Source organism: Pseudophryne corroboree, chromosome 1 (genome assembly GCF_028390025.1).
Source record: "Pseudophryne corroboree isolate aPseCor3 chromosome 1, aPseCor3.hap2, whole genome shotgun sequence".
In the NCBI taxonomy this organism is placed as follows: Eukaryota; Metazoa; Chordata; class Amphibia; order Anura; family Myobatrachidae; genus Pseudophryne; species Pseudophryne corroboree.
The window spans coordinates 130,985,504-131,057,592 of record NC_086444.1 but is presented as its reverse complement, the minus strand read 5'-3'; the positions used below and the strand labels follow the sequence as shown (position 1 = coordinate 131,057,592).

At 46.7% G+C, this 72,089-nt stretch overlaps 1 long non-coding RNA gene across 1 annotated transcript; it reads left to right on the top strand.

The window, feature by feature from the left end:
- Positions 1–54,565: 54,565 nt before the first annotated feature.
- LOC134984466 (uncharacterized) lies at positions 54,566–62,012 on the top strand. Its single transcript, XR_010191786.1, has 3 exons — positions 54,566–55,039; positions 60,245–60,295; positions 60,496–62,012. It is a non-coding gene; the product is annotated as an uncharacterized LOC134984466 (long non-coding RNA).
- Positions 62,013–72,089: the final 10,077 nt, after the last annotated feature.

Sequence of the window (72,089 nt, the reverse complement as noted above, 5' to 3'; positions counted from 1 at the left end):
TCAACTCAGAATTACCCCCAGAGTGTAATGACTGCCTCACACGAAATAACACATTGGCCCCCACAGGTAAAAACCTCAAAAACATATGACCCCACAGGGCCAGATACACACATGCCCCCACAGTCCCATGTGCCCACAGTGCCAGATATGCCCCCACAGTGCCATGTGCCCACATTGTTACATATGCCCCCACATTGCCATGTGCCCACAGTGCCAGATATGCCCCCACAGTGCCAGATTACAGATATGCCCCCACAGTGCCATGTGCCCACAGTGCCAGATATGACCCCACAGTGCCAGATACAGATATGACCCCACAGTGCCATGTGTCCACAGTGCTAGATATGCCCCCACAGTGCCAGATTACAGATATGCCCCCACAGTGCCATGTGCCCACAGTGCCAGATATGCCCCCACAGTACCAGATATGACCTCACAGTGCCAGATACAGATATGCCCCCACAGTGCCATGTGCTCACACTGCTAGATATGCCCCCACAGTGCCAGATTATAGATAAGGCCCCACAGTGCCAGATATGCCCCCACAGTGCCAGATACAGATATGCCCCCACAGTGCCATGTGCCCACAGTGCCAGATATGACCCCACAGTGCCAGATACAGATATGACCCCCACAGTGCCAGATTATAGATATGCCCCCACAGTGCCATGTGCCCACAGTGCCAGATATGCCCCCACAGTGCCAGATTACAGATATGCCCCCACAGTGCCATGTGCCCACAGTGCCAGATATGACCCCACAGTGCCAGATACAGATATGACCCCACAGTGCCATGTGCCCACAGTGCTAGATATGCCCCCACAGTGCCAGATTACAGATATGCCCCCACAGTGCCATGTGCCCACAGTGCCAGATATGCCCCCACAGTACCAGATATGACCTCACAGTGCCAGATACAGATATGCCCCCACAGTGCCATGTGCTCACACTGCTAGATATGCCCCCACAGTGCCAGATTATAGATAAACCCCCACAGTGCCAGATATGCCCCCACAGTGCCAGATACAGATATGCCCCCACAGTGCCATGTGCCCACAGTGCTAGATATGCCCCCACAGTGCCAGATTATAGATATGCCCCCACAGTGCCATGTGCCCACAGTGCCAGATATGCCCCCACAGTGCCAGATTACAGATATGCCCCCACAGTGCCATGTGCCCACAGTGCCAGATATGACCCCACAGTGCCAGATACAGATATGACCCCACAGTGCCATGTGCCCACAGTGCTATATATGCCCCAACAGTGCCAGATATGACCCCACAGTGCCAGATACAGATATGACCCCACAGTGCCAGATTATAGATATGCCCCCACAGTGCCATGTGCCCACAGTGCTAGATATGCCCCCACAGTGCCAGATATGACCCCACAGTGCCAGATACAGATATGACCCCACAGTGCCAGATTATAGATATGCCCCCACAGTGCCATGTGCCCACAGTGCCAGATATGCCCCCACAGTGCCAGATTACAGATATGCCCCCACAGTGCCATGTGCCCACAGTGCCAGATATGACCCCACAGTGCCAGATACAGATATGACCCCACAGTGCCATGTGCCCACAGTGCTAGATATGCCCCCACAGTGCCAGATTACAGATATGCCCCCACAGTGCCATGTGCCCACAGTGCCAGATATGCCCCCACAGTACCAGATATGACCTCACAGTGCCAGATACAGATATGCCCCCACAGTGCCATGTGCTCACACTGCTAGATATGCCCCCACAGTGCCAGATTATAGATAAACCCCCACAGTGCCAGATATGCCCCCACAGTGCCAGATACAGATATGCCCCCACAGTGCCATGTGCCCACAGTGCTAGATATGCCCCCACAGTGCCAGATTATAGATATGCCCCCACAGTGCCATGTGCCCACAGTGCCAGATATGCCCCCACAGTGCCAGATTACAGATATGCCCCCACAGTGCCATGTGCCCACAGTGCCAGATATGACCCCACAGTGCCAGATACAGATATGACCCCACAGTGCCATGTGCCCACAGTGCTATATATGCCCCAACAGTGCCAGATATGACCCCACAGTGCCAGATACAGATATGACCCCACAGTGCCAGATTATAGATATGCCCCCACAGTGCCATGTGCCCACAGTGCTAGATATGCCCCCACAGTGCCAGATATGACCCCACAGTGCCAGATACAGATATGACCCCACAGTGCCAGATTATAGATATGCCACCACAGTGCCATGTGCCCACAGTGCCAGATATGCCCCCATAGTGCCAGATATGCCCCCACAGTGCCATGTGCCTGCAGAGCCAGATATGCCCCCACAGTGCCACATATGACCCACATTGCCAGATATGCCCCCACTGAGCCATGTGCCCACAATTCCAGATATGCCCCCATAGTAGAGCTCACTGTTGCTGTGTGGTGAGCGCAGCGCGCGCTTCTCCTGCCTGCCGCCCTGCTTTTCAGTCTGATCTCCGGCGGTGACGGCAGCGTGTATAGCTCAAATCAGGCGCTGGTCCGCGAGCTCTCATTGGCTAACGAACCGGCACCTGATTTGAGCTATACACTCCGCCGTCACTGCCGGAGACCAGACAGAGGGGCAGGGCGGCAGGCAGGAGAGGCGCGGCTTCGGGTGGCTGGGCGGTGGATCGCGATCAACTGATCGACTGTTTGGCCACCCCTGACCTAGTGCATCAGTGCACCTATGGGAAGGCATATAAATTGTATCTAATTACTGGCTTATATAAGGTAAAAGCTGATTCCTTTAAGAGCTGTAGGTGCACCCTCAATAATATTTTTTACTATTTAGATGCCTATAATAAATGTATGTCATAAAACACCCTATAAAGTCTAACTTAATATGTCACAATTGGCATAAGCCATAGATATCTTTAAAATATTTATAACAATCAAAAATTACAATAACATTTTTCTAAAAAATATTTTCACACAGTATCACAGCATAATTCATACAATAAGCAGGTTTGATGACCAGGTTGAAAATTTCTTACCCGTATTATTGGGGTACAGATTTGTGATAGTGAATCTTCATAGTGTGCCTCACAGTATTCTTTACCTTACGCGTTTTGCTCCGCAAGAGACTTCATCAGGTGTCTCTGTAATGATACTGATTAGGAACATTTGTAGTTTACCAGAGGGATAAATCCATTCACTTTTCTAACAGATGGATCCATTGGAATATAGGTGAATTGAGAATTGTTCCAGACAGAGAAACTCATTCCTGTTCATTTGTTTTGGTTGGCACCGTCAGTCATTTCTGCTGTTACCATCCTGATATGATCATATCAGAACTAGCAATTGCACATTTGTTAAAGGTGTGAAGTCTCTTCCCCTGTTTATCTATCAACTAGAACCTGAGTGGTGACTGAATAATCTAATACATTTTGGATCCCTCTACTAGCCAGTCCCTACACTCTGCATCATTAGCCACCAGGTGTCACACAGACTTTATACACACTCTATGTATGTATGTATGTATGTATGTATATATCTATAACTATATATATATATATATATATATATATATATATATATATATTACGGTATGGTACGGTTCCGCCAGCGTGAGGGACAGATGCAGGCTCCAAAAGGTGGTCATCGGGCCGACCTTCCCTCAGTCCAGGAACTGTACCTGTCCACAGCGAAAACGCGGACAACGAGGATAGTAAAGGACCAGTTACGCCCCGGCCACAGCATGTTCAACTTGCCTCCTTCAGGCAGGCGTTACAGGGCTGCCAGAAGCCTCAAAAGTTTCTTTCCCCAAGCTGTCCGCCTGCTGAACTCCTTAGCATTGACTGACTAGACGTACATGTAACTCACTTGTGTCCCTACGATATACCTATCTGTATGACTGTACTTCTTTCCCCCCCCCCTTCCCCCACCACCTGCTTATCTATTACCTACTTGGCTGTTGTATAGCAAACCATAGACAAATTCCTAGTATACGCAAGTATACCTGGCTAATAAAGCTGATTCTGATACAGATGTGTCCGCATACATATTTGCTATATCCCGCCATGTATGGCACGGTTTTGCATGCCATAGATTCAGAGATTTAACCATGGCTTGTGATTTTTCTTCATTTGCTTCTTTAATATGTTACTGTATACATATTCTATTATGGCAAAAAAAATGTTTTTAAATCTATCCACTCGCTACTCGTGAAAAACAGCTTAGCCGTGATTTGCATGTTGTGCCAAATTGAGCAAAAAAGCAAAGATGTAAGTGGACATATATATACCTGTGTATATATATATATATATATATATATATATATATATTATATATATGATCAAAGAGTAAAGGCACTCCATAAAAAAACAGCTGATACCTGGGTGCCCTCTCACGAACCTCAAGGGCACAATGCACAGTAACAAGAATTTGAGAGGCACTCCTCGGACGTCTGAAATGATTTACACAGCCACCACAGCTTGCTATCAACGTTTCAGGTGCACTTTATTAGCACCCTTCGTCAGGATAAAGACAATAAACCAACATCTTAAATTAAATACTATGTGCAATAAGGATCAGGTCCCTGCTCCCCCTGTACTTCCGGGAACGGTGCGCGATTACTGTTATATCTGTTTTGTTTACTGTTAGTACACTGTTACTACGGTGACTGGCTCCGCCTACCCCCGCCGTCGGGCGGACATGGTGCGACGTCATCACGCACCGTTCCCGGAAGTACAGAGGGAGCAGGGACCTGATCCTTATTGCACATGGTATTTAAGGTAAGATGTTGGTTTACTGTCTTAATCCTGACGAAAGGTGCTAATAAAGTGCACCTGAAACGTTGATAGCAAGCTGTGGTGGCTGTGTAAATCATTTCAGACGTCCGAGGAGTGCCTCTCAAATTCTTGTTACTATATATATATATATATATATATATATATATAGAAAAAAAGGGATAATCGGCACTCCTTTTAAGTATATAACAGCAACTTGCTCCGGTGCCCTGCTTGCAGATAGCAATGGTAGAAAAAACAATGGTAGCCGGCACTCGACGAGACTGAAATAATCACTTGACACAGCAGCTGCTTTAGTCAACGTTTCAGGATTTACTCCTTTTATCAAGACCAACAGCAAAACTGAAAATACAAAACTTAAATAGCTTACCTAACACCACGTGAAGATCGTTCACCTCCGCTCTCCGGGACATGCAGTGACGTCATCGGTGCACGCCGGCGCCGGCGTCCTGCGTCCACAAGGGGAGGTGTAAATGTGTGTTGTACCCATCACCATAGAAACACAGCTGTGGATTAAACGCATGTAGATAGTAAATACAATAAAGTATAAAGCGGGTAACAGGAGTCACAACTAGAACGATATGGTCACTGATGAGTAACCTGGTCAAAAGGACTTTAGTACCAATAGTGCCCAGACGGTCAACTCCGCAAAACGGGTATGGCCAATTGTATCCAAGGACAGAACCTTGCCATCCTTTAAAGAGACGTCCATTCTTCCAGCATTCCGCAGGAGCAAGAATATTAAGGACATTATTGTTCATAATGACATTTCCAATTTCCAGAAATCTACGACCACACATTTTCTAACACGTAAACCGGGCAACTTTAGATGCTTGGGCTGCACCACTTGCAGTTGTCTTGAAATAGGACAGTTCTTCCATCATCCTAGATCAGGCAAAAAATACCTGATCAAAGCTCCCTATACGTGCTCCAGCCGTTATGTCATCTACTACATTAAATGCCCCTGCGGACTCCTCTACATTGGTAAAACGATACGCCAATTTAAAGAAAGAATTGCCCTCCATCGCTCTAGTATTAGAGCTGCTTTGGAGGGAAAAGGCTCCGACCAGCCGGTCGCTCGCCATTTCAAGGAACACCATCATAATTTAGCTTCAATTCGCTACAAAATCATTGATGGGGTACCAGAATCCAAAAGAGGTGGTGATCGGGGTAAAATTTTATTGCAGAAAGAAGCACATTGGATTTACATGTTACAAACAGTTAAACCACTAGGGCTTAATGATATTCTGTCGTTTACATGCTTTTTGTGATTCATGAGGTTTAGATTTTTTGCTTTTTTGTGGGGCACTGTCATTTTTAAGTGAGACTTATTGTCCCACTGACCAGTGCTGCCTTATTTGGCAGTCTACTTACCTTTTACCTTTTTACCTTTTTGGCATGTGCTGCCTGACAGTGCCACACCGTGGCAACAAATCATATGCCTATGGCCACCTGCCGTTTTTCCCTTCTGTATATACTTGATCCGATTGTTATTTACACTGACAACTTTTGACCAGGTTACTCATCAGTGACCATATCGTTCTAGTTGTGACTCCTGTTACCCGCTTTATACTTTATTGTATTTACTATCTACATGCGTTTAATCCACAGCTGTGTTTCTATGGTGATGGGTACAACACACATTTACACCTCCCCTTGTGGACGCAGGACGCCGGCGCCGGCGTGCACCGATGACGTCACTGCATGTCCCGGAGAGCGGAGGTGAACGATCTTCACGTGGTGTTAGGTAAGCTATTTAAGTTTTGTATTTTCAGTTTTGCTGTTGGTCTTGATAAAAGGAGTAAATCCTGAAACGTTGACTAAAGCAGCTGCTGTGTCAAGTGATTATTTCAGTCTCGTCGAGTGCCGGCTACCATTGTTTTTTCTATATATATATATATATATATATATATATATAGGTACAGTATTCAGAGGGCGCACAATATTATTAACTCAAAATATTAAAAACCAGCGTGATCCAAAAAGCAGTGTTTTTAATCAAACATTAAAACATTAAATTAAAATCATATAGATGTACAATATTTCATAAGTACATAGTTTGTTCATACAAAATATTTTCATAAAACCCAACGCGTTTCGTCCGTTATGGACTTCATCAGGGGTACAGATCCTAGCTGGTGATGTGAAATGGAGGAAAATGAAGATGAGAGAGAACAAAAGAGCAGAAGAAAAGAACGTCAATTGATATCATATGTGTTACGCACACCAGTGCTAACAGGAGTATACCGGTGTATGAACAGAGAGGGAAGCGAAGCAAACGAACTCACAGACAGTATAACATAACATATACAGGAGGTGATGGAATAACTAATAAACACAAAGTGAACGGAGAAGCCCAAAGGCTCAGGAATTGGGTGTCTCCCTAGTGTCAGTAATGCTCAGATGGAATAGAACGGACAATGAAGCGAGGTGTAGTGATTTAACATGTGGAGCACCTGAAATGATGTTGCTAAGAGCAACAGAAAAAACCCCAAAGGGTTACCAACGGGTGTGGGAATAAACTCCTTGGTCAGAGATAGAAATATAGACACAAGGAGAGTATCCACAATCCTAACCCCCACTTGCAGGGCACAGGTTCAGCTTACTGCCACTAAACTGACACCTGGACGCCCTGCACAGTGAGGGAGGATTAAGCAAGCAGGTCTGAGAGTACAGCCGCAAACCTGCTGGGTTCACAGAATAGCAAAAGAACCCCAGCATGTCAAAAAACTGACTCCAGTCTTACTGCTAGGTCCGGATTGGCAGAATGAAGTACCGAATCCCAAGGCCTATTCGCAGTAAGCAACAAGTAAATACAAAGTCACACAGTACTAGCTAACTCTCTGGAACTGACTAACAAACAAAGATTCAGCAGCATTTGCCTAGCCTGAGAGGATGGTTTATATAGCAGGTGCTGTCCACGCCCCACTCAGACCTCACAGACTGTGAGCACAAAACCAGCGCCGGATTCCCTGCCGTGCACAGAGCCTGTAACCACTACACAGTAAAAACCCGGACCGGAGTATCAGCTGCGCTCAGGTTACTTCGCTAACACTTGCCTCCCGGTTGCCATGGCGACGTGGCAGCACAGAGCAGGAGATCCTAACAGTACCCCCCCCCTCTGACGAGGGGTCAAAGAACCCCTACCACCGGGTTTATCGGGGAACTGCGAGAAGAAAGAGCGTATCAGTCTGGGGGCATGAAGATCACAACTGCGCACCCACGACCGCTCCTCCGGGCCATACCCCTTCCAGTGCACCAAAAATGACAGCCGACCCCGAACTATCTTGGAGTCAAGAACCCTTTCAACCACAAACTCCCTCTGACCCCGTATCAGAAGAGGAGAAGGTCTTCCACTGGAAGAAGGATTACTAACCGCCAGTTTTAAAAGGGAACAATTAAATGTTTTATTGATACCCAATGAACGGGGCAGATCTAACTGAAATGCCACCGGATTGATAACCCTGGTGATCTTATAAGGGCCGATGAACCGGGGGGCCTAACTTATGAGATGGCTGTCTCAACTTCAAATTCTTGGTGGACAACCAGACGAAGTCTCCTAATTTGAAGCTGCAGGGTCTTCTCCGCTTATCAAAAACCCTTTTGGTCACTAATGACACAGACACAAGGGCTTTCTTCACTTTCCTCCAAATACCCCTAAGGACCGAAACAACAGAGGAACCACCAGGCGTGGAATCCAGGGGGTCAAAAGAATTGGCCTTAGGATGATGCCCATACACACAAAGGAAGGGAGAGATCCCTGTAGCAGAGTGAGCCGCGTTGTTATAGGCAAACTCCGCCATGGACAGATGAGCAACCCAGTCAGTATGATACTTGGAGACATAACACCCGAGGAACTGCTCCAAGGACTGGTTCACCCTCTCAGTCTGTCCATTAGACTGTGGATGGTAGCCTGACGACAAGCTCACAGAAATCTGGAGATCAGAACAAAATGCCCTCCAGAATTTGGCCACAAACTGGGATCCACGGTCAGAGACCACATCAAGTGGCAACCCGTGGAGGCGCACAACATGCTGCATAAATAACTCAGACAGGCGTCTGGCCGATGGCAACCCAACCAGTGGAACGAAATGCGCCATCTTCGAAAACCTGTCAACGACAACCCAAATGGCTGTCATCCCCGAGGATTTGGGCAAGTCCACCACAAAATCCATGGAAATGTGGGTCCATGGCTTAGACGGAATAGAGAGTGGATGTAATGGGCCGACAGGAACCCCTCTAGGAGTTTTATTTCGGGCACAAACGTCACATGCCCGAACCCACTGATCCACATCCCTAGCCACCGAGGGCCACCACACCGCCCTAGACAGCAACTCCCGAGTTCTGGCAATACCCGGATGCCCTGCCGACCTCTTGGCATGGAATTCCAGGAACACTCGCTGTCTTAACCTAGGAGGCACAAACAAGAGACCTACCGGAAGGTCTGGAGGAGCCTGCTCCTGTGCTCTAAGGACTAATGACAAGAGGTCCTGGGTAATGCCCACTTTAATACATGATGGGGACACAATGGGCAATGGCTCCTCGGTGGTCTCTTGAACTGGAGCAAAACTCCGCGAGAGCGCATCAGCCTTGATGTTTTTTGACCCAGGGCGATATGTTATCAAAAAATTAAAGCGAGCAAAAAACAAAGCCCATCGTGCCTGCCTGGCATTGAGCCGCTTCGCTGACTCTAAATATGCCAGATTCTTATGGTCGGTGAGAATTGAGACCACAAACTTAGCCCCCTCAAGCCAGTGTCTCCACTCCCCGAGTGCATCCTTTATAGCCAACAATTCCCGGTTACCCACATCATAATTCATCTCGGCAGACGAAAATTTACGGGAAAAGTAAGCACAGGGATGAAGGCGATTATCAGACACCCCCATCTGAGAGAGCACTGCCCCAATACCTATCTCAGAGGCATCCACTTCTACCACAAAAGGACGCTCTGGATCTGGGTGTCACAGCACCTTGGCCGAGACAAATGCCCTTTTGAGACGGGCAAAGGCCGCTTTGGCCTCACAAGACCAGTGAGCAACATCCACCCCTTTCTTAGTGAGTGCCACCAAGGGGGCCACTATAGACGAAAATCCAGCGATAAACCGTCTATAAAAATTCGCAAAGCCCAGAAAACGCTGAAGCGCCTTCAAACTAGTGGGCTGCACCCAATCCAGGACTGCCTGTACCTTAGAACCCTCCATTTGGAAACCTTCTGAGGAGATAATATACCCTAAAAATGCGATTTGCTGGACTTCAAACTCGCACTTCTCCAGCTTCGCCCCAAGCTGGTGGTCTCTGAGTTTCTGGAGGACTAAGCGTACTTGCTTCCGATGTTCCTCCAGGGAATGAGAGAAGACTAGGATGTCATCTAGATAAACAACTAAGAATCTATCCAAATATTCCCTGAGCACATCGTTCATGAATTCCTGAAAGACTGCCGGGGCATTAAAGAGCCCAAAAGGCATCACCAAATATTCATAATGCCCTGGGTGGGTATTAAAGGCAGTCTTCCATTCATCCCCCTCTCTTATTCGGATTAGATTGTAAGCACCGCGTAGGTCAATCTTAGAAAAAATGGTGGCAGTACGAAGCTGGTCAAACAAAACCGAAATGAGAGGCAGTGGGTACGAGTTTTTAATCGTGATACGGTTCAATTCCCTGAAGTCGATGCAGGGTCACAACGAACCGTCCTTTTTACCCACGAAGAAGAACCCCGACCCAACTGGGGACTGTGAGGGTCTGATAAATCCCTTAGCCGAGTTCTCCTGAATGTACTCTGCCATAGCCTGAGTCTCAGGACGTGACAGGGAGTACAACCTGCTCTTGGGAAGCTTAGCATCCGGCAACAAATCAATGGCACAGTCATAGGGGCGATGGGGAGGTAGTACCTCCGCAACTTTTTTGGAGAACACATCCACAAAATCTGCATAACATCCTGGCAATCCTGGCAAACTTAGCTGCGAGAGCCTGACTGGAAGGCTCAAGCAACTCCTGAAACAATCACTACCCCAACTAAGAATCTCCCCAGAGACCCAGTCAAATTGAGGGTTATGGGCCCTTAACCAGGGTAACCCCAAAATCAATGGGGCAAAAGAACAGACAGTCACATAAAAAGTCAAATTTTCAGAGTGTGTGACTCCAATAAACAAAGGAATTTGGCTGGAGGTAATTTTACCCTGGGACAATGGTTCCCCGTTTAACCCACAGATCTCAATCTCTGATGCCAAAGGTACTGAGGGAACAGAGTGTTCCAGGGCGAATTGACGGTCCATGAAAACCCCGTCGGCCCCACTGTCAACAAAGGCCTCAGTCTTGACAGTTTGACCGAGGATCTCCAAAGTCACCGGAATGAGAAAAGTCTTTTTGGGAAATTCTGACTTCTGGCCTGACAGGATATTTCCCATCACCCTCAGGCCCTGAAGTTTTCCGTTTTTTCTGGGCATGATACTACAACATGACCTTTATTCCCACAGTATAAACACAAACCCTGCTGTCTCCTCCGCGTCTTCTCACGCGAGGAGAGGCGGGTAGCCCCAATCTGCATAGGCTCCTCGGAATATTCCTCAGAGTCTGAGGTTCCCTTGGGAAAAAAGGAAACTGCGGTCTCCCTTTCAAGCCTACGCTCTCTCAGCCGTCTATCCACCCGGATGGATAACTGCATGAGCTGATCTAAGCTATCAGGCGAGGGATATTGTACCAGTTGCTCCTGTACATGAAGCATGAGAATTCTAACTATATGACGTTACGTGTAATATGTAATTGTCAGAGAAGTATCTTCATATAGTTAAAATTCTCATATTTCCTATACAGGAGCAAACAGCTTCATCAGTAAGGTGTCTGCTTCCAGTGTAATAGGTTGTGGTTTCTAATCCTGGGTATGACACTTGTAAAATGAGTATATTCCGTATAATAAAGAGGGTGTGATTTGTAAGGTGCAGGGACCAGTGAGCAAGTTGGCCACTGAAAAGACAGCGACAGCTATCAATTAACTTAATTCAATGGTGTCACAGAATGGGAGGAGAGGTGCCCCCTTCAGAGCAGGAGCCCGGAGGCAGATGACTCCGTTGCCTCCCAGAGTTCTGCATCTGCTCCTCAGGGATCTCCTCCCAGACCTGGATTAAAGCATCTGCCATCTCCTGGACAGTCTGTGGTGCAACGTGGCGTGGATGGATGGAGCGAGACAAGATGTCCCAGATGTGCTCAATTGGATTTAGGTCTGGGGAACGGGCGGGCCAGTCCATAGCATCAATGCCTTCATCTTGCAGAAACTGCTGACACACTCCAGCCACATGAGGTCTAGCATTGTCTTGCATTAGAAGGAACCCAGGGCCAACCGCCCCAGCATATGGTCTCACAAGGGGTCTGAGGATCTCATCTCGGTACCTAATGGCAGTCAGGCTACCTCTGGCGAGCACATGGAGGGCTGTACGGCCCCCCAAAGAAATGCCACCCCACACCATTACTGACCCACTGCCAAACCGGTCATGCTGGAGGATGTTGCAGGCAGCAGAACATTCTCCTTGGCGTTTCCAGACTCTGTCACGTCTGTCACATGTGCTCAGTGAGAACCTGCTTTCATCTGTGAAGAGCACTGGGCGCCAGTGGCGAATTTGCCAATCTTGGTGTTCTCTGGGCTGTAAACACAACCCCCACCTGCGGACGTTGGGCCCTCATACCACCCTCATGGAGTCTGTTTCTGATCGTTTGAGTAGACACATGCACATTTGTGGCTTGCTGGAGGTCATTTTGCAGGGCTCTGGCAGTGCTCCTCCTGTTCCTCCTTGCACAAAAGCAGAGGTAGCGGTCCTGCTGCTGGGTTGTTGCCCTCCTAAGGCCTCCTCCACGTCTCCTGATGTACTGGCCTGTCTCCTGGTAGCGCCTCCATGCTCTGGACACTACGCTGACAGACACAGCAAACCTTCTTGCCACAGCTCGCATTGATGTGCCATCCAGGATGAGCTGCACTACCTGAGCCACTTGTGTGGGTTGTAGACTCCGTCTCATGCTACCACTAGAGTGAAAGGACCGCCAGCTTTCAAAAGTGACCAAAACATCAGCCAGAAAGCATAGGAGCTGAGAAGTGGTCTGTGGTCACCACCTGCAGAACAACTCCTTTATTGGGGGTGTCTTGCTAATTGCCTATAATTTCCACCTGTTGTCTATTCCATTTGCACAACAGCATGTGAAATTGATTGTCAATCAGTGTTGCTTTCTAAGTGGACAGTTTGATTTCACAGAAGTGTGATTGACTTGGAGTTACATTGTGTTGTTTAAGTGTTCCCTTTATTTTTTTGAGCAGTGTGTATGTATATATATATATATATATATATATATATATATATATATATATATGTGTGTATATATATATATATATATATATAAAATATATCTGTCTATTGAGGTTTTTACTCAAATTTATATAGAAAAGCCAAGAATCATGTAATGTGTTTGTAAGAATATAAAGTGGGTGTACAGTCACATCAGGAGATGCTGTGAAATGTATATAAGCTTTATGTATTCTTTATGTATCCTTGTGGTAGGAAATGTTTTGAATTATTGAGCCGTCAACTTCAACCTACACAAATTATTTCACTGCAATCACTAAATTATCCCTGGCATGTATTACATAATTCCCACAGTAATCAAGGCACATTATATTAAATATGTTTTTATTTCACATAATAATCCGCCTCGTTTATATATTTTTCAAGCACATTTTTTTATAACATTTCTTTCAAATAATATTTAACTCTTTTGATGATGAAAGATGAAGTACTTTGTATAGGTTGTATTACTGTACTACTAATGTGCCACTAGCTGCTCACCAGCTGCCGCTATTGAGACGATAAAAAACATACAAAATGTGTTAAGCTCTGCCCTGATCAGCAACCTTTTATAGATTTCTGGTGTCTTGGCATATACATATATAAAGGAATCTCCTGCATGGTTTCTGGTTTAAATGTACAATGAGTGTCAATTCTGAACAGCAAGAACTCTGCAAGTACTTATACATGTCAACTGGAGTATTTATAGTGGGTGCAGGGGGGCCCCACACTGCACACCCTGCACCCATTAATTGAAATACTTACCCTTCGGAGTCCCGCAGCGCAACAGCAGCGCTGCTGAAATCACTGGAAAAGTGGCGCGGTGCCATTTTCCCGGTGATTCGCTTATGAACAGTAGGAAAATCACTGGGAAAATGGGCACTGCGCCATTTTCCCCGTGATTTGCACATGCACTCTAGGTTCTGGGACAGCGCTAGGGTGTATGCAGCTTGCCCGATGCCCCCTCTTGCATACAAAATGCTGGATATATGGCGAGTGGCACTCCAGGGTCTTTGATGTACAAAACGGGACCTCACTCCCAGATCTGGGCATCAGGTCTTGGTTTTTTTTTTACATCAAAGACCCTGAAGTGCCACTCGACTATTGCCATATATATGAAGAAGGGGAGCACGTCCCCGAAACGTTAACACAGTAATACACATTTTTTGCTTGAATACAAGCCTCCGAGTGCTGCCTCGTTTGTCTACAGCAGTGTATATATATATATATATATATATATATATATATATTATGAATCTATATCTTCTAGTGACCCTAGTGCTCATAAAACTACTTCACTGCCAGCTAGAGAGGAGGAGGCCCAGATGGAGGCTTCATACAGGCCTCCTCCTCTCTTAATTAGTCCCTTGCTGCTGTGTGTATACTGCCCAGGTGGGGTTGTGGAAGCCAGTCAGTCTGCCTGATGAGACAGTCCAAGTGGGACTGTGGCAGGCAAAGAGCCCAGTGAGCCAGGAGGACAGTTTGGACCAGGATGCCAGTAACCAAATCTGCAGGAGGCAGAGAGGACAATAAAACTCTGTGCATGTGAAATTGTGGAAGCCAAGCCAGGCCCAGAAGCCTGTGGCCAGACCTGCAAGAAGCAGGCAGGACTGTGACTTTGTGTTGCAGACTAGTCTGTGGTTGGCACATGCACCAGATACCAGAGTGTGTAAGTCCTATGGGCAGTAGATATATCATTTTAAGGGGATAGAGTACCACTTGACAGTCTTTCTGGGCACCCATGCGGCAGAATTTCTTTGATTCTTCCTGGCAACCGCGTGACACACGTTGTTCCCTGTTCACACTTGAACGCACTTTGCTATCCAACATGCTGAAATAGCAGCATGCCCAATCTCTGATGTTTGAGCAGCCTTTCATATCCACCACAATACCCCCATATCATGGCTACATTACAGAAGATGCTATTAATTTAAGGTGACACGCTCAAAGTATTTAGAATAACATATAATTATTGTTTTATTGAATAACTAATAACTCAGCAGAGAATTAAGCAGCAACGTGTAGGCAGGTGGATTGGAAGGCAAGGTGTATTTAAAATAAATGGATTTTTCTTTAAAATAATCTGCAAACAATGTCTGTCTCTGGCCTACTTAGAGCACAGTAACACCTGGCAGAGGAAGGGCAAGACAGAAATACATGCAGCAGTTAAGCAAATTACCTATAAACATAGGGCTGAAAGCAATGACTAATTGCTTTCCAATTACTGTATGTGTTCTGAACAGGCTCAAGATCTGAAAAATATCATTTTAAAGAATGTTCTTGACATCTTTTTTCTACTCTCAGTTCTTGCTTATGACTTTCATTGAACCTGGAGGAAACATAATTAGCCTTTAAAACAAATGTGTTTCAATTTAAAGGAAAGTGTTGACAAAATAAAGGTATATTTACCACCTTACTCTTACTATACTTTACCTTTATCTGAAGGAAATAGATTTCAGGCTTTCTGTTGTCAGTAGTATAAGAAAAGAAACACTTGTAAAAAAAAACAATTTTTTTTGATGCGCTTTGAAAATAACCAATTTGGAATTTGGAATGGAGAATGAAATCTATAGAACTGGTCAGCTTTTGGGGCACAAGGGCCCATTCTTCAGTAAACCTGGTCATTTGTGTCTGAGAGCTTGCACAGTCTATAGAATAGTTTTCCATTAAACAATATCAACTGTCTACAACTTTTGCTAATATTCCGTCTATACCACTGGCTAATAGGCCCTACACACTGGGCCATATTACTGAAGGATAGGAACGATCTCGTTCATTAATGAAGGAGATACCATTCATATCTTTCAGTGTGGAGGCAGCAACGAAGAACAATGCGCGGCCCCGCGCTCGTTCATCGCTGGTGCCCTGTCGCTTGTGCATGCAGGCCAATATGGACGATCTCGTCCATATTTGCCTGCACTGCTATGGAGCCGGGTGACGCGGGGAGTGAAGAAACGTCACTTCCCCCGTCACTGTCCCCACCCGCCGCCGGGTCACCCGTCAGCAGAATCCGCTGTTGGGCAGCTCGGCAGCGGATCGCATAGTGTGTAGGGCCCATAACTGCACTACACAGCACTAATATTTTCCTGCTTCACTACGATACTCTTATCCTCAGTAACTAAGGCAAGCATTTAAATGTAGAGCCATATAAATGTAGCATTGTGGAACTCATGTTCTAGTGCAAGAGAAGATGGAAGAGGTAAACAGTTTTAAAAGCAGACTATTAATGTTTCAACTGCAATATGAACATAATCTGTTTTTCAGTAGAGCACTTGGAACATTTTATGCACTGTTTCAACATGACTATTCAATGACAGCAGTGTAGAATGTAGACAGAGCAGTTTTTCCTAAACTTCAGATTTATATGTTGAAATCACTGGATTATCCATTAAGGTTTTATTAGGCATTACCAAATGTTTGTTACAGTAACTGTATTAATATAGGATGTCTGTATGAGGGCTGATGAAGAGGAAATAGGTCATGCTTTCCCAAATAACTGTTTCTAGCTGTGGGTGTGCAGGGTAAACCACTAAAGTCCCCTAGGCTGCACCATTGGTCACTGGATTATGGAGTCTAAAATACTGTAGATGTGTACTATAAACATCAACATTAATGTAATTAAAACAGCCATCTCCGTAGTCCCACTGGGCTCTTGATAAACCGTTTAGTGTTGAGAAGTAACATGCCAAAATGTCACCTCTGAAAAGTTAGTCTCTAGTACTGAGTTCATGGGTTCGATTCCCACCATGGACCAAACGGTGTAGAGTTTCTATACGTTCTCCATGCTTGTGTTAAGGTTTCCTCCGGGTACTCCAGATTCCTCCCACAATCCAAAATTATACTGGTATGTTAATTGGCTCTCAACAAAATACCTAGCGTGAATGTGTGCATACAGATGTGGTAAGGACTATAGAGTGTAAGCTCCGCTGGGACAGGGACTGAGGTGAATGGCCAAATATTCTCTGTAAAGCGATGCGGAATATGTGTGTGCTATACAGGGGCATTTTAAGAGAGGAGAGGGCCTGCGTAAAGCCTCCATTGCGGGATCTCTCCTCTCTGGCAGTGAGTAGACTCTGGCATTATGCGCCTTGTTCTTGGGGTCATCTCCAGTGCTTGGAAGTACGGCTTTGTCTGGAGTGCTCTGGGCAGCTGTACAGACTGCAAGGTTCATGCCCAGATCATCCTTGGACACTCTGGGAATCATTGCAGCAACGATACTGAGCCAGGCACCCTGCTAGCCATATGCAGGAGCCATGGGGCAGTGACAGTGTCATCCCCAGGGCTTTTTGCCCCTGGCGATGGCACCAATCACACACCCCTAGTGATGGCCCTTAAAAGTGGACAAACTTTTTTCTGGCTACTAGAAACTCAGAGACAATGGGCCTAATTCAGAGTTGATCGCAGCAGCAAATTTGTTAGCAGTTGGGCAAAACCATGTTCACTGCAGGGGGGGGGGGGGCAGATATAACATGTGCAGAGAGAGTTACATTTGGGTGGGGTTTGTTGAAACTGAAATCTAAATTGCTGTTATGCACACCAGTGCCTGCAGGAAAGTACTAGTGTCAGAACTGTTATGCACTCCAGTGTCTGCAGGAATGTACTGGTGTTTGAACTGTTATGCAAAACAAATGGACTCACAGACAAACTGGGGAATATGACATAACGTACACAGAAGGTGATAGGGTAACAAAATACACACACAGTGAACAGAGAAGCCCAGAGGCTAAGGAACTGGGTATCTCCCTTGTATTAGAACTGCTCAGATGTAAAAAGCAAGATGCTGTGTTTTAATACGTAGAGAACCCGAAATGCTGTTGCTAAGGGCAACAGCAAAACCCTAAAGGGTTACCAACGGGTGTGGCAGTAAACTCCTTGGTCAGAGATGGAATGATAGACACAAGGAGAGCCTCCACAATCCTGATTCTCACTTGCAGTGCACAGGTTTAAGCTTACTGCCACTAAACTGACCCCTGACACCTAGCACCGTGAGACAGGATTAGACAGGCAAGTGTTAGAATACAGCCGCAAACTTGCTAAGTTCACAGAGTAATAACAGAACCCCAGCAAGCTAAACGACTGACTCCAGTCTTACTGCTAGGTCTGGATTGGCAGAGTGTAATACCAAATCCCCAGGCCTATTTGCAGTAAGCAACAAACAAATACAAAGCTACACAGTACTGGCTAACTTTCATGAACTGACTAACCAACAGAGATTCAGCAGCATCTGCTTACCCTGAAAAGAGGCCTTATAAAGCAGGTGCTGTCCACGCCCCACTCAGACCTCACAGACTGTGAGCACAAAAACCAGCACCGGATCCCCTGCCGTGCACAGAGCCTATAACCACTGCACAGCAAAAGACCCGAACCGGAGTATCAGCTGCGCTCAGGTTACTCCACTAGCACTTGTCTCCCGGTTGCCATGACGACGTGGCAGCACAGGGCAGGAGACCCTAACAGTACCCCCCCTCTGACGAGGGGTCAAAGAACCCCTACCACCGGGTCTATCGGGGAACTGCGAGAAGAAAGAGCGTATCAGTCTGGGGGCATGAAGATCACAACTGCGCACCCACGACCGCTCCTCCGGGCCATACCCCTTCCAGTGCACCAAAAATGACAGCCGACCCCGAACCACCTTGGAGTCAAGAATCCTTTCAACAACAAACTCCCTCTGGCCACGTATCAGAAGAGGGGAAGGTCTTCCACTGGAAGAAGGATTACTAATCGCCCGTTTTAAAAGGGAACAATGAAATGTTTTATTGATACCCAAAGAACGGGGCAGATCTAACTGAAATGCCACCGGATTGATAACCCTGGTGATCTTATAAGGGCCGATGAACCGGGGCCCTAACTTATGAGATGGCCGTCTCAACTTCAAATTCTTGGTAGACAACCAGACGAAGTCTCCTAATTTGAAGCTGCAGGGTCTTTTCCGCTTATCAAAAACCCTTTTGGTCACTAATGACACAGATACAAGGGCTTTCTTCACTTTCCGCCAAATACCTCTAAGGACCGAAACCACAGAGGAACCACCAGGCGTGGAGTCCAGGGGGTCAAAAGAATTGGCCTTAGGATGATGCCCATATACACAAAGGAAGGGAGAGATCCCTGTAGCAGAGTGAGCCGCGTTGTTATAGGCAAACTCCGCCATGGACAGATGAGCAACCCAGTCAGTCTGACACTTGGAGACATAACACCTGAGGAACTGCTCCAAGGACTGGTTCACCCTTTCAGTCTGCCCATTAGACTGCGGATGGTAGCCTGACGACAAGCTGACAGAAATCTGGAGATCGGAACAAAATGCCCTCCAGAATTTGGCCACAAACTGGGATCCGCGGTCAGAGACCACATCAAGTGGCAACCCGTGGAGACGCACAACATGCAGCATAAATAATTCAGACAGGCGTCTGGCTGATGGCAGCCCAACCAGTGGAACGAAGTGCGCCATCTTCGAAAACCTGTCAACGACAACCCAGATGGCTGTCATCCCCGAGGATTTGGGCAAGTCCACCACAAAATCCATTGAAATGTGGGTCCATGGCTTAGATGGGATAGAGAGTGGATGTAATGGGCCAACAGGAACCCCTCTAGGAGTCTTATTTCGGGCACAGATGTCACATGCCCGAACCCACTGATCCACATCCTTAGCCACCGAGGGCCACCACACCGCCCTAGATAGCAACTCCCGAGTTCTGGCAATACCCGGGTGACCTGCCGACTTCTTGGCATGGAATTCCAGGAACACTCGCTGTCTTAACCTAGGAGGCACAAACAAAAGACCTACCGGAAGGTCTGGAGGAGCCTGCTCCTGTGCTCTAAGGACTAATGATAAGAGGTCCTGGGTAATGCCCACTTTAATACATGATGGGGAAACAATGGGCAACGGCTCCTCGGTGGTCTCCTGGATTGGAGCAAATCTCTGCGAGAGCGCATCAGCCTTGATGTTTTTTGACCCAGGGCGATATGTTATCAAAAAATTAAAGCGAGCAAAAAACAAAGCCCATCGTGCCTGCCTGGCATTGAGACGCTTCGCTGACTCTAAATATGCCAGATTCTTATGGTCAGTGAGAATTGAGACCACAAACTTAGCCCCCTCAAGCCAGTGTCTCCACTCCTCGAGTGCATCCTTAATAGCCAACAATTCCCGGTTACCCACGTCATAATTCATCTCGGCAGGCGAAAATTTACGGGAAAAGTAAGCACAGGGATGAAGGCGATTATCAGACACTCCCATCTGAGAAAGCACTGCCCCAATACCCATCTCAGAGGCATCCACCTCCACCACAAAAGGACGCTCTGGATCTGGGTGTCGCAGCACCTTGGCCGAAACAAATGCCCTTTTGAGACGGGCAAAAGCCGCTTTAGCCTCACAAGACCAGTGAGCAACATCCGCCCCTTTCTTAGTGAGTGCCACCAAGGGCGCCACTATAGACGAAAATCCAGCGATAAATCGTCTATAAAAATTCGCAAAGCCCAGGAAACGCTGAAGCGCCTTCAAACTAGTGGGCTGCACCCAATCCAGGACTGCCTGTACCTTGGAACCCTCCATTTGGAAACCTTCTGGGGAGATAATATATCCTAGAAATGCGATTTGCTGAACTTCAAATTCGCACTTCTCCAGCTTCGCCCCAAGCCGGTGGTCTCTGAGTTTCTGGAGGACTAAGCGTACATGCTTCCGATGTTCCTCCAGGGAATGGGAGAAGATTAGGATGTCATCTAAGTATACAACTAAGAATCTATCCAAATATTCCCTGAGCACATCATTCATGAAATCCTGGAAGACTGCCGGGGCATTACAGAGCCCAAAAGGCATCACCAAATATTCATAATGCCCTGAGTGGGTATTAAAGGCAGTCTTCCATTCATCCCCCTCTCTTATTCGGATTAGATTGTACGCACCGCGTAGGTCAATCTTAGAAAAAATGGTGGCAGTACGAAGCTGGTCAAACAAGACCGAAATGAGAGGCAGTGGGTATGAGTTTTTAATCGTGATACGGTTCAATTCCCTGAAGTCGATGCAGGGTCGCAACGAACCGTCCTTTTTACCCACGAAGAAGAACCCCGACCCAACTGGAGACTGTGAAGGTCTGATAAATCCCTTAGCCAAGTTCTCCTGAATGTACTCTGCCATAGCCTGAGTCTCAGGACGTGACAGGGAGTACAACCTGCTCTTGGGAAGCTTAGCATTTGGCAACAAATCAATGGCACAGTCATAGGGGCGATGGGGAGGTAGTACCTCTGCAACTTTTTTGGCGAACACGTCCGCAAAATCTGCATAACACCCTGGCAATCCTGGCAAACTTAGCTGCGAGAGCCTGACTGGAAGGCTCAAGCAACTCCTGAAACAATCAGTACCCCAACTAAGAATCTCCCCAGAGACCCAGTCAAATTGAGGATTGTGGGCCCTTAACCAGGGTAACCCCAACACCAATGGGGCAAAAGTACAGACAGTCACATAAAAGGACAATTTTTCAGAGTGTGTGGCTCCAATAAACAAAGAAATCTGGCTAGTGCAAGAGGTAATTTTACCTTGGGATAATGGTTCCCCGTTTAACCCACAAATCTCAATTTCCGATGCCAAGGGTACTAAGGGAACAGAGTGTTTTAGGGCGAATTGGCGGTCCATAAAAACCCCGTCGGCCCCACTGTCCACAAAGGCCTCAGTCTTGACAGTTTGACCGAGGATCTTCAAGGTCACCGGAATGATAAAAGTCTTCTTGGGAAATTCTGACTTCTGGCCTGACAGGATATTTCCCATCACCCTCAGGCCCTGAAGTTTTCCGGCTTTTCTGGGCATGATACTACCACATGACCTTTATTCCCACAGTACAAACACAACCCCTGCTGTCTCCTCCGCGTCTTCTCACGCGAGGAGAGGCGGGTAGCCCCAATCTGCATAGGCTCCTCAGAAAATTCCTCAGAGTCTGAGGTTCCCTTGGGAAGGAAGGAAATCTCAGTCTCCCTTTCAAGCCTACGCTCTCTCAGCCGTCTATCCACCCGGATGGATAACTGCATGAGCTGATCCAAGCTATCAGGCAAGGGATATTGTACCAGTTGGTCCTTTATCTGGTTAGAAAGACCTCTTCGGTACTGGTGTCTCAGGGCTGGGTCATTCCACTGGGTATCATGGGCCAACCTCCGAAACTCCGTACAGTAAACCTCAACTGGCCTTCGCCCTTGCTTAAGGATCGAAATCTGAGCCTCGGCTGAGGCCGTCTTGTCAGGGTCATCATACAACATGCCCAGTGCCGTAAAAAAAGCATCAACACTTTTAAGCGACGGACAGTCAGGCTGCAACCCATATGCCCAGACCTGTGGGTCTCCTTGTAGCAAGGAAATCACTATGCCCACCCGCTGAATCTCCGACCCAGAAGACTGAGGCCTAAGCCGGAAGTATAGCTTGCAGCTCTCCTTGAAACAAAAGAACTGCGAGCGATCTCCAGAAAAACGATCCGGGAGATTTACTTTCGGCTCCTTAACCCCTGCAGGTGCTGCTGCTGCGGGAGCTCCGCCAGCAGCCTGGGAGGTGTGCATTTTAATGGACAAATCATTAAATTGCCGAGTCAGGACCTGCACCTGATCGACCACCTGTTGCAACGTATTTTGAGGGGTATGCTCCATATTCCCACAAAATTTCAACAGGAGTATTAGGCTGCTGAATATGTTATGCACACCAGTGCCTGCAGGAAAGTACTAGTGTCAGAACTGTTATGCACTCCAGTGTCTGCAGGAATGTACTGGTGTTTGAACTGTTATGCAAAACAAATGGACTCACAGACAAACTGGGGAATATGACATAACGTACACAGAAGGTGATAGGGTAACAAAATACACACACAGTGAACAGAGAAGCCCAGAGGCTAAGGAACTGGGTATCTCCCTTGTATTAGAACTGCTCAGATGTAAAAAGCAAGATGTTGTGTTTTAATACGTAGAGAACCCGAAATGCTGTTGCTAAGGGCAACAGCAAAACCCTAAAGGGTTACCAACGGGTGTGGCAGTAAACTCCTTGGTCAGAGATGGAATGATAGACACAAGGAGAGCCTCCACAATCCTGATTCTCACTTGCAGTGCACAGGTTTAAGCTTACTGCCACTAAACTGACCCCTGACACCTAGCACCGTGAGACAGGATTAGACAGGCAAGTGTTAGAATACAGCCGCAAACTTGCTAAGTTCACAGAGTAATAACAGAACCCCAGCAAGCTAAACGACTGACTCCAGTCTTACTGCTAGGTCTGGATTGGCAGAGTGTAATACCAAATCCCCAGGCCTATTTGCAGTAAGCAACAAACAAATACAAAGCTACACAGTACTGGCTAACTTTCATGAACTGACTAACCAACAGAGATTCAGCAGCATCTGCTTACCCTGAAAAGAGGCCTTATAAAGCAGGTGCTGTCCACGCCCCACTCAGACCTCACAGACTGTGAGCACAAAAACCAGCACCGGATCCCCTGCCGTGCACAGAGCCTATAACCACTGCACAGCAAAAGACCCGAACCGGAGTATCAGCTGCGCTCAGGTTACTCCACTAGCACTTGTCTCCCGGTTGCCATGACGACGTGGCAGCACAGGGCAGGAGACCCTAACAATTGCAGTGTAAAAATAAAGCAGCCAGTATTTACTCTGCACAGAAACAATATAACCCGCCCAAATCTAACTCTCTCTGCACATGTTATATCTGCCACACCTGCAGTGCACATGGTTTTGCCCAACTGCTAACAAATTTGCTGCTGCGATCAACTCTGAATTACCCCCCAATGTCATTTGAAGAGAATAGTTCCCTCTTTCAAACAAAGTGCCACCTTAATAGTTACTGTGACACCCTACGCTAAAAAAAAGCATTATGAAATCCGGGAATTGGAGGAATTTCCCAATCCTCAGTTCCTTCACCTAATGCAGTAGATTTTCCATTATTCAAAATTGTATGCCTTCTAGCACTATCTTATTGGGCCTACACATTTTTTTGTATTCCATTCAAAGTGACAAAAATATATGTTTTCATTTCCAAGTACAAATTTTAGTATGGAAAGCTATGTGTCAAATTGTACATGTGTTTTGCTGTTTTGGAAAGGTAGAGTTGTGCCAAAGCAAGAATCATAAAGTCATTTTTGCTGGTGGTTAGAAAAAGACCCCTTTGTCTTTAGTTCACTTAAAAAAACCTTAAAAAAAACGAAAAAAATAGAAATAAAAAAAAATTTCTATAAGTTTGTTGGGTATTTTGTCTTTGCTTTATGAAAAGGTGTAAGCAAAGTTCCAGTGGCTCTTAGCAATTTGTGTACAATCTTACGCTCCTGTGATAAATTTGGAAAATGTAGCACCCTACGCTTTTTGTACTGTAGGGTGTCACAGTAACTATTAAGGTGGCATTTCGTTTGAAAGAGGGAACTACTCTCTTTAAATGTAACTCACATAATATTGGGCTTGAAGGACAGAGAAGCCAAGTCCACCTATGACGGGAAAATTGTCAACAGCTTCAGAATGGCACATGAGTTTATGAGATCTGGAATCAATAAGCTGTCCTACTGTGCTGAGAAAATGTGTGAAGCCTCCCGATTTTGAAAGTGTGGGTTCTGTAAAAAAGGTAAATGGACATAATAATATGGGTATAACTTACATTTGTGTCTTAATAACAACCAATTTTTTCTTGTGGTCATAACAAGAAGGTTATCAACTATCTAATTAGATGGTATTTTACGATCTACCATGTGCAAAAACTCAATCAAAGAAACCCGAGGCAAAAAGTTTTGTCCCAGTAAGGTGTTAGCACTTAGGATAAGTCTAGTGAGGCGTTAACTAATCTTTGAAATAGCGGCACCTATGATTCTTTGCAACCAGTGTGCAAGCCTCATTTCTTGTGACTCTTTGCAACTAGTGTGTAATCCTCAACTCCTGTGACTGCAACCAGTGTGCACAGTCTTGGTTCAAGAGACTACAAACAATATGCAATTCTTTACTCCTTGACTCTTTGCACCAAGTGTGCAATTCCTAGCTCCTGTCATTCTAAGTTACCAATATGCAAACCTCAGCTGCTCTTACTTTGCTGCTCTACCTCTACCTCTACAGCCTAAATAACTACCATCAATTATCTATTCTATAAATCTCAAGACAATAAGTGCTACATTTTTAACAAAGATTCCTGTGGAGGCCAGGGTTTAATTATCCTAGTACAGGTCAAGTTTGCTAATGACTGTGGAGTACAGAACAGTTGATTAACTGCTACAATGCTATACAGCAGGAATCCCATAGTCCACAAACACCAAGGGGCCAATTTATAAATTACTATTTGCTTGATATACTCCCCCAAATGTATGTACCTGGGGACCGCAACAGATATTGGAGTCTTTCTCTTGCAAAAGCTGTGTCCATAGGTTTTTATGGGTGCTGCTTTTTAGCCAAATTTTCCAAGTCCTGACATATCTGTTCCTTCACTGTTCATGGATTCAGGGATTCTTATGGAAGCCATTTATAGCCGCAACAGAGCAGGAGCAGCTAGATACATTTTATTGGAGAGTCTATCTGACCAAAAAATCATTCCAGACCACTCTTTCTGTTTTAGGGAGATCATTTGTAGGCCATGTGTGTGTTGAAATGAAAGGGTATGTCCAGTGGGGTTGGGGCTGTAATGCCAGCGGTCGGGATCCAGACCATGGGGTCAGGATTACGGCGTCGGTATCCTGACCGTCGGGATCCCGACCCCCGGTAAATCAACTACATCCCAGTCCAGTGCTATGTATGTCATTTAATGGCATTAACTGATATATCTAATATCATACAATGGAGTGCGTATGTAAATTCTCTTTTAGAGATATGCTTCATGTCAATCTTTAAAGTTAAAAACAAATGTGCATTGTTAATATAGGTTGAGTATCCCACATCCAAATATTCCGAAATACGGAATATTCCGAAATACGGACTTTTTTGAGTGAGAGTGAGATAGTGAAACCTTTGTTTTTTGATGGCTCAATGTACACAAACTTTGTTTAATACACACAGTTATTCAAAATATTGTATTAAATGACCTTCAGGCTGTGTGTATAAGGTGTATATGAAACATAAATGAATTGTGTGAACGTAGACACACTTTGTTTAATGCACAAAGTTATAAAAAATATTGGCTAAAATGACCTTCAGGCTGTGTGTATAAGGTGTATATGAAACATAAATACATTCTGTGCTTAGATTTAGGTCCCATCACCATGATATCTCATTATGGTATGCAATTATTCCAAAATACGGAAAACTCCCATATCCAAAATACCTCTGGTCCCAAGCTTTTTGGATAAGGGAGACTCAACCTGTAGATAACAAATGTTATTTAAATGTATAGTTAATCTTTAGCAAATCACGCCACTTTGTACTTTGCGATATACAAGGTTCCATGGAAAATAAAGGAAAACTGGAGATCACTGAGGGATCAAGCCCCTGTCAGTCCTAGGCTTGATGGTCCGTGTATATGGCAGATAAATTTCACATGTCTCTGAATTTAATTGGGTGAATTAGACCACTGGCATTCCTGTTATTGCCACCATTTAACAATATTTTAAAGAGACTGCGAGGCATATGACTAATTTATTCAGACTGGCAGAGCACATTGCAAGATAATTACTTTCTAAAATAGAATGACCAAGGTAATCACAGCTTTCATAAAACACAGAGAATAGAGCCGGACAACTGACAAGGGAACATCGTAGTCATAATGAAATAACAATGGATTTCATAGCTAGGAAAAAAAGCACACAATTTCCACGCGGGTGTGTTGTCTGGTTAGCAGTATATTCATTCAGGTGAGTCGGCTTTATATGTGGTAAATGGAGCGAGAACGCAGCAGTTTTAATGCTCTTTTTTATTGCGTTTGCTTGTGTCAGCTTTCTGTATATCAATAAAAATATACTCATTTTCTGTGTCAGGTTTATTGTAAATGAAATGAGCAGCTTGTGGTGCTCATTATTAATTTGCATTTTGTATTTTCCAACTACATTTGCTACAAAAAGTAACAGGGGTGGGACCGGCTTCCTGGCTGCTGTATTGTTCACTATCATACCGATCACAGGGTGTTAAAATACAGGATATATGGAGGGCGCCTGTCTAGGGTGGCAACACTAAGAGGAAACATTTATTATCTTTTTCATGGTTTTATGCCCCAGCATATTTTGCCTGTCCTTAACCTGAAAATGAGAGAATTACAGAGGATGAAGGTAGAGGTGTTAGGTAATGCTAAAGCCAGGTTCTAGAATGCTCATGGCTGCCCCCACCCCAACATGATGTAACACCGAAGGGGCGTGGCCACTGGTACTAGGACATAGAGCACCTTCCAGAGCATCCTTAGGATTATACTTGCCTACCCTCCCGGAAGCTGTGGGATGCTCCCAGTTTTTAGGGTAGTTCTCCACAGCCCCTGAAGGGTATGTGGAACGCCAGCAACCCGCTGCATCCGTCCGGATTCCTTGTAAAGCGGACAGGACCAGGATAAAAGCAGCGCTGGTCTAAAGGGGTGGAGCAAAAAGACAGGAATGACATAATTTAGCCCTGCTGGTCTTGGGGGCAGGGCCTGATGATGTGACAGTCCGGCCCTGCTGGTCTTCGGGGCAGGGCCTGATGATGTGACAGTCCGGCCCTCCCCCCCACCGAAGTGACCTGCTGCATCCCCTCTCTGGGATGCTCCCGAAGAGGAGAAATAAAAGATAGGCATGTATGCTTAGGATGCATCAGGCATCTCTACAGAGTGCAGGGTGCTTGTACCCACGGTAGCCCTACAGCAGTGCTATTGGCTGTAGGATGCTTTTGCAGACAGTGATGGCTTTCCCCCAGGGCTCTGCACCCTTGTTGACAGAACCTCTGGCGCACCCTTAAGTGCAGGCTGACGGCCGATACTGACTACATTGTGCCCGGAGGCATGTAGTCAGTGTCGGCCCCACCTGCACACACCATATTTTCTTGCGATGCCGATCCAACGGGACCGCACATCGGCATCGCAAGTGCATACACACGGTGCAATATGCACTATGTTTCCATGCGATATGGACTATATAGTCCATATTGCACGGAAAATCGCACCGTGTGTATGCAGCTTTAGTTATAGGCTATGGGGTATATTAAATTAAGGTCGGATCCATTCCGACACGCATTTGTTGGAATGGATCCGACAAGGGCTATTCAATGCCCATCTCAATTCGACTTTAAAAAAGTCGAATTGAGATGAGGGACCGGAGAGGGGGGAGACCAGCAGGGAGACGGGGGACAGCCGCGGGCAGACAGGGGACAGCAGCGCTACAGCACAGCGCTGCAGGAGGATGTGGCACAGCCGCCAGACCTCACGGCAGCGTCCACCCGGCTCCAGAAGGCGGGACCTCACTTGCTGGATCCAGGTGGACGCTGCCATGAGCGGCGGCTGTGCCACATCCTCCTGCAGCGCTGTGCTGTAGCTCTGCTGTCCCCTGTCTGCCCGCAGCTCTCCCCCGTCTATCCACGGCTCTCCCCCCTCTCCTCCTCTCAGGTCCCTCACCTCTGTCCGACTTTTTTTTAATCCAGACTGAGATGGTCGAAACAGGGCCAAAACCTGTCGAATTTGGCCCCGTTTCCCTCAGAAGCACGTGAATTGGCAGCTATACCGCCGATTCACGTACTATTCGACAAGTCGAATTCCCCGACTTGTCGAATAAAAAAGCTGGGGACTGAATAGGTCGGAACCCCTTCCGACCTGAAAACGTCAAAAACTACCATCTTTTCGACAAGACGGCAGTTTCGACCTTAATTGAATATACCCCTATGTGTTCTGGTTGATTGTGTTGTACATTGCACAGTGCCATATGCAGTAGGCCCCTAAGAGGAGCCTCTGGATGCCATAGTCGCCAGTTGCTATTTCAATATATAATCCAAAACTAAATCTATTTCTAAAACAGGCTAAATATATAAATTATTCTAAAATAAGATAAATTAGTTTTGTGTTTTCAAAGATCATTCAATCAATGTTCATTCATATAGCAAACAGTTTTTCAAACTAGCCCAAGCTGGCAGAAAACTAGCCAACCTGGCCACTACACATAATAATGTTCCTTGTATGAAATGATCCATCTTTTCATATGATGGGTCTCATTATTTGCTAAACAGTGGATTACTCACCATGGTGATTACTTTGTTCATTACTTTGTCCAGATTATTTGCAGTTTCATATATTGTGGTTGTTTTTAATAGAATGTACTGAAATTCAAAATGCTCTAAACAATGACATGGTATGGCTATGTGCAGTGTAGTTGCACCTTCTTTTGCCAATCTGTTGCTGTATCAAGAAGAATTCTGCAATACATCAGAGATGTACCTAGGCCATAAAATGATTTGGCTTCAGTACAGTAAATATATTTTTATGATCTTGAATAGTCTTTTGGATGTCTTTGATAAACTATATTCATACATTAACAATATTTTTCCTGTTACATTAAATTCTTAGGCGTCAAAAAACGCAATGGCAGTTCATGATGTTTGAGTTCCAATTAATGACATTAGATTTTGACTTGTTCGAAACCCACCAACAGGAACTCGCATTTACAATATGGTACTCAGAATACCAATATGATGTGAGTATGGGTTCGGTATGTAATAGCAGCGGTCGGGATGCCGGCGGTCACATGCCCCAACAGCGCCAGCCCAACACTGAAGATCCTGACACCAGATGGGGTATTTTAACACTCCCCCCTCCCCTACCCTAGCCCTCCAGCAGATGTGGATTTAGGGATGAGGGCGTTCCCTAGGCACAAAAGTAATTGCCACCGCCCCACCCCTTTTCATGCCTAATTTTATTATTTTCATTGATTGGTTATAAGCTCTCATTTGATGATAGCCAAATTTAATAACAATAAATAAATAAATAAAAGAACCACTATGAATTTTTTTTGTTTTGATTACTGTATGTATACATATTTACTAAGTAGGACAGCTTACATGGCCAGTATGTGCATGTGTTACCCATTTACACTGCATTCAAGATGGAATATAGTACAGTACCATGGAAATATTTAGCAATTACTGGTACATTTTGGGCTGACAGTATCAACACAAGCATCCAAGTGCCGCCCCAAATAAGTGCCGCCTCTAGGCACGTGCCTCCCATGCCTAATGGGAAATTCGACCCAGGCCTCCAGGGGTGATGTCTATGTCTAACCCTCTGTGATAGCGATTACAGCTAATCCTCAGGGGATGTCGGCTATGACTAACTCCCCCCCCCCTCCCCCCAGTGCCAGTGCCCAACCCTAACCACCCTAGTGCCTAATCCGTACCCCAATACTTACCTTTGGGTTGTCAACTGTCGGTGTTCCGGCGCTGGTCTCCTGAGTGGTGTGAGGATTCCGGCATCGGTCCCAGGCATTCTGAACTCTGGGATGCTGAACACATCCTGTGAGTATTATACAGGTGGAACTCAGAAAATTGGAATATTGTGCAAAAGTTCATTTATTTCAGTAATTCAATTTAAAAAGGTGAAACTAATATATGATATAGACTCGTTACATGCAAAGTGAGATATTTCAAGCCTTTATTTGTTATAACTTTAATGATTGTGGCTCACAGCTTAAGAAAATCCAAAATCTCAGAAAATTAGAATATTACATAAAATCAATAAAAAAAGGATTTTAAATACAGAAATGTCGACCCTCTGAAAAGTATAATAATGCGTATGTACTCAGTACTTGGTTTGGGCCCCTTTTGCATGAATTACTGCCTCAATGTGGCGTGGCATGGATTATATCAGCCTGTGGCACTGCTGAGGTGTTATGGAAGACAAGGATGCTTCAATAGCGGACTTCAGCTCTTCTGCATTGTTCGGTCTCATGTCAGGTGATACTAAAATAATGTGAAAAGGGTGTGAAAACATCCTTTTTCACATTATTTTAGTAAAAATAATGTTAATAAACAGACCTCAAAAGCTTTAAATATCTCAGTTTGCATGTAATGAGTCTATATAATATATTAGTGTGACCGGACGATCTCGTACGAAAGCACTCACCGCTTTCGCGTCCCGTCCCCAGTGCACAGAATGGAAGGTTAGGTCACACGGGACCTGGCCACATAGGGGATTCCCGCTTACCGTCAGTAACCGCCTGTTACTGACTCCACCCACTGCGCTGTGGGTGGGTTTATGCTGCCACCACCAAACTCCTAACCTGCCGTGGCGTTTGGAACCACGGTTCTGCTCTGTATGTGCCGACACACTGCCTTACCACACCTGTGTGGTATTGACGAATCCCCACTAGTCCTCTACCGGTAGCTGGCGGAAGGCGGAACTTGGAGACGCTGATTCACCCTAGACAGCCGGTGAACGGGGCTATGTTTTGCATAGGCCTGCAGGTCACAAGATGACGCAATCTTCTTGAGGCTTCCCTATTGCTAGGGGAAACAGCATACAGCAAGATGTTCACAGCAGAAAGTAGTTGGTATAATACACTTTTCATGGGGCAACTGCCCTCCTTTTATCCTACTCCAATACACAATACCACAGGGGGTAAGTCCGCCCTGTGGTTTACAGCCAATCAATGTTTACCCATGGGCTGTGCATGCCTTGGTCACATGCACAGCTAACATTGTCCTCTATGGACAGTGGGGAGTGGTCACTCTCCTTTGACTGTCCCGTCCTGGAGGATCAGGATACGCCCCGGTGCCGTTTAGTCTAGGCTGGGGGAAGTTTTCCCGCCAAAACTGACTTCCAGAAACCTGCCCGGGACCTAGCCCACTGTCTGCAGCCTGGATTCGGGCTCCAGAGCTCGGCAGCCTAGATCCCCGGTCAGGGTTTCCTGGCCACTACGGGTGATCTCCATGGAGGTCCAGAAAACCACTCAGCTTGTTTCAAAGCTGAGCTTCTCCTCTCTCTTCCAATGCCACTTTCAAGTATGAGGCTGGAAGGGAAAGTATTCAGTTTTTGGGGAAAAGGTCTGGGAGAATCCATCAGCCTGCACAGCCATGGATTCCCCCCTCCTGGAACACACAACCAAGTAAGTGCAATTTACCTTTAAATACATTACATTTAAACACGTGTTTCCCTTTAAATATACACTGAGCCTGTGCCCTGCACAGGCTCCACATACTCAGGCACTGCAGTGCCTCACATCACAATCCAATATATCTTACATTTAAAAACATTGTTTTGTTGTTTTAAATACTGTGCCCAGCACTCAGCGCTGGGCTCCCCTAGCCCTGCAGCCTGGCTGCTAGGGCTCTCTCAGTGCTGGAGGTATGGGGCTGGCTTCCCCCATCCTCCAGCCTGCATGCCTGCCACTGGGGTCCAGGGAGCTGGCTGTCCCTGTCCCCCCAGTGCGGGACTCACTCACTGGCCTCGCCGCACGGTGCGGCGCACCCCCTGATCTAAAGCCCGGCGGCTCAGGACGCTTGTCCTGGCCGCCGCAGCTCTGTGTTTCTGGAGCACTGAGGCGCCGGGAGCATATCTCCCGGACCCCAGCACTCACCATCCTGCTCACCCCCGCCGCTAGGGAGCCGGCTAGCCAGGTCCCCCATGAGCGGCGCTGAACTATGTGGCCTCGCCGCAGCGTCTGGTGGTGATCCGGGCTGCGGCACACCCCCCTTGCCGCCCAGCAGCCTGAGACGCTCGTCCCGGCTGCCGCGGCTGGCTACCTCCAGTGTGCTGAAGCGCCGGGAGCAGAGCTCCCAGCCCCCCCAGCAGAGGCAACCACAGAGCGTGCTGCAGCGGGAGCTGAGCTCCCAGCCGCATCGGCTCACCATTCTCCCCCGGCGCACACACAGCTCAGTGCGACGGGGGCTGTGCTCACCGCTGCCGTTGTCGGGAGCGGAGCTCCCGGACTCCGGCGGTCAGCGGCTCACACAGATCGCTGCAGCGGGAGCTGATCTCCCGGCTGCAGCGGTTCCCCTCTCCCCCGACACGCACACACTGCTCAGTGCGCCGGGGGATGCCCTCACTGCCGCGGTCGCCGGGGAGGTCCGGGACCGCGGCACACACTACAAATACACTTTTTAAAACATTTTAAATATGGCGCCAAGCGCATATTGTCCCCATAATGGCGCCGGGCACTAGGGGTTAACCCCTTCAGTGCCACGGCCGCCATGGCCACTAGTGCGGTCCGGCCACAATTAGTTTCACCTTTTAAGTTGAATTACTGAAATAAATGAACTTTTGTATGATATTCTAATTTTCACCTGTAGATCTGTGTTGATCTGGTTGATTGTGAAAAATAAATTCAGGTTATTGAAAAGCAATCCGTGGCTATCCTTTGCAGATTACTGCAGCTGCATTTTAAAGGCTAGAAATGAGTACATTAGCACAAAAAGTACTGTAGAACACACATACTCCTTTTTATACAAAAATGGAATAAGTACTCATTGACTGTAATCAATCAAATGTTTTATATGACAGCCATGTAATTTGTGCATTTTTTTATTTGTTAAGATATATTTTTCCACCCACTCAACAGGAAAAAATTTTTGTTTTGTTTTGTGATTTGTTTACAAGTTGTAACACTGTAGGGGTGCAAGGTGCCTTTTCCTGGGGAATATGGCAGCACGCAGCAGCTGAGGAACAACACAAGTCCAGTTTCTGGTACAACTGACCCCGGCCAGTTTTATTGAAACAGAAAATAAAACAAACCCCAAAATAAAAATACCTTGCCTGTCCGGCACTAACTAAACATAAGATGTTCCTAACTGTCACTAAACAAAACACAGAGTTCTTCAGTACATACTGTATAGCTTACTTGCATCAGAAAGCGTGTCTCTCACACACAGATCCTGCAGCCTTCCCAGGCAGTCTGCCCATACTAATCAGGTTAGAAGCACTATATCACTCTTACACAGCTGAAACCCTGATTAGCCCTCTGTGAGGCCAAAGACCCGAACTGGGCCCAATGTCTAGAACTCGCCTTATCTCTCTCTCAGAGCCTTTACCCAGCTTTTACAGCAAACTGAAAAGGTTCAGACAAAACAAAAAGCATTTTTCCTAGAAGTTAACATTTTCTAAAACATGTAAGACAAGAACCTGGGACAAATATACCTGCCCTCAAACACTATCCCAGTGTTCTTGTCACATATCCCCCTCCCCTGTTTCGACCTAGGGGCCGGAACACTTGTAGCCCCCAAACAGAAGATGCGAGACAATGCATCTGCGTTGGCCAATTGTGTTCCCGGTCTATGTTCGACAGTAAACTTAAAGTCCTGCAACGCTAGAAACCATCTAGTTACACGAGCATTCTTGCCTCTATTTACATACATCCATTTTAAAGGGGCATGGTCTGTCACTAGTCTGAATTGTCTACCCAAGAGGTAATATCTCAAGGTATCTAGTGCCCACTTAATGGCCAAAGCCTCCTTTTCCACAATGGCATACCTTTTTTCATGCTCATTGAGTTTCCTACTCAAATAAATGATAGGGTGTTCGTCCCCATCTCTGGTTTGGGACAGCACAGCACCTATCCCTACCTCTGAGGCATCTGTCTGTACCACAAATTCTTTTGAAAAATCTGGTGTTATCAACACCGGTTGTGAACACAAAGCCACTTTTAATGCTTGGAACGCCTTTTCTGCATCAGGGTTCCATTTCACCACATTTGACTGCTTCCCTTTGGTAAGGTCTGACAACGGCACCGCTGTGGTCGCAAAATTAGGAATAAACCGTCTATAGTACCCAGTAATTCCCAAAAAAGCCCTTACCTGTTTTTTATTCACTGGACGAGGCCAGTTTTGAATAGCATCAACTTTATTCAATTGGGTCCTAATCAGACCTCTGCCTATGGTGAAGCCCAAGTATTTGACCTCCTCCATTGCGAGGCAGCACTTCTTTGGGTTAGCAGTTAACCCTGCCTCTCTGATTGAGTCCAGTACTGCTTGTACTTTAACCAAATGTGACCCCCAGTCTGTACTGTGAATTACCACATCATCCAAATAGGCAGCTGCATATTTCCTATGGGGCCTCAAAATTTTATCCATCGCCCGTTGAAAGGTTGCTGGAGCCCCATGCAACCCAAAGGGTAACATCTTATACTGGTACAGCCCCTCCGGAACCGAAAAGGCTGTTTTTTCTTTGGCGCTATCAGATAAAGGTATTTGCCAGTAACCTTTGGTCAGGTCCAATGTGGTGAGAAACCTGGCTGTTCCCAGCCTTTCTACAAGCTCATCCACACGGGGCATGGGGTATGCGTCAAACTTGGACACCTCATTTAACTTACGAAAGTCATTACAGAAGCGTATGCTACCGTCGGGCTTCGGGATGAGCACTATGGGACTGGACCACTCACTGTTAGACTCCTCTATGACTCCAAGTTCTAACATGGTTTTAACTTCCTTAGAAATAGCTTCTCGCTGAGCTTCAGGAATCCTATATGGCTTTAAATGAACCCTGACCCCTGGTTCTGTGACAATGTCATGTTTTATTATGGTCGTTCGGCCAGGCAGCTCTGAAAATACCTCCCTATTTTGGATGAGAAATTCTTTAACCTGATTGTTCTGATCAGCTGATAATGTCTCTGACACCTTCACTGCGGGAAGCAACCGGGGTGAAGACACCGAAGGGCAAGGCTCCGCTGACAGAGACAACCTATCTTTCCAGGGTTTGATTAAGTTAACATGGTAGATCTGTTCGGGTTTTCTCTTTCCCGGCTGGTATACTTTGTAATTAACCTCATTCACTTTTTCCCTAATCTCAAATGGACCCTGCCATTTAGCTAGGAATTTGCTTTCCACAGTGGGTACCAAAACAAGAACTCTATCTCCAGGAGCAAATTCCCGTATCTTGGCACTCCGGTTATAGACCCTCTGTTGAGCACTTTGGGCCTGTTCCATGTGCTCTCTGACAACAGGTACCACGGCTGCAATCCTATCCTGCATTTGTGTTACATGCTCAATAACGCTTCTATAAGGAGTGGGCTGTCCTTCCCACGTCTCTTTGGCAACATCCAACAGCCCTCTGGGGTGTCTACCATACAACAAATCAAATGGAGAAAACCCCGTAGAGGACTGAGGAACTTCTCTGATGGCCATTAACAAGTAGGGCAACAAACAATCCCAGTTTTTCCCATCTCTCTCAACAACCTTTTTTAACATACTTTTTAATGTTTTATTAAACCTTTCCACCAACCCGTCAGTTTGGGGATGGTAGATGGACGTCCTGAGGTGAGTGACCTTAAATAACTTGCACAATTCTTTCATGATCCTTGACATAAATGGAGTACCTTGGTCAGTCAAAATTTCTTTTGGTATTCCCACTCTACTAAATACCTGCACCAGCTCCCTAGCTATCGCCTTGGTTGTGATAGTGCGTAAAGGGACAGCCTCAGGATATCGAGTGGCATAGTCCATAATTACCAGGATATACTGATGGCCCCGAGCAGACTTTAACAAGGGCCCCACGAGATCCATGGCTATTCTGTCAAACGGGACCTCTATAATAGGCATGGGAACTAGTGGGCTCCTGAAATGGGGTCTAGGGGCATGATACTGGCATTCAGGACAGGAAGAACAATATTCAGACACTTCTTTATAAACCCCTGGCCAAAAGAACCTTTGTAAAACTCTTTCAGTGGTTTTTTCTGCCCCTAAATGTCCTGCGGTAACGTGACTATGAGCTAAATCTAGTACCGTTCTCCGATAAGGCTGGGGAACTACCAGCTGTTCCACCACATCCTCACCCCTTTTGACAATGTGGTACAAGAGCTCATTACAGATGGCCATGTGGGGATACGTAACCCTGTCACCTGGTACCACAGGTTCCCCATTAACAATCTTAACATTCTCTCTAGTCTTTATTAAGGTAGGATCCTTTAACTGTTCAGACGCAAACAGATCCTTCTTTACCTCCAGGTCAGGCACGCTTTCAGTTCTAACTACTATGTCTCTGTTCCCGGCAAGAGGGTCCTCACTGGACTCCCCATCTGTCACTTCCCCAGCCAAACTAGCAAAAGGCAAAGGGCCAGAAAGTTCCGAAGACCCACGTACATCCATAAAATCACCGGTATTATCAACTGGCTTTTTACTTCTCACATCTGTTGATAACCGTGATTCCCACAGTTTCCAAAAATGAGGAAAATCCCTCCCTATTATGGCCTCATGCACCAAGGTAGGGACCAGTCCCACTTTAACCATTGCTGACCCACAACAAGTTTCTATATTCACCTCAGCAGTGGCATAATGTTGGGTATCCCCATGTATGCAAGTTACCCCAATAGGTATTTGCTGGACCTTTAAGGGGTTCACTAACCCAGCTTTCACGAGGGTAACTAAACTTCTTGAATCTAGCAAGGCCTCTACCCGGTTACCTTCTAAGAACACATCACACATTTGTTTTTCCAGCTCAGGTGAAGGTACCACAGTACAGGCTAACCTAGCAAAGAAAGACATTCTGCGACATTCAAAGGCAGCATCACATTGCATGGGTTCTTGCGTGACTGGGCAATTGGCAATAACATGACCTGGCATACCACACCTAAAACATTTAACCACACGATTATCAACCCATTTGGGCAGCATAGACCGTTCTAGCCCCATTGGCCTGTTTCCAGGGCCAGTGTTTACAGTCTCTCCAGCCTTGCGTTCTCTTAACCGCCCAGCAACGTTTTCCCATGGAACAGTCTTACCAGTCTTTACTGAAGGGCGCTGTCGAGGATCTATGGGTTGCTGGGTGGTCATCAGTAGTTCCTCTGCTGCCAAATACCTCTCTACCATGTCCACTAATTGGTCAGCAGTACCCGGGTTTCCATGGCTCACCCACTTGCGCAGGACCATGGGCAAAGATCTCAAGTAGCGGTCCATGACGACTCTTTCCACCATCTGGGGACCAGTTAATGTCTCTGGCTGCAGCCATTTTTTTGTTAGCTGAATAAGGTCGTGCATCTGGGAGCGCGGAGGCTTCTCCATGGCGTACAGCCAACGGTGCACCCGTTGTGCTCGTACTGACAGCGTGACTCCCAGGCGGGTCAGGATCTCAGTCTTTAGTTTATCATAGTCCCGAGCCTCAGCAGGGCTTAAATCAAAGTAAGCTTTTTGGGGCTCACCTGACAGGAAAGGTGCCAGCAGACTGGCCCACTGTGCTTTCGGCCAGTTCTCACGCTCGGCAGTCCTTTCAAACGTGGTCAGATAGGCCTCCACATCATCAGCCTCTGTCATTTTCTGCAGGAAGTGACTGGCTCGTATAGAACTAGAGCTGGTTGGAGCACTGACGGCCACATCTCCAACCCAAGCTGCAAGTCTCTGCACCACTTCTGCTAAGGCCTCTCTATCCTGACGCTGTTGCCTGTAAAGTTCATCAACAACTGCCTGCTGTTGTCGGTTGGCCTCCTGCTGAGCCGCTGTAGCTTGCAGCAAGGCTTTAAGCAGATCCTCCATGTCAACAGATTTTTCACCCAGGACATATATCAAACCCTCAGGGGTGAGTCTCAGTAACTTCACACTGGGCTGTATCTGCATAAACCACCGTTTTCTGCAGGCCTCACAAAGCTGCTGCTTTCACTTATGCGCAGAACGGCCTGCTCGCATTCTCCACCAAGTTGTAACACTGTAGGGGTGCAAGGTGCCTTTTCCTGGGGAATATGGCAGCACGCAGCAGCTGAGGAACAACACAAGTCCAGTTTCTGGTACAACTGACCCCGGCCAGTTTTATTGAAACAGAAAATAAAACAAACCCCAAAATAAAAATACCTTGCCTGTCCGGCACTAACTAAACATAAGATGTTCCTAACTGTCACTAAACAAAACACAGAGTTCTTCAGTACATACTGTATAGCTTACTTGCATCAGAAAGTGTGTCTCTCACACACAGATCCTGCAGCCTTCCCAGGCAGTCTGCCCATACTAATCAGGTTAGAAGCACTATATCACTCTTACACAGCTGAAACCCTGATTAGCCCTCTGTGAGGCCAAAGACCCGAACTGGGCCCAATGTCTAGAACTCGCCTTATCTCTCTCTCAGAGCCTTTACCCTGCTTTTACAGCAAACTGAAAAGGTTCAGACAAAACAAAAAGCATTTTTCCTAGCAGTTAACATTTTCTAAAACATGTAAGACAAGAACCTGGGACAAATATACCTGCCCTCAAACACTATCCCAGTGTTCTTGTCACAATATTTATTTATTTATTTATTTATTACCAGTTATATAACGCACACATATTCCGCAGCGCTTTACAGAGAATATTTGGCCATACACATCAGTCCCTGCCCCAGTGGAGTTTACAATCTATGGGGATAATTCAGAGTTGATCGCAGCAGCAAATTTGTAAGCAGTTGGGGAAAACCATGGGGGTAATTCAGTTGATAGCAGCAGCAAATTTGTTAGCAGTTGGGCAAAACCATGGCCCTCATTCCGAGTTGTTCGCTCGTAAGTTTTTTCGCAACGGAGCGATTAGTCGCAAACTGCGCATGCGCAACGTTCGCAGTGCGCCTGCGCCAAGTAAATTTGCTAAAAAGTTTGGTATTTTACTCACGGCTTAACGAAGAAATTTCATCGTTCTGGTGATCGGAGTGTGATTGACAGGAAGTGGGTGTTTCTGGGCGGAAACTGGACGTTTTATGGGTGTGTGCGAAAAAACGCTGCCGTTTCTGTGAAAAACGCGGGAGTGTCTGACGAAACGGGGGAGTGTCTGGGCGAACGCTGGGTGTGTTTGTGACGTCAAACCAGGAACGAAACTGACTAAACTGATCGCAGTGGCAGAGTAAGTCTCGAGCTACTCAGAAACTGCTAAGAAATTTCTATTCGCAATTCTGCTAATCTTTCGTTCGCAATTCTGCTATGCTAAAATACACTCCCAGTAGGCGGCAGCTTAGCGTGTGCAAAGCTGCTAAAAGCAGCTAGCGAGCGAACAACTCGGAATGAGGGCCCATGTGCACTGCATGTGTGGTAGATATAACATTTGCAGAGAGAGATAGATTTGGGTGGATTATATTGTTTCTGTGTAGGGTAAATACTGGCTGCTTTATTTTTACACTGCCCCCCTTTATTTTTATATCTGCCCCCCCCTCCCTGCAGTGTACATGGTTTTGCCCATCTGCTAACAAATTTGCTGCTGCGATTAACTCTGAATTAGGCCCCATGGCCCTCATTCCGAGTTGTTCGCTCGTTCTTTTTCATCGCATTGCAGCGATTGTCCGCAAACTGCGCATGCGCAATGTTCGCACTGCGGCTGCGCCAAGTAAATTTGCTAAGAAGTTTGGTATTTTACTCACGGCATTACGAGGTTTTTTCTTCGTTCTGGTGATCGTAGTGTGTTTGACAGGAAGTGGTTGTTTCTGGCGGAAACTTGCCGTTTTATGGGAGTGTGTGAAAAAACGCTGCCGTTTCTGGGAAAAACGCGGGAGTGGCTGGAGAAACGGGGGAGTGTCTGGGCGAACGCTGGGTGTGTTTGTGAACAGAAACGACAAGCACTGAACTGATCGCACTGGAAGAGTAAGTCTCGAGCTACTCAGAAACTGCAAAGTAAAATAATTTCGCAATATTGCGAATACATCGTTCGCAATTTAGCTAAGCTAAGATTCACTCCCAGAGGGCGGTGGCTTAGCGTGTGCATTGCTGCGAAAAGCGGCTAGCGAGCGAACAACTCGGAATGAAGGCCCATGTGCACTGCAAGTTTGGCAGATATAACATTTGCAGATTAAGGGTGTGTACACACGGTGAGATCCTTGCTATGCCCGATTTTCACTTGCGATTTCCCTTGAACTCCCTAGAGCCCAGATAGCACAGATTTTGACGAAATTTTCTTGAGATATGGACTATGGGGGTAATTCCAAGTTGATCGCAGCAGGAAATTTTTTAGCAGTTGGGCAAAACCATGGGGGTCATTCCGAGTTGTTCGCTCGCAAGTGGATTTTAGCAGATTTGCTCATGCTAAGCCGCCGCCTACTGGGAGTGAATCTTAGCATCTTAAAATTGCGAACGATGTATTTGCAATATTGCGATTACACACCTCGTAGCAGTTTCTGAGTAGCTTCAGACTTACTCGGCATCTGCGATCAGTTCAGTGCTTGTCGTTCCTGGTTTGACGTTACAAACACACCCAGCGTTCGCCCAGACACTCCCCCGTTTCTCCGGCCACTCCTGCGTTTTTTCCGGAAACTGTAGCGTTTTTTCCCACACGCCCATAAAACGGCCTGTTTCCGCCCAGTAACACCCATTTCCTGTCAATCACATTACGATCGCCAGAACGATGAAAAAGCCGTGAGTAAAATTCCTAACTGCATAGCAAATTTACTTGGCGCAGTCGCAGTGCGGACATTGCGCATGCGCATTAAGCGGAAAATCGCTGCGATGCGAAGATTTTTACAGAGCGAACAACTCGGAATGACCCCCCATGTGCACTGCAGGGGAGGCAGATATAACATGTGCAGAGAGAGTTAGATTTGGGTGGGGTGAGTTCATTCTGCAATCTAAATTGCAGTGAAAAAATAAAGCAGCCAGTATTTACCCTGCACAGAAACAAAATAACCCACTCAAATCTAACTCTCTCTGCAAATTTTATATCTGCCCCCCCTGCAGTGCACATGGTTTTGCCCAACTGCTAAAAAAATTCCTGCTGCGATCAACTTGGAATTACCCCCTATGTGTGCTTACGATTTTGGCTTATGTGAGATTTTGGCTTATGTGAGATGTCATTGACATGTGAGATGAACTAGATAGTACACCGATCTGACAAGGATTGACTTGCCTGCACAGTCTATCTTTTCTTGCGATGCCTACCTGGCGGGACCGCGCATCGGGATCGAATTGGGATCGCAAAGTGACTTTCACCTTGTGATCAGCACTAACTTTATAAAATATCTCACTGTGTGTACACACCCTTAGTTAGATTTGGGTGGGTTATTTTGTTTCTGTGCAGGGTACATACTGTCTGCTTTATTTTTACACTGCAATTCAGATTTCAGTTTGAACACACCCCACCCAAATCTAACTCTCTCGGCACATGTTATATCTGCCCCCCCACCCCGCAGTGCACATGGTTTTGCCCAACTGCTAACAAATTTGCTGCTGCGATCAACCCTGAATTAGGCCCTATATTAATCCCTACCATATGTACACACAAACACATTGATGCTAGGTTAATTAACCCTATCAGTATATTTTTGGATTGTGGGGGGAAACCGGATTACCCAGAGGAAGCCACACAGGTATTGGGAGAATATACAAACTCCACACAGTTAAGGCCATGGTAGGAACCGAACCCATGACCTCAGTACTGCCTTAACATATGACATAAATATTACTCTATATATATTTGGAAATGCCTTAGCCCCTTGGTTTACACTTTACAGTATATGGGTAAACATTTGTGTCAAATGGGAGATTTCAAATGCACAAAAGTGACATTAAATTGAAATTTGAATGCATGACAGAAAATGAATACCTATGTGAGAAAAAAACATAAACTGTACCTGAGAAAGTCAGGCATAAAGCCAACAAATTAAGAGGTACAGTATGTTGGTCATTGACCAAAATGAAGAAACACAATGTGGAGGTGTTATTCTGTCATTAGGCATACTAATTTTAGAAGCTGGATATTTTGCTTGCTGTGGCTCCTAAGAAACATGCCATAAAATCTCTAATATACTTGTATAAAATATACTAAAGGCCATGTCATTAGCACACACGTAAACACTAGAATTATAAGATTTGGGGGTCTATTTACTAAGCCTTGGATGGAGATAAAGTACCAACCAATCTGCTCCTAACTGTCATTTTTCAAACCTATGTGACATGGCAGTTAGGAGCTGATTGGCTGGTCATTTATTGCCGTCTAATTTATCTCCATTCAAGGCTTAGTAAATAGACCCCCTAAGCAGAGGCGTCACCGGGTGTGGTGACACCCGGTGCGCGCCCCTGATCTCCTGCCGCGATCGCGGCAAAAAGGGGGCGTGGTCTTGCACTTAGGGGGCGTGGCTTCACGGGATCCCGGAATCGTAACTCTGGGGGCGTGCCCAGCATCTCCGGAGATGCTGGGCTTCCCCCAAAGCCAGTCTCCGTCCACTGTCAGCTCCTCTTCTGTGACAGGAGCCGGGTGCTGTAGGAGACTTTCTCACTGCAGCACCTGGTTCCTGTCAGTGCGGAGGAGCTGACATTTGGTGTCACCCTCCTCCAGGCGTCACACCCGGGTGCGGGCCGCACCCGCCTTGTGATGCCACTGCCCCTAAGCCAGAGGTTCTCAAACTCGGTCCTCGGGGGCACACACAGTGCATGTTTTGCAGGTATCCCAGCAGGTGCACAGGTGTATTAATTACTCACTGACACATTTTAAAAGGTCCACAGGTGGAGCTAATTATTTCACTTGCAATTCTGTGAGGAGCTGGGGGTTTTTTGTTCATTAAAAATTATTTGTACGTGTAAATTCCTTTTGCTACACCTCTATAAAGGTTAGCAGGTAGAAGACATCTAACAAATAATTTTTAATGAATTTAATTAAATAAACTTTTACACAATAATCTTTAAATGAGTGCCCCCACAAAGAGGTTTTCTTCTTTGGTTCCGTGGTTCTTTCCCGGTACAAAAAAACAACAGTGATTGTATTTGTCATTTCCTCGGGGGAGCACCGCCAACACCACTAATTATTCAAGAATTATTCTAGGTTATTTACTATATGTTGGTTATATACATATCCTACACACATTTTTTTACAGCAGTGCAGGAACACCCCATTCCCATGGATTCTGTGAGGAGACCTGCAAAACATGCACTGTGTGTGCCCCCGAGGACCGAGCTTGAGAACCTCTGCCCTAAGCACAAGAAATGTTCACATCACAACAACTGTAACTAGGGGAGAAATGCATCAAAGATTGGGGAGAGATAATGTGGAGAGAGATAATGCACCAACCAATCAGCTCCTAACTGTAATTTTACAGGCTGTGTTTGAAAAATGGCATTTAGGAGCTGATTGAATGGTACTTTCTCTCTTTCCAATGTTTGATACATCTCCCCCCCTCCCCCATGTAAGAAAAAAAAAGTGGGGAAAAACAACAACCCACAGATGTTTTATATTTGTACAAATTACCAAATATGATTTAGTGTGTGTTCAACTTCTGGCTCAGTAAATTGGCGGCATTTTGTATTCACAAAAACATTTATTCAGGAAATGAAACGTAGGCTGCAGAGGTCTCCTGTTATTGGCTAATTGCTGTCAGCTGCGTTCTATTTATACACACATTCAGATTTTGCTGGGATCACTATAATGAGAATGTCATTTAAAATGGAAGCACAGGAACATTTTCCTATTACACATTTTTTATCCGGAGTCCAATTCCTTGGTTGCAAAATATTTGATTGGATTACTTTTCTGAACATAAGTGTTGCAAACAAATCACTTGAAAAATACCCATGTACTCCACATACCCCAATTTGTTTCCGTTTCACTCACTTAAGTGACAACATTTTAAATTGCTACTAACATTTCAACATTTCATATTTCATCTTGAATAGCCTAATATTTCATCTTGAATAGGCTAATTTGAAGAATTCATCAACCAACATACAGTCTATGTTACAACAGTCTTTGTAAAATATATCACTCCTTGAAATTGACTAAGTTTTGCTTGTCAAATGTTATAGAAATATGAATATTTACCATGAAATTGCATGCAATAAATTACGTATTTATATGCTATGCAGTGCTGTATATAGAAGGCTGGAGTACCCTTAAAACTAGGTAGTTTGTTGTCTCATGCCTAGAAGGTATGAGGTGACCACAAGCCTGGGTGTCTGTCTTATGTATTTCTCACTGCATGTTGTGCTACAACCACTCAGTAATTTAGAATAGAAATGGGAGGAGCCTCCACCTTCCCCTACCTCCCTCCCCCCAAAAAGAAACACAAAAAATTAAAAAAGAACCCCCCTACCTGGTTGGATACAGAAATCTTGGGGCCGGGCACAGTAATATCTCTGGGGCCCCCTCAGATTATATATATTAAAGCACAACTGAATTTGCTGTGCTATATAGGAAACTATTAATATAAATATATGTGTATATGTATATATATAAATCTATACACATATATAAATATGTTTATCTCCAGGGCCGAAACTAGGGGCGGGCTAGGGGGGCAGGCGACCTGGGCGCCGGATTGGAGGGGGCGCCGAGACCCCCTAACACCTTCTCCCTATGCGCCAGCGGCCAGTGCAGCGCCGCGGCACTTCTTTATACTTTGAAACCCCCTTCTCCGTCCTCCCGAGTGCCCAGCTCGGGGGGGGGGGGGGTTTTCGCGGAATGACGCGATTGCGTCGTGACGTCACGACGCAAACGCGTCATTCCACGAAACCCCGCCCCCCGAGCTGGGCACTCGGGAGGACGGAGAAGGGGGAGCCGCGCAGACGAGGAGGGAGAGGCGGCTGAAGAGCGGCGAGAACCGCTTCAAATGTAAGTCAGCCCCTCTCCCTCCCTCCCTCCCTCTCTCTCTCTCTCTCTCTCTCCCTCCCTCCCTCTCCCCACCACCTGCCGGAATGTGTAAAATGGGGACCTGTCTGCCGCAATGTGTAAAATGGGGACCTGTCTGCCGCAATGTGTAAAATGGGGACACTTTTTCCTGCCTCAATGTGTAAAATGGGGACACTTTTTCCTGCCGCAATGTGTAAAATGGGGACACTTTTTCCTTCCGCAATGTGTAAAATGGGGACACTTTTTCCTGCCGCAATGTGTAAAATGGGGACACTTTTTCCTGCCGCAATGTGTAAAATGGGGACACTTGCCTGTCGTACTGTGTAAAATGGGGACATGTGTCTGCCGCAATGTGTAAAATGGGGACACTTGCCAGCGTACTGTGTAAAATGGGGTCACCTGTCTGCCGCAATGTGTAAAATGGGGACACTTGCCAGCGTACTGTGTAAAATGGGGTCACCTGTCTGCCGCAATGTGTAAAATGGGGACACTTGCCTGTCGTACTGTGTAAAATGGGGACACGTGTCTGCCGCAATGTGTAAAATGGGGACACTTGCCAGCGTACTGTGTAAAATGGGGACACGTGTCTGCCGCAATGTGTAAAATGGGGACACTTGCCAGCGTACTGTGTAAAATGGGGACACGTGCCTGCCGCAATGTGTAAAATGGGGACACTTTTTCCTGCCGCAATGTGTCAAATGGGGACACCTGTCTGCCGCAATGTGTAAAATGGGGTCACCTGTCTGCCGCAATGTGTAAAATGGGGACACTTGCCTGTCGTACTGTGTAAAATGGGGACACTTTTTCCTGGATATGAAATTTATGTTAGAAAAGGCAATTTTTCAGGTAAAAAAGTTCTGAAAGAGATATATATATATATATATATATATATATATATATAATATTTTTATTCATTTATTTTAAAATGTTTAGTTTTTTTATTTTTTTATTTAATTATTTATTGTAAAATAAAAATTATATTTTTTTTGGGGGGGGGGGGGGGGGGGAGGGGGGGGTGTCAAATGACTACCTTGCCCCGGGTGAAAAAAATCCTAGTTTCGGCCCTGATATCTCTCCTTCCTCCCCATCCACACCACTGTCTGTCTCTCCCCAGTGCTGCATTCCCTGCTCCTCCACCACATCCCAAAGCCCTGTATCCCCTCACCAGTCTACTCTTACCCTGGGGAGAGACTCACCTGCGCTGCACTACCCAGTATCCAGACCTGAACACTGCACAGCAGGTACCATGTGGCCCTCACTCTCCACCAGAAAAGGCCGGTACAGGGCACAGGAATCCTGGCCAGCAGAGCTGCTGCCATGTCCCGTAATTGCCTATAACAGAGCTGGACCCATAAGACTGGGCACACACTCACGCCGCACAATCACTGTGTGTGAGAAGCTCAAGTCACTCTGAGGCTGCGCCCACACCGCCTACAGATCGCTACCCTATTTGGACAAAACAGCTCACATCCCTGCCAGGCACAAAGTGGCATATTCATTGGGCCCCTTTGAGCCTTGGGGCCCAGTACAGGTGTCCCCTTTGACCGCCCCTGTCGCGTCCCTGCCCCCCCCCCCTTCCCCCTCCACACACACACATATAAAACAGTGCTTAATCAACAATTTGGCTAATTAGGCTGCAGCTTAGGGCACCAGGACTTGCCACACAGTTGACAGCCAAAAAATTAAATGAAGATCTTAATTGGCAGCGGCCGCACAAGCTTAATTAAATAAGCTTGTTAGTTATCCAATGGGAAGTAGTGATGGCTCAGTGTATTGAACCATAAGTAATAACTAAATAATATTAATTAAATGCATTAATTGACCATAGTGTAAATATCCAACAGCTATTTAATATATCTCAAGCAATAAACAAAATTAATGAGCATAAAAATTAGAGATGAGCGGGTTTGGTTCCCTGAGAACCAAACCTACCGGACTTCACTACATGAGTGCGGATCGGGTTTTCCTGCCTGACTCGTCAACCAGAACGAGGCAAAATGTCATCATCCCACTGTCGGATTCTTGCGGGGTTTGGATTCCATATAAGGAGCCACGCGTCGCCGCCATTTTCACTCCAGCATTGGAGAGTGCAGCGAGAGGACGTGTCTCTGTCCTCAGTGTCCTGCATCAGTCCAGTGGTAGTGTCTTGTGCTGCATCAGTCCAGTCACAGTTGTGGTGTCCTCTCCTGCCATATGTCCACTGCTGCTGTATAAGTCTAGTCCAGTGGTGCTGTGTTGTGCTGCATCAGTACAGTGGTGGTGTCTTGTGCTGCATCAGTCCAGTCACAGTGGTGGTGTCCTCTGCTGCCATATGTCCAGTGCTGCTGTATAAGTCTAGTCCAGTGGTGCTGTGCTGCATCAGTACAGTAGTGGTGTCTTGTGCTGCATCAGTCCAGTCACAGTGGTGGTGTCCTCTCCTGCCATATGTCCACTGCTGCTGTATAAGTCTAGTCCAGTGGTGCTGTGTTGTGCTGCATCAGTACAGTGGTGGTGTCTTGTGCTGCATCAGTCCAGTCACAGTGGTGGTGTCCTCTGCTGCCATATGTCCAGTGCTGCTGTATAAGTCTAGTCCAGTGGTGCTGTGCTGCATCAGTACAGTAGTGGTGTCTTGTGCTGCATCAGTCCAGTCACAGTGGTGGTGTCCTCTCCTGCCATATGTCCACTGCTGCTGTATAAGTCTAGTCCAGTGGTGCTGTGTTGTGCTGCATCAGTACAGTGGTAGTGTCTTGTGCTGCATCAGTCCAGTCACAGTTGTGGTGTCCTCTCCTGCCATATGTCCACTGCTGCTGTATAAGTCTAGTCCAGTGGTGCTGTGTTGTGCTGCATCAGTACAGTGGTGGTGTCTTGTGCTGCATCAGTCCAGTCACAGTGGTGGTGTCCTCTGCTGCCATATGTCCAGTGCTGCTGTATAAGTCCAGTCCAGTGGTGCTGTGTTGTGCTGCATCAGTACAGTGGTGGTGTATTGTGCTGCATCAGTCCAGTGGTGGTGTATTGTGCTGCATCAGTCCAGTCCAGTGGTGCTGTGTTTTGCTGCATCAGTTCAGTGGTGCTGTATTGTGCTGCATCAGTCCAGTGGTGGTGTATTGTGCTGCATCAGTCCAGTCACAGTGGTGGTGTCCTCTGCTGCCATATTGTCATTTATTGAGTAATTATTTTGACTCTATTAATTCTGTGCAGCACACTGGCGTATCTATAATGGGTGCAAGGTGTGCGGTGAACACAGGCAGCTGGGTCCTGGGGGAGCACACACACTGCACACCTATTTAATTTAACTTACCACTCTGTCGGCCCAGTGCTGTCGGCAGAGCTGCAGAAATCACTAGGAAAAGGGCCACCACAGCCATTTTCCTGTGACTCGTGCGTGCATGTGTGCCATGTTCCCAGAGACCTGTGCATGCCAGAGTCTAAGGCACCGCCAGAGAAAATGGAGTCAAACCAGAGCCTGCACACGGGCCCCCTCCTCTCTTAAAGCACCTCTGGTGTAGCACCTAGGGTTTACCCCTTCCATTTGTTAGTTATTCAGCTGTTCTGAGGCGGTGTTGATGTTTTTAAAATTGCCAAGAGATGGCTGTTCCACTGTGACCATTTAACTTACTGCTAAAACCTTTCATTTATGTACATTGTGCTAGAGCACGATCTGCAGCATGCAAATATCTTTAGTCTTCCTTCCACTCGGGATCAGTACGAAATCCCGCTGGACGGGATCCCAGCGGTCGGAATCCCGACACCGGAATCCCGACCAGCACAATCCCGACAGGGGGGCGAGCGCAACACAGCCCCTTGCGGGCACGGTGCCTCGCTACGCTCTGCACACTAATTTATTCTCCCTCTATGGGTGTCGTGGACACCCACGGAGGGAGAATATGTCGGGATTGTGCCGGTCGGGATTCTGGTGTCGGTTTTCCGACCGGCGGGATTCCGACCGGCGGGAACTTGACAGCATCCCCTTCCACTCCACAGAAGCCAAAGTCTACTCTACACTCTACAAATATCATTAGATCACTACATATCAAGATTAAATTACTTCCACAGCATGCATACGCAATATGCTCCGTGTTTAACATCATTATAGGGGGCACTACAGTGTTTTAACCTAGAGCATCCAGAACCCTTTCAAGGCCCAGCCAAAGGTAAACAATATATTCCATGCGTCATTAAATAATATAGGGGGTAATTCCAAGTTGATCGCAGCAGGAAATTTATTAGCAGTTGGGCAAAACCATGTGCACTGCAGGGGAGGCAGATATAACATGTGCAGAAAGAGTTAGATTTGGGTGGGTTATTTTGTTTCTGTGCAGGGTATATTTTATTATTTTTACACTGCAATTTAGATTGCAGATTGAACACACCACACCCAAATCTATCTCTCTCTGCACATGTTATATCTGCCTCCCCTGCAGTGCACATGGTTTTGCCCAACTGCTAAAAAATTTCCTGCTGCGATCAACTTGGAATTACCCACATAGTCTTTTAGTTGCAATCAGTAATTGGAGGACAACAAGTGAAACAGATACTAATATGTATGACATGAATTACAGATCAACTTAGAGGTTACAGCATGGCTTTCAAGCTACAATGTTTGAATTAATAGCTAAAAAATGTTCCACTAATTCATAAAATGTAAATTGTGGGGGTGATTCTGAGCCGGACGCATCTGTGAAAAGGGACGCATCCGGTCCCTCTAACAGCAGCAGCGGAGGAAAGTTTCCCTTCCCTGCAGACAGGGGCGTAACCAGAACTTTATGGGCCCCATAGTAACATATTGAAGGAGCCCCTGTCCCAAAGCTTCTTGAAAGTCTTCTCTCTGCTGCAGTTATTAATTTTAGGCCCCATAATAGTGCCCTAGGTCATTTTATGAACCATAGAAGTGCCCTAGTTAATATTTTACCCCACAGTAGCACCCTAATTAATTTTATGAACCAAGAAAGTTCACATAATGTCACATTGACAGTACACATTATGCTACACAGTATCCCCAATTTACAATATGATTTAGTGTCCCCAGTTCATATTATGCCACAATACAATGACCCTGTTGATACTGTGTCACATTACAGTGCCCTCCAGGTCAAATTATTCCACATTACAGTGCCCCAGTTCATAATTTGCCACACTATAGTGCCATTTCATATTGTGCCACATTAAAGTGTCCCAGTTCTTATTATGTAACATTATAGTGCCCTCCACATTACTATGAGCAGATCAGATTATGACACATTACAGTGCTCTCCAGTACATATCGTGCCACATTACAATGGCCTCCAGTTCATATTGTGCCACATTATAGTGGCCTCCAGTTCATATTTGCCACATTATAGTGGCCTCCAGTTCATATTGTGCCACATTATAGTGGCCTCCAGTTCATATTTGCCACATTATAGTGGCCTCCAGTTCATATTGTGCCACATTACTGCTGATATTCTGGTTGCCCCATGAGGGAGGGGCAGCCAAATCGGCACAGGGAGGGCCGTGGCCCGGCTTCAGGGGGCATGGCGGGGGTGAATGACACGGCATAGGTATGGAACCAGGGATTGGTCACGTTATAGCGTCATTGTGCCCCCCCCCCCCCCCCCCCGCAACACATTGTCAAGATTACCGGAAATTGAGAGGCAGGGTGCAGGGCCAGGAGATGCAATACTGCGCATATGGCTATTGTTGCACAATTCCCGGCGGTACTGCGAGTGGGGGAGGGGCGGGTAATGCTTCTCCTGCTTCTCCTCCTGGAAGCAGCTGAGCTGCTGTCCTCCTTTTGGCAGTGGCTCTCCCGGAGACTCGCACAAGCAGCCAGTCACTATTGTTAGGACCGGTGTCCCAATGCGCCGCTTTACAGGGAAGAAGATGCACTCAATAAACCACAGCTTCCAGCAGGCATTAGTGCCGGAATGCTTTGGTGCTAAGGACTACTGGGAGATGTAGTTTATTTAGTGTGTCTACTTCCCTGTAATGTGGCTTGTTGGGACACCGGCGCTAACAATAGTGACTGGCTGGCAGAACTACACTGACACTGCACACCCACTGCACTGCACAGCGCTGTCACCTTTTACATCGATTCAGCGTCCAGACATTCCTCTCCGCGATGTCACCCACTCTATCCGTTACATTAGCCATCTCGGGGCTTCCAGGCCGGCAGCCCAGGTGCTGTGTTGAGGAGTCAGGGCCTCTGGGGATCTGGGCGCGGCTGTGGAGGGGAGGCACTTCTGTGACATCACGCGCAGAGGAGGCTCCGGGGCTCAGAGAGTATGCAGCGCAGGGAGGGCTATGAAAGCCTTCCGCTGCACCACTTTCATACACATCTATGTCGGTGGCCGCAGCAGCTTTTGTTCCACCTGCGCCACGGCTAGGGAGTGGGGATTGTTGATACCGGAGGGGGCAGGCGGACTGGCAGCAGGACATAGGGGGTGGAAAAATCCTTTTACTGCAGCGTCCTATCTACAGCGCAGTGACTTGCTGCAGATGCAGTGGTATACCCTCCAACTGTACCTTTTTGGCAGGTACTGTACCTTTTTTTTATGGTCTGTACCGATTTTTGGCTCTCCAAACTTCCATTGAAAGTATAGGAATAGGGGCATAGCCACGCCACTGTACCCGTGGCCACACCTCCTTTTCGAAATTTGTAGCGATTTTTATGTGTAAATTGTTGGAGGGTATGTTGCTGCAGATGCAGTGGGCCTATTTCAGGGTGTGGACCTAGAGCCGCAGCTCCATCAGCCCCATTGTTAATCCTGCTCTGGGAACCCACAGCTGCCAAAAGGCAGAGCCTCCCACTGGATGTAACCTGTGTGGGAGGGCGTTTGTCGCCCAATCAGCTGTGGACTGGGTGTGATAGACCTGCTGCTAACCCAATGAGAGCTCCTAGCCATGCCCAGCATTAGCCACACAGTCACAGATCTGGGCTATTATATAGGATATATAAATATATATATATATATATATATATATATATAGAAATATGGGCTGTGGTTACATTGCCTATGGTCAGGATATCCTGATACCTGACAATGCCGAAAATCACACAGTCCCTACCATCAGGGTCCACGACACCCATAGAATGGGAATATAACCTGTGGTGAGCGCAGCAAGCCACCAAGCCTGCTGTGGGGCTTCGTTGTGCTCGCCCCCTGACCGGGATCCTAGCGTCAGAATGCTGGCCGACAGTCTCCTGACTGCCGGTCTCCCAGCCCCAACCCATATATATATATATATATATATATATATATACACCCAGCACTTCCTAGCATGCAGCGGCACTCGGAGACTGACACCGAAATAGTTCAAAAAACAATTAATCCATAGGGTGGGATTCAAATGATATATCACGCCCAATTTCCTTTCTAAAATGATCTCCGTTATTGCGCATATTGCACCCATAGTGATCAGGTTTAGCTGTGTAAAAGGTTGGGTGCCTCCCTACTCCGGGGGTAGCGAGCTGAAATAATGATACCATGCCCCTGAGGGCAGAAACAGAACAAATGTGGAAAGTGGTGAAAAGAATTGAATCCCGCCTATAGTGTTGATAAAAAGACACAGGATGTCTTTTTGCAACACTATGGATTAAAACACATTGTTTTTTTAACTATTTCGGTGTCAGTCTCCGAGTGCCGCTGCATGCTAGGAAGTGCTGGGTATCTCATTGTTTCCAGAGGGCACCGGAGCTCCATAAACTGGGAAGGGTGAGTGCCAATTCGTGACTGCATATATATATATATATATATATATATATATATGCACATTATGCCACACAGTACAGCCCCTTTTACACAATGTCCACAGTAGTGCCCCTTATACACAATTCCCACAGAAGTAGTACCCCTTACACATAATGCCCACAGTAGTGCCCCTTATACACAATTCCAACAGTAGTAGTACCCCTTACACATAATGCCCACAGTAGTAGTGCCACTTATTCACATAATGCCCACAGTAGTAGTGTCCCTTTACAAATAATGCCCATAGAAGTGCCACTTACACACATAATGCCCACAAAAGTGCCCCTTATACACATACTGCCCACAAAAGTGCCCCTTATACACATCTCTGCCTCTGTCACTCCAGCAGTTCACCACCTGTGTCCATCCAGCTGTTCTCTGCCCTGTGTCCCTCCTCAGCTTCCCTGCCTCCCTGTTTCTTTCCAGGCCCCTCTCACCTCGTCTTCACCATGCACAGATCCTGTTCCTCTTCATGGCTCTTCACTTCAGCTGCGGTGACGACATGACATGACATACGCAGTGTCGGAAAAGGAAGCTGCTGGGACCTGAAGAGGGAATGAATGCCATCTGACAGACACAGCGTGTATGAGTACCAGGAGGGTGGGCCACAGGTGGAGAAGGATCATGGAGCTGCCAGGACCTGAGGACAGGGGAGGTGGCTGCAGCTCATCAGTGACACTATTGATGTGGGTGGTGGGCAGGCTTTTCTATTGGAATTACTGTGCAAGGCTGTGGAGGAGGTGGAACTAGTTCCACCTGAAATTACAGGTGGTGGAACTCAGTTCCACCTCGTTACCACCCACTTTAACCCCTGGCTCTATGTAGTATAAACTCAGTCTCACCTGCACCACATCCCGTTAGAATCTCTGCCTCAATTAGGTTCCTCTGCAAAGCAGTCAATTTAAGTTGTGTTCTGTTGCATAACTTGGGCAGAGCCAAGTTCTGCAGAAGCCTGATCGGAACATCAGCTTTCAGTGCTGGCCATATTATCTGCTGAAATTCAAACAGATTTAAGCCACGTGGCCTTAGAGGTAATTTTTCAAAACCATATCTTATTATAAAGTATTTTTGTACATTATTACATAAAGTATGACACTACCTACAGCCAGGTGCGTCGGAACAGGGGGGGCAAGGGGGCAGCTTGCCCCCCCCCAAATGTGACAGAGGCGCAGGGGAGCCGGCGCTGCTCGCTCAGCAAGGGTAGCAAAGCAGGGAGGCGCTCTCCCTGCTTTGCTACCCTGCTGCTGCCGATGTGCCTGTCAAAGTGGATGACAGGTAGTGGCAGCGCTGGCCCCGTGTAGCGCCGCTCCCTCCCCCAGTGTGTGGCCTCTGCCCACACACTGCTACGCTGCTGCCGCCGAGACGTTTTGGGGGCGTGGCCTAATCACGAGAGGCGTGGCCACGCCCCTTTATGGAAAAAATGGTGGTGGTGGGGGGGAATCTGTGCAGTTCCACTGCCTGACCCCTGACTGAGACCCCAGCCCTGGCTCAGCCACTCAGCCAGGGTCAATTCGAGGGGGAGCATGTGATCAGTGTAATCACCCCCCCCCCCCACCACCACCTGTACAGGAAAAGGCAGAGGCTGAGCAGTAAAGCAGCCTCTCTGCCCTCACTGCAGCACAGCACACTGCAGCATGTGCTGTACTGCCAACATAAGAGCTTATGCTGCTGCCAAGTAAGGAGGGAGAGGGGTGGGAGTGCAGTGCACCAGGGCCCCCGGCGGACCCCTCCATCAGTCCCAGGTCTGGGTAATTAGTACCTGCTTCCTCCCCTCCTCTCAGCGTCACTGACGACATAGGACGGAGCCGCTGCTGCTGGAGTAACGGAGGCTGCGAGAAACCGGAGGCGGAGAAGAAAGAGGAGGAGCAGCGCCCGAGCCAGGACCTCCTGCAGGTATCGGGGCCGCACTGTGGAGGGAACGAGGGCTGTACCTGGCATAGGGGGTTATTCGGAGATGAAATCAGATTGCTGCATACGCAGCCAGATCTGCATTCATCCCTGCACATGCTGAGGGCCGCCCAGCATGTGTAACGCCGCCTCCAGATGCATCCGCAATTACATTGCGGACACATCTGATCTAAGCTTGTGTTGGCTGGCTGCGCTGTCAGGCGGTCAGCAGACATTTTTTTGGGTGGAGCGTCTGTGTGTGACGTCATGCAGCCGTCCCAAAAATGGTCCCGGCCTGCCCCCGTTTTTCCATCACCACCCTGCCTTAACCCCGCTACGCTGTCAACTGTCAATCACATTGTGGTCGCATCCATTGGAGAAGCGACCATAATGTGTATGGCCTCACGCCCACTGCGCATGCGCAGTTTGCTGCCACCAACAAACTGCGCTGCGGGTCGCTATTGCGGCGGGGTCTGTGTATAATGGGCTGTACCTGGCATAATGTGTATAATGGGCTCTAGCTGGATAACGGTGGTCATTCCGAGTTGTTCGCTCGGTAATTTTCTTCGCATCGCAGAGATTATCCGCTTATTGCGCATGCGCAATGTTCGTACTGCGACTGCGCCTAGTAAATTTGCTATGCAGTTAGGAATATTACTCACAGCATTACAAGGTTTTTTCTTCGTTCTGGTGATCGTTGTGTGATTGACAGGAAGTGGGTGTTTCTGGGCGGAAACTGGCCGTTTTATGGGAGTGTGTGAAAAAACGCTACCGTTTCTGGAAAAAAACGCGGGAGTGGCTGGAGAAACGGAGGAGTGTCTGGGCGAACGCTGGGTGTGTTTGTGACATCAAACCAGGAACGACAAGCACTGAACTGATCGCACTGGCAGAGTAAGTCTCGAGCTACTCAGAAACTGCACAGAGAAGTCTTTTCGCAATATTGCAAATCTTTCGTTCGCAATTTTGAGAAGCTAAGATTCACTCCCAGTAGGCGGCGGCTTAGCGTGTGCAAAGCTGCTAAAAGCAGCTTGCGAGCGAACAACTCGGAATGAGGGCCCACGTGTATAAGGGACTCTACCTGGCATAAGTGTAAAAGCAGCTCTACCTGGCATAAGTGTATAAGGTGCTCTACTGTGGCGTAACATGTACAAGGGTACTACTGTGCGGTGTAATGTGACTAACGGACACTGCTGTACAGGGTAATGTGAATTGGTACTATTCTTTGGCCCTATATTTTTTTGCACGCCTTCGGCGCACACTGTCCCTGTTTTCAGCATGGCGGGTACCAAAGGAAACTTTCGCCCTGAGCTCCTCAAGGTCTAGAACTGGCCATGTCACCGATTTTTTTTTAATTTTTTTTTAAACTATCTTTCTTTTCAAATGCAAGATGCCCCCAATTCAATACAGAGGAGGTGGCGCTGAAACATACCTTTGCACAGGGCACCATGGCACCTAGCTATACATCTGATAAGGGGCACTACTGTATGTGGTCATTGTGTATAAGGGATAGTACTGTGTGGCGTAACATGTATAAGGGGCATTACTGTGTGACGTAATGTGAATAAGGGGCACTATTTTGTGGCATAATATAAATCAGGTGCACTACGTTTGGGGTAATGCGAATAAGATTGTAATACTGTGTGGCATAATTTAAAATTGCCTGCAGATACACGCGGGCGGCATCTCCTTTAAAAACAGCCTGCTTACGCAGGGTGCTGTGTCCTCCTATCTTCGTTTGTTGTGTCCTAGCCGCCGCCGGCTGTCTCTTCTTCACAGTTGCATTACTGGGAGGAGGCGTGGCTATGGTCTTGGGATGTCCCAGCCTGGCCACGCCTCCTCCCAGTAATGGAGCTGTGAAGGAAAGACAGCCGACGGCGGCTAGGACACAACGAAGATAGGAGGACACAGCACCCTACGATAGCAGACTGTTTTTAAAGGAGATGCCGCCCGCGTGGATCTGCAGGTAAGCGCTCATCCGCACAGCAGTGGGGGGCTAAAAAGGTAGAGGAGGCCGGCACCATGGGGGCGCCAAAATAATTTTTTTCTACGCCCCCCCCAACCTAAAAACATTCCAGCGCCCCTGCCTACAGCTATAATTGTGTTTGGTGCAGAATAAGGAATTAATACAATATTATATTTTACATTTTAAGAGAGCTGCAATAGAATGGCATGATATTACTTTTTACCTATATGTAATACTTTTTACCTATACGATGAATAAATGGGGTGTACTATGACTGGCCGGATGTCAGGATCCCGGTGCCCACCTACCAAATAAATGTAAATACGCATTTTTGGGTAGGTTTGGCCACCAAGTAACTGGAGAGTACTGGCCCCAGAATAAATATTAAAGCCAGAAAAACAGCTCCATTGCTTACAGTAAGTGTCACCGACACACCAAATCAATTCAATATTACAACAAAGGGGGTCATTCGGAGTTGATCGCTCGCTAGCAGCTTTTAGCAGCTGTCCAAACGCATAGTCGCCGCCCGCGGGGAAGTGCATTTTCGCTTTGCAGGAGTGCGAACGCCTGTGCAGCAGAGCACCTGCAAACACATTTTGTTCAAAACAAGACCAGCCCTGTAGTTACTTATCCTGTGCGATGATTGCTGCGACGAGTGACACAGTAATGACGTCAGATACCCGTCTAGCAAACGCCCGGCCACTCCTGCGTTTTTCCAAACACTCCCAGAAAACGAACAGTTGACACCCAGAAATGCCCTCTTCCTGTCAATCTCCTTGCGTTCGGCTATGCGATTGGAATCGTCGCAAGAACCAGTGCAAAACCACAAAGGACTTCGTACCCATACGACGCACGTGAGCATTGCGGTGCGTACGCATGCGCAGAGTAGCTGTTTTTTTCAATGATCGCTACGCAGCGAACAACGGCAGCTAGCGATCAACTCGGAATGACCCCCAATATCCAATGTAGCAAATTCACTAGTTAAATCTACTGTAAGTGAGAGAACTCAGCCTGAATTGCTGGTGGTCATACATTATCCTGCACAATGAGGCACCCTGCGAGCCTTCATCCCACCACATTTTATAGACAGGAATAGCGCAATAGCCCCAAGTGCATTTTGTCGGAGATAGTTAATATAAAAAATGCTATTGCTCTTTAAGTTTGTACGGGACTGTGTTTGCCACACTTAGGGTCATTTCTCATTCCTTCCTGCAGAGTCACTCTGTGCAGCCTAATGCAGGTTCATGTTTAGTCTGCAAAAAAGTCAGATTACCCTTCCAGCAAATCAGTAATGTCCTTCATAAAGACATTATATGGCACCCTGTCTGTGTGTTATAACCTAGGGCCTTACATTAGTCACTCTCGTGTCTACGGGACATCAAGAACACAACACATGTAATTATTTTCTTACTTTATGTCAGGCACAAATCATCTTTATTACCTTTATGTGAGGCTTCATGGGCTAATTTTATGCAGGTATCTTAAGTATATTAAAATGATATATGGAAATAAATTACCTGCAATCCTTTTGCAACATTTGCAACAAAAGAACTTAGATAACTTTTGTTGCCTTATAGATTTAAAACATATTTTCTCTATTACCTGCTTGTTTTCTTCATATTAACCAAAGGGGAGAATTATCAAAGCTTGGGGAGAGATACAGTAGAGAGGGGATCCGGTCTCTAAGTCGACAGTAACTAGGTCGACAATGTCTAGGTCGACCACTATTGGTCGACAGTAACTAGGTCGACAGGTCAAAAGGTCGACATGAGTTTTTCACAATCTTCTTTTTTTTAACCTTTTCATACTTAATGATCCACGTGGACTACGATTGGAACGGTAATCTGTGCCGAGCGAAGCGGTAGCGGAGCGAAGGCACCTTGCCCGAAGTTCGCTCGCCATGCGAGGGGACGCGGTGCACTAATTGGGGTTCCCGGTCACTCTACGAAGAAAACAACACCAAAATAACATAAAAAACTCATGTCGACTTTTTGACCTGTCGACCTAGAACATGTCGACCTAAAGACCCTGTCGACCTAGTTACTGACGACCAATAGTGGTCGACCTAGACATTGTCGACCTAGTTACTGTCGACCTTCCATACCACACTCAGTAGAGAGAGAGAGAGATAAAGTACCAACTAACCATCTCCTTACATATTTTTCAAACGCTGGGCTTGTTCATTTTTGTATGCTACTCCGATGGTCACGCAGCTGAGCGATTATTGGTGGCCTGTATATGCGTCACTTCCACAATGCGAACATGCAGTGATTGAATTGCAATTACGGTCGTCAGGGAGCGCTGTCTTGTGGGGAGTAAAAGCGAGTGGCACCAAAAATGTGGGCGTGTTGGGACCATTTTTGGGGTGTGAACAAGCTGACGACTGTGATTCTGTATGCACAAAACACATATCTGATGTCTCAGTGGCAAAGGCCATTTTGACGACCACGGACTTAATCTGAAGTTCGATGTTTGCCTGATCTGTGTGGTTGCTGCGTCTGTGTACGCACCTGTGGGCACCTGCAAAAGCTCCGGTGGGCGTCTCTATACATATATCTGTTATATTCAGGGGCGGATTGGAAACTGAAAGTGGCCCTGGAAAAATCTGTAGAAGTGGCCTCATATGGGCAGCACCAGAAGTATACTGGCAGCACCACCTTTCACTTGTCAACAAATAAAACATGCCCCACATGTACATCGCCCCACTGGGTATCTTCCGAGTGGGCCCTAGGGCCAATCCACTCCTGGTTACATTAGAATACTTTCACACATTCTCTGTGGTAGCATTAGAACTATTAAACAGGCCCACAGCCTGCAAAGTGGCAAACTGATTGGTTGATATTTTATCTCTCTCCAAGCTTTGATAAATCTCCCCCTAAATGCCGTACTGTTATATATCAGTCAGCAAATTATGCTACATAATGTAAAAACTGTTATTTATGTTTTTATTTATAAATAATCAATTTGTTTTGTGTATTTTGCACCTTATAACTTAATTATCATTGTTAACCAGTTAACTGACAATTTTTCCCTTCAAAACTGTTCATATGGTGTTTAATTCTGTTTTTTATTAATTATAGTTGAAAAAGGATTTTTTTTTAAATATTATATTATGCACATCTGCAGAACGGATTTCCTTGTCAAAAACTGGTGGACATAGTGAGGCGGTGCAGTTGAATGTGCTCTGACCATGCCTGTTAAGTGGTTAAATTATATATTTTGCTTTACATTGTGCCTTTTTTCTTCAGTACATTCAGACGGAGAAAGGAGCAGGCAGATTAGGGGCTATGAACCGCAATGTAAGTGTTCCATACACTGACTCTATAGGGCTGGTAGCTAGCAGTAGGCAGTGTGTACTCACAGCATAGTAAAATAACAATTCCCAAATAAACAGATACGCTCTGACAGCCCGGCAATGGTGAGCCAGTGTATTGTAAAGTATCAAAAAACATTTTGTACTTTAATTGTCCTTTAAACTCTTCAGTTGTCTTTTGTACAGATTCACTGACAGCAGCAGCAGCAGCAAGCCAATTTCTCTGCCTGTGATGATCTTCTAAGAGGACGAGACAGACAAGTCTTTGCTCATCAGTTCCCCACGGTGCTATAACTAACCCTGTCCACTTAGTATTTTGTTACCTGTATGAACGCCGAAGCTTCCAGCAGTAACATCACAATGGATAAGGCAACAGGGGACTTAGGAGACAGAGAGAAAACTTTGTAATAATGCACAAGTAAATGCTTAAACAGAATGTCAGGCTGGGGTACCGTAGACAGGAGATGATATTATCATATGTGGCTCTGTTGCTTCCAATCTGTGGTCCATCACCTGCCCCTTCACAAACTAGTAACTGTGATGTGACAGGAAGGTGGGCATCAGGGCAGTAGAGAGCCTGAAAAAAATACAGATTTATATTTTTATTTGAAGCACTTCCCTGGCCACACTGCAGCCCAGCAGACAGCAGCGTGTGCCAGGCAAGGGGGGGGGGGAGAGAAGCTGATCCCCCACTGGGCACCTCCATCAGACCTGGGCCCAGGTAGTTTCTACCCTTTCGGATTTCTGAAGGGGGAAGGGGGGTCCATTAGAGTGAATGTCGCCAGCCCATGAAGGATATATAATTAGCATGTAACAAGCTGTAGTCTGCCCCAAACAAAGTGCAGCCTAAGTAATACAGTAATGCAGACATACGCAGGCCCAGTCATCATGGTAAACACTTACAAGATCCTCCCTAGTGCAATGACCAAGCACTCAGATTCACAGAGACACACACAGCAGACTTGGTAGGAAAATCTGCTGCCACTGGGCATGCGCAGCAGCTCCATTCCACCCTTTATACTGCATGTAGTGGCCACTTTCCAGGCTATGGGGAAGAGTGGTTTGCTGGGCAACTGGTTCCCCCCCGTGTTTGCCTATGAGAAAGGGGGTTGTGTGTGTGGTTTAATAAATGGGGGACAAGAGGGGTTTATAGAAAGCATGTATTTTTGCTGGAAGTTTGGAAGTTACAATTTAATTAAGCAAGTTATAATAAGTATTGTTTAGTTTTATATCTAAAGTAAAAGCAGTAAATAAATATAAAATACTGTAAATCATAAGGTGGGTACACACTTGGCGATGTGCTCTATGAGTGACGTCGCCTAGTGTGTTCCCTTCCCTGCCGAGGTGGTCGGCAGCAGGGCGTACACACTGAGTGATATGACGACCAGTAAGGTCACGCAGCGGCCAGGCCGTGCAGTCAGCTCTTGGACAACAGTCCAAATTGAGCTGCTTGCACGACCAGCAGCAAGGGTCGTTAACGACCCGTGGGGTCGCACATCGCTTGGCGGCGGCATACACGCTTTCCGAGAAACAACAACAACGTCGCTCAGGAAGGGTGAAAATTAGCGATGTCGTTTCCTTTCTCGGCAAGTGTATATGCACCTTTACAGATATATTCTATGTGGTTTCAGGTGCATAAATGGAATGTACTTTTATGATTGTAAAATTGCAATATAATATTTACAAGCCATAGTAAATATGACTCCACATAAACATTGGTGGTGGGTTTGTATAGTCCATGCTCCAAATAGTTAATTAAATGCTCCCAGCAAAGTATTTGTCCCATATCGCTTACTATCTGTTTTGTTATAGCATTTTGCAACCTTTACAGTTAATGAGATCCAAAACAAATGTTATTTAACTCTCAGCTGAGTGAACAAAGCTACCTGTCTCACATAATCTACCGTAAAGGAAAGAGCTGACCTTAAGTAAATGTCATCCATTAAGAACTGGACTGCAGGACCTGGCCAAGTAATCCATCACTACTATAGCCAAAAATAAGGAGCCCAGTCACTGTTCTGCATCATTGTAGACCAGCAGTCCCCTGCCAACATAAAGCATCAAATCAATCAATCCATCCATCCATCAATCAATCAATCAATCCATCCATCCATCCATCCATCCATCATCCATCCATCCATCCATCAATCAATCAATCAATCAATCAATCAATCAATCAATCAATCAATCAATCAATCCATCAATCCATCCATTAATCAACCAACCCATCAATTAATCAATCAATCAATCAATCAATCAATCAATCAATCAATCAATCAATTCACTACAAAATACAAGGGTTTGATGCTTTCACCTGAGATTAGAGTAATAATGCTGTGACAACATAACATAATACTTCACAAAATGGGCATGGGATACATGCTACTGTAACTAACTGCAATATTATAATTAATAATTAATATAATTGTTAATAATAATTGCACACTATTGAGATCACTCTTAAAAAAAAAAACATTGCCCTTTAAGAAAATTTTATTAATGAGTTTAAAAAAAAAAATGACACTGATATCTTGTAGCACTGACGATTCTTATGGAGATGTGCAATTTTAGCACAAAGGAGCCAGGGAAAATATTTGTTGGGATTACCAGTTGTACATTGTACTTGGAACATTAGTTTGAAGAACTTCCGTCTAGAGGTAGGACAGGAGAGTACTGAGATGCCGAGGGGCCAATAGGGACCCAATACTGGGAAATGTGACCAAGGGGTGCACCACCTTGGAGTCCCGGGGTACTGCTTACACCCTTTTCCCTCCTCTTTTCGCCACTGGGAGATGGTAACAGTGTTGGAATGGAATTGTTTATAGGCTGACTCTGAGACAGACACAGCCCCAGTTTGCTGCTGGTCATGGTGGCCTATGGAATAAGATTTGCTAATTAGACTATCTGTCCGCCTATGTGCATATTTGTTGGATTTCATGTGTCCCAGTCGCAACACCCACTGTTTTTGTGCAGTCATGATACAGCCAGCCATTAGTACAGTATCTGGCTTTGCAACAGATCCATGCTGGGAGCAAGAGATCCATCTGGAACAGCAGTCCCAACTGAACACCTAAAACAAGTCCTAAAGTTGAGTTACATGCTCACAACACTCCCATCAGATGCAGCCATTCCATGTGTCTCAATACTGGCTGCTCAGCTGCCTCCCAGAAATGCCCACTTGTTGTTAGTCTCCCTCCATTCACTCAAGGGGGGTCATTCCGAGTTGTTCGGTCGTTATTTGTTTCTCGCAGTGGAGCGATTAGTCGCTAATGCGCAAGCGCAATGTGCGCAGTGCGACTGCGCCAAGTAAATTTGCTATGCAGTTAGGTATTTTACTCACGGCATTACGAGGTTTTTTCTCCGTTCTGGTGATCGGAGTGTGATTGACAGGAAGTGGGTGTTTCTGGGCGGAAACTGGCCGTTTTATGGGTGTGTGCGAAAAAACGCTGCCGTTTCTGGGAAAAACGCGGGAATGTCTGAAGAAACGGAGGAGTGTCTGGGCGAACGCTGGGTGTGTTTGTGACGTCAAACCAGGAACGAAACTGACTGAACTGATCGCAGATGCCGAGTAAGTCTGGAGCTACTCAGAAACAGCTAAGAAGTGTCTATTCGCAATTCTGCTAATCTTTCGTTCGCAATTTTGGTAAGCTAAGATTCACTCCCAGTAGGCGGCGGCTTAGCGTGTGCAAAGCTGCTAAAAGCAGCTTGGAGAGAACAACTCGGAATGACCCCCTAGGTCCGATGCAGATGCAACTACTTTGACTACTTCATGCAGTGAATGCGTACAGCAGTCTAATATGCATTCACAGGTTGTCTAAAATAGGGAAATGAGTCCGATACTTAAGATTCATCCGCCTCAGAGTCACCCCCAAAATGCACACAATTCTCAGGGGCTATACTTATGCTTTTCTTAAATGTGAAAATCCAAATTGCCTTGAAATATTTCACATGGCTAAAGCAGGCAACACTAACCTCAAAAGGAGTCCTGCGGTGGCCTGCACTGGTGACAAAAATCACTGGGAAAATGGCGTGGTGGCCATTTTCCCGGTGATTCACGCATGCACCGTAGAATAAATATGTCCCCAGGAATAAGGCGCAGGTGCCATTTTTCTCTGGCACAAAGCCAGAGTCTATAGCGCTTCAGCCATTGACAAAGAGGAGGGGGTCCACAAGGAGCCTGCATACGGGACCTCCTGGTAAAAGTGTGGAGGTGGCATCTTAGAAGTTTAACAACTGCCGCCTGTATTAAGCTCAACAAAGGTTGCTCTCTCAGAGACATCCTTCATTTCATGATAGGCAGACTCAGGGGCACCCCTTCCAGATCACAGTGCCCTAGTTGACTGCCTAATGGGAGTCCTGCTGCCACCCCATGTCTTTCTAACAGATCTCCGCTGTCCAGCATTGCAATCCCAGGCTATAGACCATCCCTGTCTACTATGGCATCAGTTAATTTCTAAACTATGGGGGTCATTCAGGTTTGTTAGCAAACCAAAAAGCACACTAATGGATAAAAATAAGATTTTACTCACCGGTAAATCTATTTCTCGTAGTCCGTAGTGGATGCTGGGAACTCCGAAAGGACCATGGGGAATAGCGGCTCCGCAGGAGACTGGGCACAACTAAAGAAAGCTTTTAGGTCACCTGGTGTGCACTTGCTCCTCCCACTATGACCCTCCTCCAAGCCTCAGTTAGGACACTGTGCCCGGATGAGCTGACATAATAAGGAAGGATTTTGAATCCCGGGTAAGACTCTTACCAGCCACACCAATCACACCGTATAACTCGTGATACTATACCCAGTTTAACAGTATGAAAACAACTGAGCCTCTCAACAGATGGCTCAACAATAACCCTTTAGTTAACAATAACTATGTACAAGTATTGCAGACAATCCGCACTTGGGATGGGCGCCCAGCATCCACTACGGACTACGAGAAATAGATTTACCGGTGAGTAAAATCTTATTTTCTCTGACGTCCTAGTGGATGCTGGGAACTCCGAAAGGACCATGGGGATTATACCAAAGCTCCCAAACGGGCGGGAGAGTGCGGATGACTCTGCAGCACCGAATGAGAGAACTCAAGGTCCTCCTCAGCCAGGGTATCAAATTTGTAGAATTTTGCAAACGTGTTTTCCCCTGACCAAGTAGCAGCTCGGCAAAGTTGTAAAGCCGAGACCCCTCGGGCAGCCGCCCAAGATGAGCCCACCTTCCTTGTGGAATGGGCTTTTACTGATTTAGGATGCGGCAGTCCAGCCACAGAATGCGCCAGCTGAATTGTGCTACAAATCCAGCGAGCAATAGTCTGCTTAGAAGCAGGAGCACCCAGTTTGTTGGGTGCATACAGGATAAATAGCGAGTCAGTTTTCCTGACTCTAGCAATCCTGGAAACATACATTTTCAAGGCCCTGACTACGTCCAGTAACTTGGAATCCTCCAAGTCCCTAGTAGCCGCAGGCACCACAATAGGTTGGTTCAAGTGAAAAGCTGATACCACCTTAGGGAGAAACTGGGGACGAGTCCTCAATTCCGCCCTATCCATATGGAAAATCAGACATGACAAAGCTGCCAATTCTGACACACGCCTGGCTGAAGCCAAGGCCAATAACATGACCACTTTCCACGTGAGATATTTTAGATCCACGGTTTTAAGTGGCTCAAACCAATGTGATTTTAAGAAACTCAACACCACGTTGAGATCCCAAGGTGCCACTGGAGGCACAAACGGGGGCTGAATATGCAGCACTCCTTTCACAAACGTCTGAACTTCAGGTAGTGAAGCTAGTTCTTTCTGGAAGAAAATCGACAGAGCCGAGATCTGTACCTTAATGGAGCCTAATTTCAGGCCCATAGTCACTCCCTTGTAGGAAATGCAGAAATCGACCTAGTTGAAATTCCTCTGTTGGGGCCTTTTTGGCCTCACACCAAGCAACATATTTCCGCCATATGCGGTGATAATGCTTTGCAGTTACATCTTTCCTGGCTTTAATCAGCGTAGGAATGACTTCCTCCGGAATGCCCTTTTCCTTCAGGATCCGGCGTTCAACCGCCATGCCGTCAAACGCAGCCGCGGTAAGTCTTGGAACAGACTGGGCCCTTGCTGCAGCAGGTCCTGTCTGAGCGGCAGAGGCCATGGGTCATCTGAGATCATCTCTTGAAGTTCCGGGTACCACGCTCGTCTTGGCCAATCCGGAACCACGAGTATTGTTCTTACTCCTCGTTTTCTTATTATTCTCAGTACCCTTGGTATGAGAGGCAGAGGAGGGAACACATAAACTGACTGGTACACCCACGGTGTCACTAGAGCGTCCACAGCTATCGCCTGAGGGTCCCTTGACCTGGCGCAATATCTCTCTAGTTTTTTGTTTAGGCGGGACGCCATCATGTCCACCTGTGGCCGTTCCCATCGATTTACAATCAGCGTGAAGACTTCTGGATGAAGTCCCCACTCTCCCGGGTGGAGGTCGTGCCTGCTGAGAAAGTCTGCTTCCCAGTTGTCCACTCCCGGAATGAACACTGCTGACAGTGCTAGTACGTGATTTTCCGCCCATCGGAGAATCCTTGTGGCTTCTGCCATTGCCATCCTGCTTCTTGTGCCGCCCTGTCGATTTACATGGGCGACTGCCGTGATGTTGTCTGACTGGATCAGTACCGGCTGGTGTAGAAGCAGGGATTTTGCCTGACTTAGGGCATTGTAAATGGCCCTTAGTTCCAAAATATTTATTAGGCGATGCATCTGAAGATGCGATCCAGACCATTGGTCCAACAGGTCCCACTGAAAGATTCTGGAATGGAACCTGCCGAAAGGAATTGCTTCGTAAGAAGCCACCATCTTTCCCAGGACCCTCGTGCAGTGATGCACCGATACCTGTTTTGGTTTCAGGAGGTCTCTGACTAGAGATGACAGCTCCTTGGCTTTCTCCTCCGGGAGAAACACTTTTTTCTGGACTGTATCCAGAATCATACCCAGGAACAGTTCAGAATCCAACCGTGCTGGTGTAGCACCTCCTGAGATAGTGCTATTCCCACCAACAACTGCTCCTTGGACCTCGCCTTTATTAGGAGATCGTCCAAGTACGGGATAATTAAAACTCCCTTTCTTCGAAGGAGTATCATCATTTCCGCCATTACCTTGGTAAACACCCTCGGTGCCGTGGAGAGTCCAAACGGCAGCGTCTGGAATTGGTAATGGCAATCCTGTACCACAAATCTGAGGTACTCCTGGTGAGGATAGTAAATGGGGACATGCAGGTAAGCATCCTTGATGTCCAGGGATACCATGTAATCCCCCTCGTCCAGGCTTGCAATAACCGCCCTGAGCGATTCCATCTTGAACTTGAATTTTTTTATGTATGTGTTCAAGGATTTCAAATTTAAAATGGGTCTCACCGAACCGTCCGGTTTCGGTACCACAAACAGTGTGGAATAGTAACCCCGTCCTTGTTGAAGTAGGGGCACCTTGATTATCACCTGCTGGGAATACAGCTTGTGAATTGCCGCTAGCACCGCCTCCCTGTCTGAAGGAGTAATCGGCAAGGCAGATTTTAGGAACCGGTGGGGTGGAGACGCCTCGAATTCCAGTTTGTACCCTTGAGATACTATTTGCAGGATCCAGGGATCCACCTGTGAGCGAGCCCACTGATCGCTGAAATTTTTGAGGCGGCCCCCCACCGTACCTGGCTCCGCCTGTGGAGCCCCACCGTCATGCGGCGGACTTGGAAGAAGCGGGGGAGGACTTTTGCTCCTGGGAACCTGCTGTTTGTTGCAGCCTTTTTCCCCTACCTCTGCCTCTGGACAGAAAGGACCCGCCTTTTTCACGCCTGTTTTTCTGAGTCCGAAAGGACTGTACCTGATAAAACGGCGCCTTTTTAGGCTGTGAGGGAACATGGGGTAAAAATGCTGACTTCCCAGCAGTTGCTGTGGAAACTAGGTCCGAGAGACCATCCCCAAATAACTCCTCACCCTTATAAGGCAAAACTTCCATGTGCCTTTTTGAATCTGCATCCCCTGTCCACTGGCGAGTCCATAAGCCTCTCCTAGCAGAAATGGACAATGCACTTATTTTAGATGCCAGCCGGCAGATCTCCCTCTGTGCATCTCTCATGTATAAGACTGAGTCTTTTATATGCTCTATGGTTAGCAGAATAGTGTCCCTGTCTAGGGTGTCAATATAATAATATAGTGTATATACAGACTTCAGGATCGCCTCCTGCTTTCTATCAGCAGGTTCCTTGAGGGCGGCCGTATCCGGAGACGGTAGTGCCACCTTTTTAGACAAACGTGTGAGCGCTTTATCCACCCTAGGGGGTGTCTCCCAACGTGACCTATCCTCTGGCGGGAAAGGGAACGCCATTAGTAACTTCTTAGAGATTACCAATCTTTTATCAGGGAAAGCCCACGCTTCTTCACACACTTCATTTAATTCTTCTGATGGGGGAAAAACTACGGGTAGTTTTTTCTCCCCAAACATAATACCCTTTTTAGTGGTACCTGGGTTTAGTTTATATCAGAAATTTGTAACACCTCTTTCATTGCTTCAATCATGCAACGAATGGCCTTAGTGGACATTAGACTAGACTCATCGTCGTCGACACTGGTGTCAGTATCCGTGTCGACATCCGCGTCTGCCATCTGAGGTAGCGGGCGTTTTAGAGCCCCCGATGGCCTTTGAGACGCCTGGACAGGCACGAGCTGAGAAGCCGGCTGTCCCGCATTTGGCATGTCGTCAAATTTTTTGTGTAAGGAGTCGACACGTGCACGCAATTCCTTCCATAAGTCCATCCACTCAGGTGTCTGCCCCGCAGGGGGTGACATCCCTTCTATAGGCATCTGCTCCGCCTCCACATCATTATCCTCATCAAACATGTCGACACAGCCGTACCGACACACCGCTCACACACAGGGAATGCTCTAACAGAGGACAGGACCCACAAAAGCCCTTTGGGGAGACAGAGTGAGAGTATGCCAGCACACACCAGAGCGCTATATAATGCAGGGACTAACTGAGTTATGTCCCCTATAGCTGCTGTTATATATACTGCGCCTAAATTTAGTGCCCCCCTCTCTTTTTTACCCTTTTCTGTAGTGTAGACTGCAGGGGAGAGCCAAGGAGCTTCCTTCCAGCGGATCTGTGAAGGAGAAATGGTGCCAGTGTGCTGAAGGAGATAGCTCCGCCCCTTTTTCGTGGACTTTTCTCCCGCTTTTTTATGGATTCTGGCAGGGGTAATTATCACATATATAGCCTCTGGGGCTATATATTGTGGTATTTTTGCCAGCCAAGGTGTTTTTATTGCTGCTCAGGGCGACCCCCCAGCGCCCTGCACCCTCAGTGACCGGAGTGTGAAGTGTGTATGAGGAGCAATGGCGCACAGCTGCAGTGCTGTGCGCTACCTTGGTGAAGACTGATGTCTTCTGCCGCCGATTTTCCGGACCTCTTCTTGCTTCTGGCTCTGTAAGGGGGACGGCGGCGCGGCTCCGGGACCGAACACCAAGGCCAGTTCCATGCGGTCGATCCCTCTGGAGCTAATGGTGTCCAGTAGCCTAAGAAGCCCAAGCTAGCTGCAAGCAGGTAGGTTCGCTTCTTCTCCCCTTAGTCCCTCGCTGCAGTGAGCCTGTTGCCAGCAGGTCTCACTGTAAAATAAAAAACCTAATTATATACTTTCTTTTTAGAAGCTCAGGAGAGCCCCTAGTGTGCATCCAACCTCGGCCGGGCACAAAATCTAACTGAGGCTTGGAGGAGGGTCATAGTGGGAGGAGCCAGTGCACACCAGGTGACCTAAAAGCTTTCTTTAGTTGTGCCCAGTCTCCTGCGGAGCCGCTATTCCCCATGGTCCTTTCGGAGTTCCCAGCATCCACTAGGACGTCAGAGAAACCATGTTGTGCAGGTGGGGCAGATGTAACATGTGTAGAGAGATTTAGATTTGGTTGGGTTATATACAGTAGTTTCTGTGCATGGTAAATACTGGCTGCTTAGTTTCACACTGCAATTTAGATTTCAGTTTGAACACACTCCATATCGCTCAGGAGGGTAAAAATTTGTGATATTGTTTACAAAATCGCCTGGTGTGTAGTATACCCACCATAAGCCCTGTTATTGTGGAAGAAGCTGAAAAACTACCTTTTTTTATTATTCCTAATGGCTGATTTTCTGGACTCATTGTTCTTTATCATTTACCCAACTACGGGGTATATTTACTAAGGTCCCGATTTTGACCGAGATGCCGTTTTTTCATCAAAGTGTCATCTCGGTAATTTACTAAGCAAAAATCACGGCAGTGATGAGGGCATTCGTAATATTTTGGAAATCCTAGGAAAAAATTACGAATCAATACACCATCGGTCAAATACGCCTGCAATTTGCTAGAAATCGGGAATTTACTAAAAAGTGCAAAACACAAACACTGCCGACAATAGCCAAACACTGCAGTGATAAAATACAAATCGTGAAAAAGTGCTAAAAAAAAACAGACCTGCTTTTTTATCCCGTGTTTGTATAGGCATGCACGGATCCATGAGATCCGTGCATGTTTTTCAGTGGGAACGGGGGGGAAATGTTATAAATTTTCTGGAAAAAAATTGCGTGGGGTCCCCCCTCCTAAGGCAAACCAGCCTCGGGCTCTTTGAGCCGATCCTGGTTGCAGAAATATGGGAAAAAAATGGACAGGGGTTCCCCCATATTTAAGCAACCAGCATCGGGCTCTGCGCCTGGTCCTGGTTCCAAAAATACAGGGGACAAAAAGAGTAGGGGTCCCCCGTATTTTTGAAACCAGCACCGGGCTCCACTAGCTGGACAGATAATGCCACAGCCGGGGGTCACTTTTATACAGTGCCTTGCGGCCGTGGCATCAAATATCCAACTAGTCACCCCTGGCTGGGGTACCCTGGGGGAGTGGTGACCCCTTCAATCAAGGTGTCCCCCCCCCAGCCACCCAAGGGCCAGGGGTGAAGCCCGAGGCTGTCCCCCCCCCCATCCAATAGGCTGCGGATGGGGGGCTGATAGCCTTTGTGAAAAGTGATTGATATTGTTTTTAGTAGCAGTACTACAAGGCCCAGCAAGCCTCCCCCGCAAGCTGGTACTTGGAGAACCACAAGTACCAGCATGCGGCGGAAAAACGGGCCCGCTGGTTCCTGTAGTACTACTACTAAAAAAATACCCCAATAAAGACAACACACACACACCATGAAAGTATAACTTTAATACATCCATCCACACCTCCATATACACATACTTACCTTATGTTCCCACGCAGGGCGGTCCTCTTCTCCAGTAGAATCCATGGGGTACCTGTAGAAAAAATTATACTCACATAATCCAGTGTTTTCGGCTCCTCTGTAAATCCTTTTGTAATCCACGTACTTGAAAAAATAAAAAAACGGATACCCGACCACGAACTGAAAGGGGACCCATGTTTTCACATGGGCCCCCTTTCCCCGAATGCCAGAAACCCACTCTGACTGATGTCTAAGTGGGTTTCTTCAGCCAATCAGGGAGCGCTACGTTGTGACACCCTCCTGATCGGCTGTGTGCTCCTGTACTGTATGACAGGCGGCACACGGCAGTGTTACAATGTAGCGCCTATGCGCTCCATTGTAACTAATGGTGGGAACTTTGAGGTCAGCGGTGAGGTCACTTTCGGTCAACTCGGGCTTCACCCCTGGCCCTTGGGTGGCTGGGGGGGGGGGACCCCTTGATTGAAGGGGTCCCCACTCCCCCAGGGTACCCCAGCCAGGGGTGACTAGTTGGATTTTTGATGCCACGGCCGCAGGGCACTATATCAAAGTG